The following is a 71,087-nucleotide window of genomic DNA, read 5'->3' as shown; positions in this document are numbered from 1 at the left end:
CACAGTATAGTAAACAAAGAAAGGCCAAGCCATGGGAGAACTGTGGCCTTTCGCATGTCTTCCCTGAGTGGTATTCAAGTTTCTTTCTTCCTCCATTTTGGGTTGAATTGGGTTGGGTTGGGTTGGGTTTTGTATTGAGACAAGGATTCGCTGGGTAGCCCTGGCTGTCCTGGAATTTTTTTCTCTGCAGACCAGAAAGATCTGCTTGTATTGAAGGCAAAGTCAAGAGCCTAGGTGAGGAAGTATCTGATGACGTTGGCCAAGTTACCATGCCAAAAGGACAAGACTCCCTTGTTGGCCAAGTCCAGGAAGAGCTGGCTGATTCACTACTGTCCAGGCTGCAGGGACATCTTTGGGTAGGACTGTGAAATAACTTATCATCTCTGTTCCTTGGGGATATAAACCATGCAATCTATAATGTATTGCTTATCTGCCATGATTTGCTTGCTGGCATGCCGCAGCAGCAATATAACCTGCTTGAAAGATGCTATTACCATCTTAAAGATGCCAAAGCCACTCCACCAGCCCAGAAGTCCTAATCGAAGGACACAGCAGCATCTATCATGTTGAAAGTAAAAAGAAGAGGCAGGTGAGTGAGGAACAGGACTGGGTTGACATCCTGCTTTGACTCCTGGACCCTGGGCTTTCCTTTCAATTTCAGTTGGGTTTTTTTGTTGTCATTGTTTTTGTTTTTGTTTTTGTTTATTTTTTTTGTTTGTTTTGTTGGTTGGTTGGGGTTTTTTGTTATGTTGGGTTTTGTTTTGGTTTGTTTGTTTGTTTTGATTTTTCATATTTTTATTGGTTATTTTATTTATTTACATCTCAAATGTTATCTCCCTTTCCAGTTTCCAACCTCCATCACCTCCCCCTCCCCCCTGCCTCCTTGGAGGTGCTCCCCAACCTGCCCACCCACTCCCGCCTTAGTGCCCTAGCATTCCCCTATGCTGGGTCAGTGAGCCTCCACAGGACCAAGGGGCTTCCCTTCCATTGATACCACATAAGGTAATCCTCTGCTATATATCCTGGAGCCATGGGTCACCCCATGTGTACTCTGTGGTTGGTGGTTTAGTCCCTGGGAGCTTTGGGGGTGGGGCTCCGGTTTGTTGATGTCAACAATGCAGTTCTTTGCCCTGGGACACAAGAGCCTGGAGGCAGGCCCTCTCTGAGCTCAGACCCAAGGCACAGCATTACTGAGCATGCTTTCCCCTACACTCTGGTCTCTCTCTGTTTCCCTCACCCTCCAAGCCTAACTTAAAAGGCATGACTTTCTTCCATCTCTCTTTCTCTTTGAGGCTGTAGAGATTTTTTTTTCCAATCTGCCTGCCCTATTGCTTTTATCTCAAATTTTAATAAAATTGTCCTCAGGCTTCAAGAAAAAGAAAGTTAATTTTATTTACTTATTAGTATTAGTGTCTCTGTGTGTGCATGTGTTGCGTAAGGGTTCCACACAACACAGGAGACAGTCTTCAGGCCCTGTCCTTCCTCTAGGGTAGGTGTAGAAGAAGCTCTGGGGATCAAACTCAGGTCATCAGGCTTGTGTGGCAAGTACCTGTGGAACCATTTCACAGTCTCTTACACATCCTCTTTAGGGAAAGGTCCTTTTGAAGCCTTTGACCATTTTATATGTGGATTTCTGTAGTTATCTGCTAGGTCAACTGCTGGGAGCTTAGCCCCAGGCTGGGTCATCTCTGAAGTAGCCAAGGGAAAGAGTATTGAAAGGGCCAAGACTTGGTGTTCCAAAAGATTAGATTGCTTATTATAATAATGTTTATCTGTCTTGATTCCAAGACACTCTGAAGCCAGGAGTTGCAGGGCTCTGGGCAAATTAACACTTGATCTTAAACAGCAGGGTGTTAAATTAAGCTAAGGCTCCTTTCTCTCTTGCACAGAAACCTCATCTCTTGAGTTTTAGGTAATAGGGAGGTTTGGGATAATAAACTTGTATTGACTAAGAAGAGAATCACACTCAAAAAAAGGAAAAATTTTTTACGCAAGCAAATATGTATAAACTCAAATGCATACATATAAAATTCATGTACACTCTCACGCACTCCTGTTGGCTCAAGCTACTTACTTATCTCATATTTTCATATTTACACACACACACACACACACACACATGTATCCATACACATACATACAGAACAAAAGCCCGAGTGCCAGTGGAGAAAGAACTCACTTATTTTGGTTGAAAACTTAGCTACAATCTTTATTGCATGGAGAAAGAAAAGGCCTCTACCCTATTATTACTAAATGAATTAAACTCAAGCATGTAAGAAAAAGTTTTGTCCTCTTTAGTAAGACTAAGCTTCCCTTGCTGTTAAGAAAAGACCTGTTCTCTGCTACATATGTAGCGGGAGCCACGGACAAACCCATGTACACTCTTTGGTTGGTGGCTTGGTCTCTGGGAGTTCTGAGGGGTCCATTTAGTTGATACTGTTGTTCTTCCTATGGGATTGCAATCCCAGAGGTGAGGTGAGAGTGAATGGGTGGGTAGGGAAGCACCCTCTTAAAGGCAAAGGGGAGGGGAGATGGAGTAGGGGGCTCGTGGAGGGAGGACCGGGAAGGAGGACAACATTTGAAATATTAATAAATAAAATAATTAATAATTTAAAAAGAAAATACCTGTTCCATTCCATGGTAAGGAGAAGCCTGCCTGCTCTTTCTGCTCTCTTTGCAGTTTCTTCTTTGTCCCTCTTTCTCTCCGCATTCTTTGTATTGCTCTCTTCTGCTTCTCACACCTAAGTGTCCTCTATTTCTAAGGGAAAGTAAAAGGGGGAAATCTATCAGACTATATGCTGTTTTCATTTCTAAGTCACTGTACTCTGCTGTCCTTCTCCTTCCTCCTCCTCGTCGTGTTCTCTCCTGCCGTAATATCATCCTTTCTAGTTTGTTTGGTTTTTTTTCTTCTACTTTTTTAGGAGAATAGATCACATGGTTTTTCCAAGCATCCTTTTTTTTTTTTTTTTTTATGAAAGTTCACTAAAAGTTTAAATATAACTTCAAATCATAAATTGAATAAGAAGTTTACAACAGAGATGTTTACAGGTACTTCATAGGAGTAGATATCTAGCCAGTTATTTTCTATCGCTAGCGCCACGGGTCCATTGAGAGTCTAAAACTATAAGTAAGCAGTGAAGTGTGGGGAGAAAAAATCTGGGGGGGGGGGGGGGGGGGGGAAGGGAGTCCGACTGTGGGATCTCAGCGGCCGGCTTCCCACACTGCCGAGGAGGGTCCCACATTCACGCAGCTGTCGGTGGATGGGCCAGCGGCTGCATCGACAAGGTTCCAGGATTCCAAAAGCTGGGAATCTGGTGGCGAGACCAGGCGACACGTGGAGTCCGGTTTTCCAAAGCTTTATTGTTCATGGCGTGTTGAGTGGGTATAGATGGTATGCGCTTCCCCCCACCCCACCCCACCCCCAAAAGCCAGGCTCACCTGGCCTTTTATAGGGAGGGGGAAGAAGGAGAGGGAATAACTTAATTAGCTACGCCCCTGGCCTTTAGATAACTCATTAATATTTAAATCTCTGGAGGTGGAGACTTGTTAATCACGCCTTCTACCTGAATGGAGTTACCTCGTCCAAGGCCCAACAGTGAAGTTTTGTATAGATAAGCACAGTCAGCATTTTATCTTCTGTCCTTAAGCTTCTAGGAATGTGTTCTAAGATGAAAATCCCAGCTTTCTATCTCAGACGCCATTAATTCATGACACATGAAGACTGGCAAAGTTCTCATTGCAGTTTTCGTATCAGAGAGGACTTAATAGCAGTCCTCATTAGTATGATTTTAGGAATTCTTATAGAATCATCATTTAGAATTAATAAATCATCTATTTGTGTATATAGCATCACTGCAAGACAGTACATCTTCATTGATCTACAGAAATCTGCCCAACAAGGTGGGTTAATGCCCAAGGATAATAATACCAATTTTATAAGGATAGAAAAGGCAAATCAGCTGCAGGAATTGTTGCCTGAGATTTTGTCCTTTGGGCCTTGCCTCTCATAGTTGTTCCATGCTGAAACATCGCTGGAAGATCACCTGCTAGCTTTTAGCTTTTGCTAGATGGCTCCTAACAGCCAACAGATGAAAGTGTGTAGTGTGTGTGTGGAAACAGCAAATAGTGGTAAACAGAAGACTCACAGACTTAGGAGAGAGGTGGAACCAGTTCACTTTTACACATTCAATACACTGGGCCTTTTTTTTTTTTTTTTTTAAACTTCTGAGATGAAGTGTCATTACATAGACCTGGCTGACCTTGAACTCATTATGTAGGTAGGGCAAGCTGGGCTCAAACTAGTGACAATTCTCCTGCCCCTGCTTCCAAAGTGCTAGGATTACAGGCATTAACAGATCCAAATTATCTTGTTTTTCATATTTCCCTAACTGTTAGGTTTTTGATAAATCAAAATATTACCCCTCCATTTTAGCACTTACTCTCTATATTAGTGCATTCTAAAACTGCCTGTCAGCATGCCTTCTTCTAAACCCAACAAGCTTCTGTATTCCCTTTAAAACAGTTATCCTTTTTTAAAAACTGCATCTTATTTATTCTCATGACAGTAAGGAGCAGGGTGCATGTGGTCAGGACAGCTTTGTGGAATCGGTATTCCATCCACCTTTACCTGGGCTGTGGGGATTAAATTCAAATTATCATCAGGTTTATATGATAAGTGCCTCTAGCCACTGCGAATTTTGCCTGTACTAAAACATGTCTCTAGCACTAAATTGTCTTTCTCAAAATCATTCCACAGGAAGGTGGAGGGTGTGGCTCAGCAGCTGAATACATTTCATGCCCTGTAAAGAAACCCCAACATCCCCAAGACAGAACCTGAAGGGAAAAAATTACTAAGCATGTGTAACTTCTTCACAGTGGTCTGTGGTTGAGTAAGGATTAGTTTCTTGTTTTCTTCAAACACAAGCTGATAGCAACTCATTTTACAACTCTGTCTGAACCTTCTCTCTTCTTTATTGGTGACTATTGAAGGGACTCTAACCAGCCTGAACATGGCAAACACAGCTCTGGGAGGCCTTGCCCTTCCCCCATTCCTTCTGCCTTGCTTAAAAAAAAAAAAAGAAAAAAAAAACTGTCAGACCTCATTCCTAAAGCTAGCCACCTGATCTATTCCCTTATTTGGCCATTTTCCCCTCTTGAGGCTGACTAGCAAAGTCCAGCTATCAAAGTATAGAAGTCCAGCGATCAAAATCCCCCTTTGGCTCACCTAATTAGCGTAACTAATTAAAATTAAACACCTCATCCTAACACAGGGTTTCCCCACTTACCTTTATAAACCATTTGCTCTTCTCTATCAAGAGGCAATCATTTGTCCATCGGTGCCATCCCCCAAACTCCCTGGCACAAATATCCCTAAACCTCCCCCTTGTTCCCTTCCCCTTCTCCTACATTCTCTGTCTCCTGTCTTTATTTCTTATTCCCTGCCCCGTATCCCTCTGGGGTAAATAAAACACCTTTGTGCTAAGAACTTGGTCTTAGGGTATCTTGTGTAGATATCAGTCCCTTCAACTGTAACTGAGAAAAGTCATTGTTTGAGATATACATTTTTGCCTCTAAATATCTTCCTTCTTTTGAGCCTTTTTGTTTTGTTTTGTTTTGTTTTGTTTTTTTGAGACAGGGTTTCTCTGTGTAGCCCTGGCTGTCCTGGAACTCACTCTGTAGACCAGGCTGGCCACGAACTCAGAAATCCACCTGCCTCTACCTCCCAAGTGCTAGGATTAAAGGCGTGCGCCACCACCGTCCAGCTGAGCCTTTTTTTCTTTAGCTTCTATTTAGTTGTGTGTGTGTGTGTGTGTGTGCATGTATGAATGTATATATGACTAAATCCATATATATTATATACAAATACATACATATACACATAAGTATATATTTATAAATACATGTATATATGTGTGTTTGTGGGTATGTATGTATGTGTATGTGTATATGTGTATATGTTTGTGTATGTGCATGTACATGTATGAGGCAAGTTTTCATTGTGTAGCCCTGGCTGTCCTGGAACTCACTCTGTAGACCATGATGGCCTCAAACTCAGAGACCCACCTGCCTCTGCCTTCAGAGTACTATGGTTAAAGGCGTGTTTTACCACAGTCAGTTTAGTCCTATCTGTTTTTGAGAATGAAGTATTGAAGCCTTAGAGTGGTTTGAATAAAAAGCGGTTCCCAAGGCTGGGCCTGGCAGCACACACCTTTAATCTCAGCACTAAAGGAGCAGAGGCATCTAGATCTGTGTGTTTGAGAAAGCCATAGTCTGCACAGTGAGTTCCAAGCCAGCCAGAACTACATAGTGAGACCCTGTAAGTAAGTAAGTAAATAAATAAATGTCTCCCATAGGCTGGGGTATTTAAACAAGTGGTCCCCAGTTGGTTGCAGTGTTTGGAGAGGCTTAAGCGCTGCAGCCTTTGCTGTCAAGTGTGTTAGGCATTGCCCTGCTTCCACGGTGAGTGCTCTGCTTTGTGCTAGTGGTTAAAGATGTGATAGCATCAGACTTGGTGTCGTGCACCTTTAATCCCAGCACTTGAAAGGCAGAGGCAGATAGATCTATGTGAGTTTAAGATCTGCCTAGTCTACATATCAAGTCCCAGGCCAGCTAGGGCTACATAGTGAAACCCTGTCTTAAAACAACCAAATAAATAAACAAACAAAAATCTCACAATGAAGATGCAGTTCCTCAGCTTCCTGTTCTAGCTGCTTTCTCACGCCTCTCCCACCATTATGGACTCTCTCACTGGCACCATAAGCCCTAATAAACCCTACCATCTGTCTTGGGCATGGTATTTTATCACAGCAACAGTAAGTTTAAAAGGCCTTTAATTTTTTTTTACAGGCAGAGTCTGATATGTTATCTAATCTGTAGACTCCTAGACTCAAGGAATCCTCCCTGAGGTAGCTGACCCACAGATGTGTTTTAGTCCAAATGACTAGCATCTCTGGTTACTATTGTAGATGTATCTACTTTAGAAGGAATGCTTGCTTCTTTTTTTCTTTTCTTTTCTTTTTTTGAGATAGAGTCTCACTGACCAGCCTGGAACTCACAGAGAACTGCCAGTCTCTGCCTCCTGACTGATGATATTAAAGATGTGTACCATCATGTCCTTCTAGAGAAATGAATGTTTAAGATCAGAGAAAGAAAGCAAGGTGTATTTGGCCATAGAGATAGGTTCAGGTTTGGGTGTGCTCTAACCCAATATGCACATGGAAACAACCAACTGCTGAGGATATTCTATCTATAGGGAAGAAAGAGGGAAGGAATTAAAAGTAAGTCCTCTTGGGATGTATGAAGAAGTGAGGTCCAAGGTCTTAGGTCATTTTTTCAATAGCCATTGGTATTTTTTTCCTCCCAATGCTGGGGATCAAACCTAGCACCCTATGAATGCTAAGTGTGTGCTCCACCACTGAGCCACACTCCCACCCCACCAAAATAAATATAAAAAACTACACCCTGCCTCTTATGGGTCTGCCTGGGTGCAGAAACATCTGCCCTTCCTTATTAGTACTTGTTCCAGGGAATGAGTCCTTGCCCAGGAAACAACCAGGGCCTGTAGTTGAGAGAGATGAGATGTCTGTCACTAAGGTAACTACCATGTATCTGATCCACTGTAGAGTTTACACCTATGCAGTCATCTCACTATAAGCAGTTCCTTTGACCAACCATCAGAATGCAAAAAGGTGAATTCCTTGGGAATTAACAATAAAGTTGAGTTATTCAGTTATTTCAAAATAAAGGAAAAATGAAAAAAAAAAGTTTTTCTTTTGTCTGGAGAATTCAGTCTCTAACTCCATGGTAGATTATTTCAGGTATATTTAGCTACAGTGATAGGTTTCCATGTCCTCTAATCCAACCCATCACTTTTTGTTCTTTCAAGGGAATGCTAGGCTAAAGATGTCTGCCCTACAAGATGGGAAAGAAAGATGGCCCTACCCCTTGATGGTATGTGTATCAGTCGCAGGATCACATAAGAAGCCAGTTAACAGATGAAAAATCAACTAGATCCTTGTTAAACTGCTGGATCAAGCTTTCTTGGAAGCTCAAATTTCAAGTTTCAACCAAGCTCTGTCATTTTTCAGTCCCGTAAAATGATAAATTCTGCTTGTTTATTGTTTGGTTAATTTTTTTCTTAGATTTAAAAAAATCTGTGTGCATATATGGGGAGGCCACACTCATGCCACAGTGTGTGCATTCATATGAAGGTCAGAAGACAACGTATGGGCATTGGTTCTTTCCTTTCACCCTGGGAAATCTTGGGGTCAAATTCAGGCAACAAATGACTTTCAGACCCACTGAGCCTCCTTGCTGGCCCAGCTTTGTTTTATTTTATTTTGGTTTTGTTTGAGCTACACTATCAGCATAAACTCCAGGCTAGCCTAGACCTTGTGATCCCCCTGTTTCCCTAGTCTAGGTCTACACTACCATGCTCTGCTAATAAATTCTCTTTATCAATTGAGCCAGTGTGTGTTGGGCTTTGTATTATTAAGCCAAAGGCATTGGAACTCAAACGCAGAGAAAGGGACAGATCACAACAGAGAGATGTTTAGCAAACTCCAAGTCCCTGTGACCCTGTGCTATGCAAACAATGTAGGAACCAAAACTGAGAAGACTTCAGTCTGGAGCAGTGGTTCTCAACCTTCCTAGTACTGTGGCCCACTCTGTAATATAGTTCCTCACGTTGTGGTAACACCCAACCATGAAATTATTTTTGTGGCTACTTCATAACTGTAATCTTGGTATTGTTATGAGTTGTAATGTAAATATCTGTGTTTTACAACAGTCTTAGGCAGCCCAAGTGAAAGAATTGTTCAACCATCCCAAAGGGGTCTATGGTCCTCCTTTCTCCCTGGGGTTGTTGGTCACCAGCCCATGAGGACAAAGGGAGCAGAGTCAGTGAACAGGGTCTCAGATGGCCTGTGTGTACAACAGAGAAGACAGACTTATCTCCGGGATCAGCTTCAGAGTGGAAGCTCAACTTTACTCAGGGTGAATCAAGAGCTATATAGTTTTGGGGGAAGAGGATAGGGATTTCTAGGGTGAATACATATCATTGGCTATAGCTTAGGGTACCTCATTTGTGCATGAAGAAGTGATTCAGGAATTCCAGGTACTTGCTGGACAGGTTCTTACTGGAAGAAAGAAAGCTGAACCTGTAATTTTACCAACACTAGGTGACATTCCTCAGGTAAAGAGTGGGGATTTTGAACTCTCCAGAAAAGGTCAGAAAAAAAAGAAGCCTTGCTGGTGAGAAGGCTAGACTGACTCCATGATGGGCTTCAAATTGGCACTTCAGAAGACTAGGCCTAAATCTCTGTTTCTAAGAACTGGGCAAGTCCAGGCAAGTCCAGGCCTCAGAAGCTGCCCCACCACCTGGTCTGAGGCAAGGACAATGGGCAGTTTCCAGACTTCCCCAGCAACAATTTCCAGACCCCTTGGGCTCCAGCAATGGTTCTGGAATGTCCCTAGAGGTAAAGCCAAGATTAAGATCCAGGTCACCAATCCCTCCTTAGAATTCCCCTAATGTGCTTTAAATCAGGCCTGTAAGCTCACTTCTGGGTCTCCGCACCTTTGTAGATGGTAGACGACCCCAGCATGTTGGACTTCTGCAGAATAAAACACTCTTTGCATTTACATATTATTTGAGCCCAGGGTATCATTCTTCAATGAATCATGGTCCCTTATATTGACAAAGGGAGTCCTCCATTTTGTGCCAAGCTCAGAGAGCTGTTCAGACAATGGTAGACTTCGACCTTAATTAACAGGGAGGGCCAACAGGAGTCCTGGCCTACAGGTTGAGAAATACTGGCCTAGACTCTCATTCCCTGGTACTTCCTCTCTCAAGGCTTCTGGGCCCTCTGATCATTGCAGCCCTCTTTCTCTGAACTATCTCTTACCTACCTGATCTACATCCTTATTTGATCAGTTTTGTTTCAAAATGGATTTATCTTCCTAACTTTCATTGTACTTGTCATTGTGATAGTCAGGACAAAAAAAAATTAAAAATAAAAAATAACACCAATAGAAAAAAATATTTCTTTCAAAGACATCACTGTTTTACAAAATCGAAAAGGCTAGAGGATTGCAAGATTTAACACCAGCTTTCAAAGAACTGAAAGTTCTAGGAATTACAGCAATTACTACTGCTTGTAGTAGCCATGTGGGTGACTGTAGAGAAATGTGTGGAGGTACCTCAAACCCTCTCGTCTTCCACGTATGGTCTCAGGAGCAATGGCATGTGGCTTCTCTTCTTTTGCTCTCTAAATCTCATCTCTGATGCCTTTTCACTGGTGGGAACTAACCCATACCTTTATCCAAAATGAATGTTGGAAAATACAGAGATTAAATTTCCAGTCATTGAATAATATGGATAAACATAGAAAGGCTTAAATAGTGTGAATTGTCACAGTTCACCCCCACCCCTTGGTATTATATTTTGACACAATGTCTTTCTTTATAGCATAGGTTGCTTGGAACTCAGCCACCCACATGCTGGGATTATGCAGTGTTACACCTGATTTGCATTTTTATTTTATTTTATTTTATTTTTGAGTTATGGTCTCACTATGTAGCTATGACTGGCCTGGAACTTACATAAGAAGGCTAACTTGGAACTCACAGAAATCCTGCCTCTGTCTCTCAAGTGTTGGCATTAAAAGCCTGTACCACTGTTGCGGCCCGAGCTGCCCCACATTTGGGGGCCAAAATGTCGGGGACCGCTCTATCAATGTTGGAACCCACACTGCCAGAAGCCTAGGGGGCTAAATTGTTAGAGCCCACACTGCCCCAAGCTGCTTTCGTCCGCAGGTCGGGTTCAGCAAGAGAGAGAGTGAGGACGGACTCTAGGAATGGAGACCAGACAGAGTGTGATTCAATCCCGTTTATTCTTCTCTCTCTTCTCTCCACCAAGTTTCTTGTTCCTAGTTCAAGTACCAAGTCTCAGGTCCTAATCCTAGTTCCAGCTGTAATAAGTCTCAAGTCCTAATCCTAGTTCCAAGTTGCAAGTCTCTTTCCCAGTTCCAAGTTCTCTCTCCAAGTGTTCTCCAAGTCTCAAGTCTCAAGTACTAGTGCCTTTCCAAGTGCCTTTTCCAAGTGCCTGTCTCGAGTACAAGTGTCTAATTACTTCTGTCTGCCTCTCGACTTTTATATGTCTCACTTCTAAGCCATGCCTTTAAGTCACGCCTTTAAGTTTCGGCTCTAAATCACACCTTTAAGTCTCATACACCCAAGGGAAGATCCTGGGTATCTAAAACAAGATGTTATCAGAGTGTGCTCAGCTGTTGTAGGCTATTGTAAACAAGTCTCTTGTCAGGGTATATGGCTCAAGATGGCTGCAAGGATGATAGCTGCCTTCTGTCAGCTCCCCACATATCACTATGCTCTTTTTAATGTTAACTGATTTCGTAATTTTCTTATTGTAATATAAAATAGTAATATATACTCATAAGGGACATACAGATGTGAAGCCAGATCAGATTGAGAAGCAGGAAGGATCCAGGACTAGGCCAGAACAAAATACATAGTTTACTCTTTTGTATTTGTAGATGGATATTGTAACAGGGTCCCAGACCTTAGCACAACTGACTCCATGGTGGAAGTGCTATTCAGGCTGTAAAACTCAGCATGCAGACAGCACCACCAGCCAAAATGAAAACAAAGGCCTGATTCATCAAAGTTCATAGTTACAAAAAGACTCTGAATGTATTAACCTTGCATTTTGGCTTCTGAAGTTCTGCTTCTGGCTATTTTTGTTAAGTGGAATATTTCAACCCAGGACATGGGTTTTGTTTTTAAAAGCTTAACTGAGAAAGGCTGGGGGCTACACTGAGATCCTGAACATCCAGTGCCATTGCTAATAAATAATGGCTAATAAAGACTTTCTATTGGCTGAAACCCATGTCCAAGCAGTCTTCTCTAGTGAATATCTGACCACAGGTACCCAAGTGTGTGTGTGTGTGTGTGTGTGTGTGTGTGTGCATGAGTGTGTGTATGAGTGTGTGTGAGTGTGTATATTAGTATGTATGTGTGTGTGCATGAGTGTGTGTGAGTGTGTGTGTATGAGTATGTGTGAGTGTGTGTGTATGAGTGTGTGTGTGTATATGAGTGTATGTGAGAGTGTGTATGTGAGAGTGTGTATGTGTGAGTGTATGAGTGTGAGTGTGTATATTAGTATATATGTGTGTGTGCATGAGTGTGTGTGAGTGTGTGTGTATGAGTGTGTGTGTGTATATGAGTGTATGTGAGAGTGTGTATGTGAGAGTGTGTATGTGTGAGTGTATGTATATGAGTGTGTGTGTTCAACATTGCTATCTGCCTCAACCATTTTCCATTTTATTCTTTTAAATTTTGTTGGCTTTGTATTGTGTGTGTGTGTTATGCCACCACACATATGTGGGAGTCAGTGAACGCACTGTGGAGTTGGCTCTTTCCTTCCTCCTTCATGTGAGTTCAGGGATCATACTCAGTTCTTTGTGTGGTAACCACTTTTGCCACTCAGCCATCTCCCCAGGCTCGACTTATTTTCCAAGACAGCCTCTCACTGAACATGAAGCTTGCTGATTTGAGTAGACTGGGTGGCCAGTGAGCCCTTCGGATCCTCCTGTCTCTGTGTCCCTGGTGCTGAGAACACAGGCCTGTGCCATTGTATCCAGCTTCAACTCACGCCACCATGCTTGTGTGACAGGTATTTGTCAACAGAGGCATCTATTCAGTTTCCACCTTTATTCTTTATATTCAAACAAACTGGACATGATTGAAGCTTTGTAAACATAGCAGCAATGTGATGTGATTTATTTATTTTTAAAACTTTCAGTTGACTTGTGATTATGGTCAACTTCCTTCCCTTATCAGAGGTCCTGGTGCAGCCACCTGGCTTTTTATCTCCTTAGCAGATGCTGAGGAGAGTTCAGGTCCCCAAGTTACCCTATGCTTTCCTCAGTAGGCTGTTCTTGTAGAGGTTTGGGTATGTGCAATGTGTGCCTTTTGCTTCTGTTGCTTCTTATGTGCGAACTACAGAACGCCAACTTTGTGTTGTTACTCACTTGTGAAGAACCAACTGAGTAAGAGTTAATGGGCCCGGCACAGGATACTTTCATATCAGAGGCAGGTGGATCTCAGTTCTAGGCCAGTTGTGTCTACATAGAGCAGTGGTTCTCGACCTTCCTAATGCTGTGAGCTTTTAATACAGTTCCTTATTTTGTGATTGTTAGGCTGGAACCCCTGCTCATCCCCCCCCCCCACACACACACACAACAAGCTAAGAAACCCCATCTGCCCTCCTTCCCCTAACTCCAGAAACAGAAAAAAACTCACCCTTCCCTCAGAGAAAACTCTGGGCTAACATGTCTCTTCATCCCTGCCTTTCTGGCAACCTACCCAAGAGTGCTCACCCAGGGGTTGAGGTTTTTGACCCTTTATGGACACAATCCCAGCTCCTAGCTGACATGTCATCATCCCTGCACATAAAATCCCCTTGCTTTAGCCGAGCTGTATGACTTCACCGATCTCCACCTGAGAGATTGGTAAATGCACCTGAGAGCTGCCTCCTAATAAACCAGCCTTTGTTTACTTGTAATCTGGTCTAATCTGTACTATATTAGACACAGAGGGAGAGAAAAGTGTATCTTGTTGGTGCTGAAACTCTGGAGGAGTTGAGCCCCAGCCTTCCCCCCCCCGCCCCCACCCGTTTTGTGGAGGCCTCTCCTCCCCACCCCCTTCACCTGACATGATCAACTTTTGGCTCCTGGTAAATCGCCATTTCCCAGCCAGAGCCTACGAGGTACCCGGTGCCTTCTTTTTCTTCGGGGTCCAGGGCCCCTGGGATTCCCAGCCAAGCCATGGCTGTGCCAGGGCAAGCCTGTCCGTTCCAGAACAAAAGGGAGCCTTTGGATTCTGGGACATCCTTTCCAAGGTTCCGCCTTCGCACCCCAGCACCCCACCCCGGACCCTCTGACTGTTCGACCCCAGGCCTCAGTGCTCTTCAACTCTCCTCAACAACTGGCCAATCCAGTCCCAGCAGAACTACAGCTTTCTTAGCCCCTTGCCATGAAGTGCTACTGTGAACTGCCCCACAAGCCTCCCCCACCTGCTGCCTCCATGGGTTCTTCCACAGATTTTTTTCCAGCTACACTACTCCAATAATCCCACCTTCTCCTCACAGACAAGGCTGCAAAAAAGCCTACTCCTTTCAGGTCAACGTGTCACTCCTCCTCCCTTCCTAAAGCTGAATTCACCACTGTTGATAACCACAGAAGCTACAACACAATTTATGACCTTGAGATAACAACTCCTTCAGCCAAGGTCCTTGCCATTTTTCCCCAACTTTTTAACCCTTTCCTGTCCTGATGCTACCTTAAGCTTAAACCTAATCATACAAACACTTATTATAAACTTTTAAAAAATAATTAAAACATAGAAGCTAATTATCAATTACCTCACAAATAATCCTGTTATTTAATATATTCATAACTATACCATTAGTCATGATTAATTACTAAAATAAACTTTATTCAGTCTCCTATATATGTTTCAAAGTTAAAAAGTAAATAACTAAGAACAAACAATGTTTTTCTATTTGGCTAGACTTTAGATAGATATGTGGTCCTCAAACACTTCATAGATCTACAGAATATGGCATTTTAAATGTTTAATGTTAAAGCTCTGAACTCTGAAGTCTCAATACCACAGTAGTACAGAGAGATCTGAAGAATTTTCATTCCTTCTGCCCTGGCCCACAGGGGATTCGACGAGACCCTAGGGAAGGGGGCGAAAAAATGAAGGGACAAGAGACACAAAGAAAGAGAGCAAGTCTGGAGTTCTGATCAAGCTCTGAAACTTTAATTTCGAGGTCAGGTTATAAAGACACAGCAAAACAGGAAGTTTGGGCGAGGGTCATTGCTTAGGGCTATCCCACCAAGACTGTCATATCCTTATTGCCCTAGATCACCCCCCTGTCATAACCGGCTCCCAGGAAATGTCAGGCGTTCTTGTTCTTTAAGTTCCTGGGACGTCATTTCTTAATCTTGTATTGACTAGGTTTCCCAGATCAGCAGGTAATTTCCTGGGTTTGGCTCCTGGCATCCTCCCATATACCTTACATCACTTTCCGATCATAATTTAAGTTTTTCATATTCTCTAACCATTGTAACTTGCATTTACCAACCTCAAAACACCTTCCTAGACCCCCGAACATTTTCTTAGATCCTCAAACACTTTCTTAGAAGCTTTAGTATCTTCAGACCTTACAAAAACTTTAAACTTTACATTTTTCTCCTATCCAATTACTCACCATGAGACACGGGTGGCTGATCATTAGGGGATTAAAGACTAGATTAGTAAAAGAAGCAACTCTTTCCTACTCTTTTATGTAAAGGAACTCACTTTGCAATGACTGTTTTCACAGAGAGATCCTTTATTCAGTGAGGAAGAAAAGTTGAAGTGGCTGCTTTCTGGCTCAGGCAGAAAAACAGCAGCAAATGACACTGCAGGGGTAATTTTAGGAACAGAAAAGGTGGGGGGGGTACAGTGGTATATTTTGATTGGACATGTTAATTAGGTAAGCCAAAAGGGACTGGACTTCAATACTTTGATAGCTGAATTGGTAGTCAGCCTCAGGAGAAGAAAGTAGCCAAATAAGAGAGCAGACCTTGGAGGCTAGTTTTAGGAATGCAATCTAATGGTTTTTAGCTCAGCAGAGGGAATGGAGGAGAAGGGCACGGCCTGCCAGAGTCCTGTTTGCCATGCTTGAGCTGGCCAGAGTCTATTCAATTCCTGCCCTCATGGAGCTCAGGGAGTAGTGGTTCATATCTGTAAACTCTTGAGGCTGAGATATGAGAATGAATTTGAGGCAAACCTGGTTGACATAGTGAGACCCAATCTCTAAACACCCAGGGCTAAGGACGTAAGTAGCTCAGTGTAACTCAGTAGTGGGGTTTGACTCAGCAAACCATAAGGAGGAAAGGTCCTGAAGGGCAAGGTGTGGAGAGGGAAGACAGAGATGAGAAGATAAAGAAGACAGAGTTGGGACCGGAAGCTAATGGCTTATGGCAAACAAGTTTATTAAGAACTATAGCATCCTATATATTATTTCCTGGGGGATAATGGAATAGAGGCAGTAGAGAGCTAATTAAGCAATGTTGGCAAAGAGAACAAAGGATACCTCAGACACAGTTACCTCAGGGCTGATAACCACAGCCAAGGAGGAAGAGTCTGGTTCTCAAAGACTATAATATTGATTCCTTTCAGGCTCTGGCCCCAGCCTCAAACTGACCTTGTCAAGCCTGGCCCTAGGCAAAGACACAAAATTAATGTTCCCTTTGTCCTTTCATCAGGCCCTCAGAGAAAGCCTTGGATAGGCCTGGCTCCCAACACTTGACAGTCAAGCCCAACACCTTGTGTTCAAACCCCTGTGCTGACAAACAAGTTAAGGGTAAAAAACTATCTGTTGCTTAACAGTTTCCTCAAGATGGAAACATCCAGCCTAAAGCAAGAAGGTAAACAATTCAAACTAGCTTTAAGAAGTACCTGAAACTGACCAGATTCACAAGTTCCCCCCCCCCCCGCCCCCACCAGAGTAAACAATACTGGTTGAGGATTCTCAGAGCAAGGGAAAAAGGAGCTGCAAAGAGGACCCTGAGACCAGACCAGCTGCCTGGAAGAAGTTTAGACCAACTGAGGTACCTAGAAAGAACACTCTTCAATCTGGTTTGCTGCGTGCAGGCTGTGCAGTACGTAAGCTCCCAGTTACCAGCTTTGTGAGCTGTCACCCATGATGGGGTGGGCTTTGGTGATGCAGCTGTCTGTGTCATTTCCATTCCTATAAGCAAGCCTTCCCTCCATATTCCTGTAAGTAACCCCAATAAAACTCACCAAGTTGGACTTCGGTGGTATCTGTACTTTGGTCTTTTGTAGACTTACTGTTTAGGGTAAGTAGACATGTGTTGTCTCTCTTCAGGAAAAGCTTTGTCACACAACACAATGCTATAAGATCATTCAAAAGACACAGAGCCATGCCAGGCTGTGGTTGTGCGTGGCTTTAATCCCAGCTGTGGTGCAGCAGAAGGAGGCAGATCTACAGCCTGGTCTATAGATCAAGTTCCAGGACAGCCAGGACTACACAGAGAAACCCTGGTGTCTCAAATAAACAAAGCTAGAAAGCCATCCTAGACTGTAGAGTGAGACCATCTCAATAACAAAAAACGGGGAGGGGGTGAAGGCTTGAAGATAGTTGAACTTAAAAGTTCTTGTAGCACAAGGACATAATTTGAATCTCCAGGTATAGTGGTGCATGTTGTGACCCCAGTGCTAGGGAGGCAGAGAGTGGAGGCTACCTGGGACTTACTGACCAGACAGTCTAGCCTAACCAGTGAGTCCAGGTTCCAGGCAGATAGCTCTTGAGGAATTACACTCAAGGTTGACCACTGGTCTCCACACATGTACATACACACCTGCACACCCCCACCAACATGCTTACATACTTGCACATGCTACACATAAAAAAAGAGAGAAAGAGGAAAAAGGGAAATATATGTTCAAACACAAAGGCAATAAAGACATTCAGTACTACTGCAATAAGAGAGAGAGATTCAGGAAAAGTGAGTTCAACTCCAAAAACATGGTGAGGCTCAGTGGTTGGGGGGAAAATATATATATGGTTGAGGTGGCATATATATATATATGGTTTCATGTGTGCAAGGCTGCCTTGAATTCACTATGTAGCTAAAGATGACTTTGAACTTTTAATCCTTCTGTGTCCATCTGTCTAATGCTGGGTATACAGTCATGCTCCACCATGCCTGGTTTGGAAAATTACTAAGATCTGACCTTTCTTCTTTCTTTTTCTATTTCTTTCCTTGTTATTTTCCTGGGTGTGTATGTGTCTTGATTATATGTACCTCCAACTTCTTTCTTCTATTCCCCTGGATTCCTTGAACACATGCCTATCACTCATTCATAACTAGCTCCGCCTTCTCTTCTTCTTCCTGCTCCCTCCTCTTCCTCCCTCCTCCTCTCTCATCTCCTCTTTCCAACCCTGATCTGCCAAGCTGTAACAAGCTGAACTGTACACGCTGCTGTTGAGAACAGGAGCGGCCCTTGGTACCTACCTACCGTGAGTGCCACCACACCTGCCATCATCAGACTGAATTACTCTCTCCCCCTCTTCTCCCTACTTCTTCTCCTGCCCCACCCCCATTCTTTTTCTTTTTTTCTTCCTTTTCTACAATCCATTGAGTCCAATTAGTGCTGCCTGTATGAGCATGTGTAACCTAGCAACAGTCACACCAGAAGAAAAGTGACTCCCTCTCACCCCTGCAGCCATCAGTTGACAATAGCGCCTCAGCTAGGGGTGGAGCCTCATGAGAATGCCCCTCAAACAGGCTGGGATTTTTTGACTGGCTTGATCTTGTGCGGGTGAGCACAGCTGCTTGTGTTCAGGGGTACAGTGGACATGCCATATACAAAAGACAGCATGGCACAGCAGCCCTCCCCATCCTCCAGCTCTTACTCTTTCCACCCATCTTCTGAGTGATACTCCCAGAGATTTATGGGGTTAATACAGATGTCTCATTTAGGGCTTAGCATTCAATAGTCAATCTCAGGACCTTTAACAGTCATGAATTTCCATACTGACCGCCGGCCAAGGTTGACAGCAGCACTAACTTATGAGCATAAACATAAGCATTTAGTTTGACAATGCTCGTGTCTGTTTTGCAAAACAACAGTAGTGAGCTCCCCTGTTAGGGCCCATAAGCTCCTATGACCTAATAACAATGGTTCTCAACCTTCCTATTGCTGAGACCCTTTAATCCTCGTGGTGTGCTGACCCCCAACCATAAAATTATTTCGTTGCTACTTCATAACTGTACTTTTGGTACTGTTATGAACTGTAATGGAAATATCTGAAATGCAAGATATCTGATTTGTGACACCACCCCCAAAGGTCATGACCCACAGGTTGAGGACCACTGTCTTATAGACTTTTGAGCAGGTTTTAGTACTACTGATAGCATTCTGCCAAAGGTAGGCAAAAGACTTACACACTGAGGGTAGGGAACGTGGAAAATGGTCAGATGGTATCAAAGGAAGAGGGTGATTCTCATTAAACTAACTCAGTGGGATTCTTGCTCTAAAATTGGACAAGAGATCTGGAGGTTCATGTAAGTGGTAACACTCTGGCCTAGCTTAGAAAAGACCCTGGATTCAATCTCAGGTGGCAGAAATAAGCCAAATTAAACCGGCTGAGAGTGTAGCTCAGGCTCCACAGCGCCGGCTTAGCACTTGCAAAGGCCTGAGTTCCGGCACCAACAAGTGACTCATTAAAATGTTTAAGCTATCAAGTGCTTTTATTTCTTGTGTACAAAAAATAAATCTGAAATTTGAGAGCATTTGGATGCTTCTCAGTTCCCATAGTTTCTTGCATGATACAAATTGTTTGAGGAACTGCCAGGGAGCTTGATCCTTTCAGTTCTATTTGAAGTTAATATGGAAATTCAAGCTTTGAGATGTTGGCAGCTCCTTATTAAAATCACAACTCAAATTGAGAGAACTGTACCTATCTCCCACTAGACATTTCCTCCTAAAAGCAAATTCAGAGGAAGTAATAACTCTTGTCACTTCTCCAGTAGACAATTTTTAACTATTTGATTTAAATATCTGAACATGGAACAGTCAAGAGAAGAGATGGGCCAAAGAAAGAGAAACCCACTGTTATTATAAAAGGAGATTTTTAACATGTCTCCCCCAAACTCAGAAATAAAGAACGCAAATGTTAGGTGGAAAATCTGAGAAATAGAAACAACTGACTGTTGGGAGCCGACTTTTAGCAGAAAGCGGCTGTCAGCTTTGCAGCCATCTTGAGCCACATACCCTGGCATGAGACTTGGATTACAATAGCCTACAACAGCTGAACACACTCTGATAACATCTTGCTTTAGATACCCAGGACTTTCCTTGGGTGTGTGAGATTAAAGGTGTGTGAGATTAGTGTGTAACTTGAGGGTGTGACTTAGAGATCAGATTTAGAGACAAGACCTAAGGGCATGATTAAAGGCGTGACCAAAAGGCATGGCTTAGAAGTGTGACATATAAAAGACAGAAGACAGAACAGAGAATCAGACACTTTAGAGAGAACAATTTGGAGTAACAGAGATTCAGACACTAGGAGTAGGAGTAGACATTAGACGCTCGGAAGAGAACAGATTTGAGTACAACTAGGAACTAGGAGGAGTACAACTAGGAACTAGGAACTCAAGACTTGGGACTTGGACTAGGAAGAGAGACTGAAGAATAAACGGGATTGAAACACACTCTGTCTGGTCTCCATTCTTCGAGTCCATCCTCACTCTCTCTCTTGCTGAACCCCCGACCCGCAGACCGGAGCGGCAGCTTGGGCCGGAATACAATGGCCGCCAAGCGAGGAGTGGAAAGGACCTCAACATTTTAGGCCACCCAAAGTGGGGCAGCCTAGGCTCCAACAACTGACCTCATGGGCATGTGTGGAAACTTTAATCTACCACACACATAAAAGTACCGTCTTCCCCTTTCTCTGTCCCTCTCTTCAACCCATGCTCTTCAATCCACTCACTCTGCCTTTGAGCCACACCATCATCCCAAGAACATCTCATACACAGCACACAAACAAAGTATTTGGACCAGCAAGATGGCTCAGCAGGGAAAGGCACCTGCCACCATTGGTCAACCATCTTTGGGACCCAAGTGGTGAAGGAGAAAACTGACTTCTGAAAGTAGTCCTCTAACCTCCATATGTGCACTGTGGGATGTGTGCATTTGCACGCATAGCTACACACACATACACACACACACAAACACAAACACAAATTATTGTTCTTCCTTCTATTACATAGGCTTCTCCTTTGGGGTATGGTGTGGCTGCAATTAGGAGGGAGAAAAATGTTTGCCAACAGAACAAGTGTCTACTCTTGCTGCTGACACAGTTTACATGCAATTTTTGATGCGTAGATATTATTGCATTCTGATTTTAGGAGTTATGTTTCCATAGACACTATGGTGAAACTAGCCGCCACTCTAGCAAGGAGGCAGAGGCAGGACAGCTGCCTTAAGTTGCAGGCCAATCACAGTGTACATAGCAATTTCCAGGCCAGCCAGGAATAACTGAGTGGTTCTAGTTTTTAAAAGGGAGGTGGGGGGTTGGGACATAACTCAGTCAGTAAGGGACTGGCCTGGTAAGTTTGATCCTCAGAACCCAGGTAAAATTCCAGGCATGGTGGTGAGTGCTTACAATCCTAGCACTGGGCAGGCAGGGACAGGCAAATCCTGGGGAGTCTCTGGCCAGACAGCCTAGGCTACTTGGCAAGTTCCAGGCCAGTGAGAACCTCCTTCAACAAGTGGATGGCTCCTCTGGAATGACACCTGCGGACACCCTCTGGCTTCAGTATGCCCTCAGTCACATGACAACAGAGAGAGAGAGAGAGAGAGAGAGAGAGAGAGAGAGAGAGAGAGAGAGAGCCTTGCTGTAAAAATACAAATCATACAGCAATGTATAAAGTTAAAACAAAAAAAAAAATGAGCTGGGTATGGTGGCCCAGGGCTATGATCCCAGCACTTTCTTCTTCAGGGGCAGGAGAAGCAAGAGTTCATGGTCATTCACAGCTACATAGAAAATTCCAGGCCAACCTGGGCTACCTGGTTTCTTTCTCAATCCCTCTCACCTCATGTCTGAGACAGAGGCTCCCACTAAACCTGGAACTTGGTGATCAGATTAGACTGTCTGTCCGGCAAACCCCAGGGATCCCCTTGTCTTTGCCTCCTCCACACTGGGATTATATGTTCACTGCCCTACAGCTGTGGGTGTGAGCATCCAACTCAGGGTCTAATGCTTAAGCAGGAAGCACCTTAATGACAGAGCTGTCTCACTAGCCCTGGGCCTATTTTTTTTCTTTTCTTTGTTTTTACTATGATTTATTTGTTTACTCTGTGTGTTTATGTGTCTCTATGGGGACACATGACTGTCAGTGTGTAGCACTCAGAAGACAGCTTACACAACTTGTTTTTTTTTAACCTCAAGCCATCATAGTCCCAAGAGGAAAGGATCAGGAATGGCTTAGTGGCCATTGTTTTATCCAGCTGAGCTTGCTGACCCAAAGCTTATCAAACTGTGCACTGGGTAATTCATATAATTGACTTTTATATTACTAAGTAACTGCTAGTTTCAGTGGTGTGGTACAAAAGGGTTTTATGTGGGTGTGCAACCGGTAGTTCTAGATTTTCCATGTCGCTCTCTACAAGACTACTTCATCCTTTATAAAGCTGGTGTCAGAGAGTCCCACTATAACGTAAATACACCCTATTTAACAGCTTCACTTAAACGTTTTTAATGTTTTTTAGGGGGAAAAATGTTTGACACCATCACTGAGGTGCCAAGGCTGCACTGAGAGAATCTAGAAAAGATGTGGGGGCATAGACGAGAGCCTTGGGCTATAACCAACAAGAGTGGTGCTTGGCTAGGAAGTGACTGTTTCCCCATCTTCCGAGTACAGGAAACACCTGAGAGTCCATGATAGCCTGCAAGTCCTGATTAGGTCTTTAATAAGATACCTTTCCCCCCTCAGGAGCTCAAACTTCCTCCTCCTTAATTACATCTTTGTCTGTTGAAACTCCATCTTTACAATCCAAAACAAAACTCACCATGATATAACTTGCCCTGGGTGAAAATCAAGTCTCCCTTCCTCCATCCCAACACTGAGCCTTTTCTTCCAAGGGCTATAAGTGGCACAATGCCGAAGAGCTTGCCGCCTCTGTGAACCTTACCTAATTTCTCACAGGGACCCACACACATGTTAAGATAAAAATAGTCTCCTGGGGGGAAAGCATCTGCAGCCAAGCCTGATGACCTGAATTTAATTCCTCTGACTGGCAGAGTGGAAAGCCGGAAGCCACTCCGGCAAGCTGCTCTCTGGCCTCCACACATGCGCTATAGCACACGTGCCATACAGATATGAAAGGCCCACACAGAGAATTAAAATACAATTACATGCAAATGACATAATTGTTAGAGAATAAACAGCTCTTTTCTGCTAATACACAGCTGAAAGAAGAGACACAATTCCGTAGAAAAAAAATTGTCACCTAGACGTCCGTGGTTGTAAAATGAGAGCAGTGCAATTAAAATTAAAGATCAATTAAAAGATGGAAAGCCCTGATAAAGTAGAGACTGGTGGGTGTGTTAATGGATAAATGTCAGTCAGTCCTCAAACTACAGAGGCCGGCGGGGGCGTGGCCACCGGAATTATCTTGGTCCACAGTCCCCCACCCTCGCGGTCATGTGATTGCTAAGATGGCGTCGCCCGGTTCCCGGAGGCTGCTGGCTGCGGCTCTGCTGCCTTGGTGTTGCGTCGCCTGGGCCCTGGGGCATCTGGACCCACCTTCTCCACCACCGCTGGTGATCTGGCATGGGATGGGTGAGTGGGTATGGACGGGGGCATCCTTTTCCCGCCTCGGTTCTTAGATCTGGAAGGGCGACGGAAATTCCACAGCACCCACCTAGTCCAAGCTTTTCAATTTTGGGGGCTGCTCTGCACTGGGAGGAAGGTAGCCAGGTGTCTTTGGTGAGTGCTCAGGGAGTTTTGTGCGCTGCTGAGTTTATGCTTTGTTAAAATCCTAGCAGCTGTGGCATCAGCCTGCAACATCTCACAGTCAGGCCAGTCAGTCCCTGCAGAGCTGGGCAGCACACTCAGGCTTTCATTCCTTCACACCTGAATGGGGATCTACCAGGCACCTGCGTGTCCTCCATGCAGTTACCTCCCAGCACCTGCTCCATCTGAGCGTGAAGCAGTCTTCATCATTCAGGAACTTGCTTTCCAGTGGGGGAAATGTATTATAAAGAAATAAAGGAAACATGTCAAATGGCCAGGGATGCTGTGAAAACAGACATAAAGCCTGGAAGAAGATAGAGCCTGAGGTGTGAGCTTGTGCTTCTACTGAGCAAGGTTGGGACAGGATTCACCCAAGAATGACGACTGAGCAGAGCTGAAGTGGATGAGGGAAGATGCCATAGGGTTGTGTGGTCAAAGGAGCAGCAGATGCAAAGGCCCTAAGCTTGGTATATCAGTGTGCAGATCAGGGTAGCAGGAGCAGCGGGATCAAGGAGAGAGGGTGGACACAGACGCTGGGGCTTTTAAGATTAGTGTTAAGACTTGGAATTGGACTAGGAAACTGTGAAGAGAAGTGTCGCAGAATGTGCATATTTACATTTGTAAAGAATTGTTCTGAGCCCATTGTGCTAGCCAGTGCCTGTGGAGAGCTAGTTTCAGCTAGTAATTCTCCAGTATTCAGGAGGCAGACGCAAGAGGAACACCCCAAGTTTGAGGCCTGCCTGATCTACATGGCAAGTTCCACATCAGCCAGAGTTACACGGGAAGGCCATATAATTAGAATTAAAAATGAAGTGAAAGGATCTTTCTATTTCTGACACTAGATGTTCAAGCAGATCCTCCAAGCTGTGGCTGTGAGCTCTGGGGAGACGTTGTCATTAGAAAAAAGGGGACTGAGAACAGTCAGCTGAGGTCATAGGGAATGTAGGCTCCTTGTCGACAGAGACAACAAGAGGCATTTTCTTTGGTAGCTCAGATTTATTAGCTGTGAAGATTTGTTTTCTTGAAGAGTCTTAGGGAGATTCCCTGTACAAGATTCAGCTCAGTGGCCTTGTGTCCTGGAGACTCTCTGGCTTTATCTTATAGTTATTCAGTTGTTTCTTTTTTCTCTTGGGATAAGGTGAAGAGGGATCAGTGACAGGACCGTAGAAAGGGAGGAGGGAGAGCGTACAGGATTATACTTTGTGGGCTAAAAGCATGGTCCTGTCTGTCTTGTCCCATCAGCGTCCTCATTTCTGTTGTAGTTGCTGTGTTGAGAATAGATTATTGTAGATGTCACAGGAGCTTCAAGGGGACACAGAAGACCTAAAACCCAGAGATGCCTGTGACTCGGTGTGATGGAAGTTTGATACGTGAGTGTAGCATCAAAGGATTAGAGACAGCCTGAGAGATGAAGGTGGCAGAGATGACGCCACAGATTTGACTTGGACAGTTAGAAAGTAAAGTTGTTTGATGAAGATGGGATTGCTGGGAAGGTGAGCACGCTTGGGGTGTGTACTCAGAAGTTTTTTAAACCAAACAAAGTAACGAACACTGGTACTTGCTGCCCTCAAGAAGCTCCAAGAATAGGATCCTAGTCCTCGGCCAGTTGAGGTACATAGCCAGACCTGTCTCAAAAAAAAAAATAAAAAAAAATAAAAAAAAATAGAGGTTCTGCTTTTGGACTTAGTAATGTAAAGGGTATGTTGTTATTGTTTTGGTGTGTTGCTAAGTTTAACTTAGGGTCTTTTTTATTAAAGTATTTTTTATTAGTGTGTATGTGTGTGCGTGTATGTCTCTGTGTGGCATGTAACTCTTGCACCATTACAGATCTAGTTTTTTTGGCTGAGACAAGGTCTTATTTGGTGAAGGCTAGCTCAGAATTTATATTTGTTGTCTAGACAAGAATGACTTTGAACTTCTGATCTTATCCCTTGCCCCACAGGCCCCAAAGAGCTAGACTTATAGGCATGTGCAAACATGCTGGGCTCATTTGATTGTTTTCTTTTGTTTTGTTTTGTTTTGATAGTGTCTTTAGTAGACCAAGCTATCATTTAACTATGTAGCCAAGGCCTCTTGTGGTCCTTACTCATCACGACATGCTGGATGTCATTAGGAAAGAAATAGAAGCTTCTCTAAGGCAGAGTGTTTTCTCCTTAGCCTTCCTGTCCAGTTGAAATGCTGTGATTCAAGTACAAAGTGGGACACCGTATCAGCCCACACTTCTACTCAGTAGTCCATTTGCTTCCTGCTCTTAGTTCTTGTTTTCAGGAAAAGAAACAATCCTAGGGCTAGGCCCTGAGCTCCAAAACTCTCACTCCCAAGTTTGTACAAGTTGGAGGTCAGCCATTTCCCAAAGCACACAGTGACTGATTACATTTTGTGCCTCAAGCATTTCTTGAACCTTCATCCTGGTCCCTGACGTTACAGATGTGTGGGACTGACCTTCACTCTGGTCCCTGATGTTACAGATGTGTGACACCAGACCTTCATCCTGGTCCCTGACATTACAGATGGGTGGGACTGACCTGCATCCTGGTCCCTGACATTACAGATGTATGGCACTACACCTACCTTCTCTTTTTTCTTTCTATTTCTCTTTTGCTTTAAGACAGGGACTCATGCAGCTCAGACCAGCCTCAAGCTTCACTAAGAAACCAAGGGTGACCTTGAACTTGTAATTCTCCTCCCTCTGCCTTCAAAGTGCTGGGACTATATCTGTGCACTCCTTGTCTAGTTTATGCAGTCCTGGGGTCCTACCCAGGGCCTGGTGCATGCTGGGCAAGCACTCTCTCAGCAGGGCTGTTTCTCCAGCCCCACATGGCCTTCTGAAGCTTGTTAGCACCTGCTAGACAGAGCTTATGCTTGTGTTCTTTGTCTGTTACCGTTGAGGTGAAACTCATGTAACATCAGGTTCGAAGTTTTCAGTGCACAATTCAGTGGCCCTGAGCCTGCTCACAAGCTGAGGCTTCCTTATAGTTTCAAAACTTGTCAGCACTCAGGAAACCCTCCATGTAGGTTAAGTCATTGTTTCCTTCCCTCCTCTCACTCCTGATAACCTCCAGCCTATTTCCTACGCTTGAGGGGTATCTTACACTGGACATAACAGGTAAAAGGTGTTGGGTAATTTATCTCTTGTGCGGGATTATTTTACGGAACATGCTTTGAGGTTCATCCAAGTTGTAGCATATGTCAGCACTTCATTTCTATTTATGAGTGAATAGTATTCCACTGTATGAATATACCACAGATTATTTATTCAGTAATGGACATTTGGCTTATATCTACGTTTTAGCTATTACCAGTAATACCACTTTAGACATTTGTGTAAGGTTTTACTGTATGTCTTCAATTTTCTTAGTTATCTAGTAAAAGTAGATTTGATAATTGCATGCTTGGTTTTTTTGTTTGTTTGCTTATTTGTTTTTTCAAAGACTGGGTTTCTCTATGTAGCCCTGGTTGTCTTGGAACTCACTCTGTAGACCAGGCTGTCCTCACCATCAAACTCACAGAGATAGGCCTGCCTCTGCATGCCAAGTGCTAGGATTAAAGGCATGCACTACCACTACCTGGCTGCTTAATTCCTTTTTTTTTTTTTTTTTTTTTAAGTCATTGCCATACTTTTTCACAGAGACTGCATTGGTACAGTTTCATTAACAGGCTACAAGCATGCCTTGTTCCCCATGTCCTTGCCAACTGTTATTTACTAATTTTTAAAATGTTACTTTTTTGCCAGATATGGTGATACACACCTTTAATCTCAGCACTGAGGAAACAGAGGTAGACAGGTATCTCTGAGTTTGAGGCCAGCCTGGTCTATATGGAGAGTTTTAGTCCAGCTAGGATTATGTAGCAATACCCTGCCTAAACAACACCCTTAAGTTGTTTTGAAGCAGTCTAGGTGAGTATGGATTGACAGTTCATCATTTTAGCTTGCATTTTGTCAACTATGATTCTAATGATCATTTTCTGTCTTCTTAGAAAAGTGTCTTTGCATCCTTCCCCAATTTACTTTTTAAGATTAAGAAAAATTGTGGTGTGTGAGTGTGTGTGTGTGTGTGAGAGAGAGACAGAGACAGAGAGACGAGTGAGAGTGCAAGCATGGAGACTAGACAAAGGCATCATTGGATTCCTGGAGCTATAGTTATAGGTGGTTGTGAAGCACCCAACATGGGTTCTAAAACTGAATTCAGAAGTTCTGGAAGTACTCTGAACTGCAGACCTGTCTGTCTAGCCTCTTCATTTCTTTCATTTTAAAATTATTTATTTTTATTTTTGTGTATATGTATATGCCCATGTGAGTGTATGTCAACTACATGTAGATGCCCTAGGAAGCCAGATGGTGGTGACAGCATCAGATTTTCTGAAGCTGGAGTTATATGTAGTGGTGAGCTATCCAACGTGAGTGCTGAGAACCAAACTTGGGTCCTGTACAAGAGCAATGTCTTGGTCACTGTTCTGTTGCTATGAAGAGACACCATTACCAAGGCAACTCTCAGAAGGCCCTTAATTGAGAGCTTGCTTACAGTTTCAAAGGTTGAGTCCATTATCATCATGGTGGAAAGCTTGGTGACACTCATGGTTGTCACCAAGCTGAGGGCTGCATCCTGATCCAGAGATAGACAGATAGACAGACAGCCCCTGGCATGAGCTTTTTAAACCTTAAAGTCCACCTCCAATACACACTTCCTCCAACAAGGCCACACCTCCTAATCCTTCTAATCCTTTCAAAGAGCTTCATTCCCTGACTAAGCATTCAAATACGTGAACCTGTGGGGACTTTCTTAGTCAACCCACCACAAGCAGCCAGCTCTCCAGCCAGCTCTCCTCCATTTCATAATTATAGTATCTGCCTTGTTGAGTTGTAAGAATTATTGCTTATCTGGACACTGAGGTACATGTAAACATGGCAACAATGTTCTGAATGCTCAATGAGCAAAAATTTATTCAGAGTCAAGTTATTTCAGTGTGTGCATCTCCCACTCCACTGGGGGCTTGGTTAGCACAGGACACATGCACTGTGCACTGTGCATGCTGTCCCACCATGAACACCAACAAATGCTACCTCTAACAAGCTGCTCAGCCTCCAGCCTGCTGGATGTTGTGAACCCCAGTGCTCTTATTGTATATACAATGTCTTAGGCTCTTCTAGTGGTTTTATTGCAAGAAACAAGGACTTAATATCTTCATCAGCATATAAGTACCAAATTAGTCTTTCTATCATACTGTGTCCCAGTGGTTAATTTTATAGTTGCTACTTGAGAGGGCTGGAGACCTGGCATAGTAGTTAAGAGAACCTCTGATCTTCAGAGGACTTTAACTTTGTTTCCAGCACTTACATGATAGCTTGCAGTTGCCTGAAACTCCACTTTCAAGGGCAGATACCCTCTTCTGGCCTCCAGAGGCACCAGGCATGCATATGGTTCACATATACATACATGCAAGCATACACTCAGACATATCAATTAAAATAAATAAAAATTTCAAATTTGCTATTTGAGTTTGCTAACTTGTGTTTCATCTAAAAAAAATCAGTAAATGAATTTTGTTTTGGGATTAGGATAGTGTTTCCAACAGTTTCTGAAATAACCCCAAGCATGCTTCTGACATTTGTACTATATATATTTATGCAAGCAGTGTTTCAGTACTTGTAAAATCAAAACCTTAATTCTGAAAAACACCAAGGATAGTCTATCTGTGTCTTCTATTATCAACTGTTCAGCTAGAATGAATTTTTGATGGGATTGGGGGGGTATTAGTTAGTTTGTTTGATTTTGGTTTTGTTTTTTGTTTTTAAAGAGACTCTCTCTGTGTTTTGTTTTAAAGAGACTCTGGTCTGTGTAGACCAGGCTGGCCTTAAACTCAGAGATCCACCTGCCTCTGTCTCCCAAGTGCTGGGACTATAGGTATGTGCCACCACCTTCCTGCTGCCCTCAGTTCTTTTTAAATTTAAAGGTAGGGTCTCAATATGTATGTCTGGCTAGACTGGAACTCAAGATGTTAACCTGTCTGGTCTCTCACTTTTACAGAGATCTGCCTGCCTTTGCCTCCTGAGTGCTGGGTTTAGACAGTGACCTACTATGCCAAGATAAAAAATGTAATTCTTTATGTAAAAATAAACAAGTACAATGTGCATCATTTTGTAAAATTAATTTCAACCTTAATAAATGGTAAAATTTCATGTATACCAAAGAAGTATCTCACAGTAAATTTCTTTATGATGCATTATCAGTAAATGTTTGATTGGCATATATACCTTATGCACCCATATAACCAAAGTAGCGTTAAGAATTGCTAACGTGAGAAGGGTACTGTGTAGGAAAAGCTGGAGAAGCCCTGTATTAGACCATTGTTTACAAGTTCTCTCCATTCTATGTGCTGCCCTTTCTCATTCATTCATGCCCTTTGGCTTGAGACATAAAAGGGTTTTGCTTCTTAAATAATGTTTCCATCATTGTTTTTCTTGGCTAGGGGACACCTGTTGTAACCCCATGAGCATGGGTGGCATTAAAAAGATGGTTGAAAAGGAAATACCTGGGATTTACGTCCTGTCTCTAGAGATTGGGAAGAACATGGTAGAGGTAAGATCCCGGCTCGTTCCCTGGGGGGTTTGATAGACAGTGCTATCTGAACGATTCACCTTGCATTTTTAGCAGCAAACCATAGCCCCGCTGGTTTGGTTGTATTTTATTTTGGGATGTAGGATTTTGCTCTGTAGCCCAGGCTGGCCTAGAACTTGATCTTTCCACCTCATCCTCCCAAGTGCATGAACTACAGAATTGTTCCATGCTGCTCAGCTGTGTCTAGTGGCTGTGTGAGGTGCTGACCCTTGCCAGCGCCTGTCTTAGAGAAGATGCTACTTATGTACAGTTCCTTCTTTTCACTCCTTGCTACCTCTCTTTTAGGATATGGAAAACAGCTTCTTCTTGAATGTCAATCACCAAGTCAGCATGGCGTGTCAGATTCTGAAAAAGGATCCTAAGTTGCAGCAGGGATACAATGCTATTGGCTTCTCCCAGGGAGGCCAGTTCCTGTAAGTCCCCTTCTGTGCCATGGTACCAGTTACATGGAACTGACATTTCTTCTATTCAGATGAGTTGACTTCAGTTATTTTATTTTGGTATCTTGCCCTGTCATAGAGGAAGTTATTCTTAAAATGTCACTGTGTAAAAAGTTTTGTGGAACTTAATTTCTTTCTTTCTGTATGCGTGCAGATGTGCGAGCATGTGTGTGGAGGGCAAAGGTCAATCAATGTTCAGTGTCTTCAACAACTCTCTACCCTACTTTTTTAGAAAAACTTGTGAAGATTTTATTTTTTTTATCAATTATCTATATATTGGGTTATGTGCGTGTGTGAGTGCAGTGCCCACAGAGGCCAGAGAAGGCCTCAGATCACCTCCAGCTTGAGTTACAAGTTGTTGTGAATGACCCATTGTAGGTGCTGGGAGCCAAACCTGAGTCCTTTGCAAGCAGCCAACACTCCTAACCACTGGATCATCTCTTTCCAGTCCTTATTTTAACTTTTTTTCTTTTTTCTGTTTTTGGTTTTTTGAGACAGGGTTTCTCTGTGTAGCCTGGCTATCCTAGAACTCACTCTGTAGACTGGGCTGGCCTGGAACTCAAGAGATCCTCTTACTTCTGCCTCTCGAGTACTCATATTAGACATGTATGCCACCACCATGTGGCTTAACTTAAAAAATTTTAAACTACATTTGTCTACTTTGTGTGTATGTATATGTGTGTTTGTGTGCACATGCATACACATACACCCATGCGTGTGTGTGTGTGTGTGTGTGTGTGTGTGTGGTGTGTATGCCTTGGTGTGTGTGTGTGTGTATGTGTGTGTCAGAAGACAGATAGCTTTGAGGAATTAGTTCTGCCCTTCCACTATGTGGGGCTCAGGAGTTAAAATCTGGTTATCAAGCTTGGCAGCAAGTGCTTAACCCTCCCTGGACAACATTTTATTATTGTTGTTGTTGCCATTGTCATCGTCATCATCATCATTGTCACCACGGAGAAAAGATTTCTCCATGAACCTGGAGCTCAGTATTAACAGACTGACTGTTGGCAAGCCCCAGGGACCCTCTTTCTCTACCCTCCCATGTGCTGATATTACTGGATTACTGTTGTCCGAGCCTTTTCTCTTATTAAGGTAAAGCATGCAATCCAGGCTCAGTTCCTCGTGCTTGCATGACAAGCCCTTCACAGACTGAGCCATCTCCCCAGCCTTGCTTGATTTATTGTCTATGAAATAAGATCTTGTAACTCTGAGGTTTGAGGACCCATGATGTATTAAATAGCTTCATCTGTGAAGTGACTGTTGATACATTCTAATCTGACCGTCAGAGCTGACAGCCACTCTTGATTTCTCCAGGAGGGCAGTGGCTCAGAGATGCCCGACACCTCCCATGATGACTCTGATCTCAGTTGGGGGACAACATCAAGGTAACTAACGGTCACCTCTTTATTCCCATGATTCTCTTCCTCTTCTCTAACCCATGTCCATCTGATATTTTGTATTTCATTTTTCTTTCATTTTTCCTTCCTTCCTTTCTACCCTTTCTTTGTTTCTTTCTTTCCCCTTCCTGCTCCTCCTTCTTTTTAGATAAAGTCTTGTTTGGTAGCCTAGGCTACCCTCAAACTAAGCAATTCTTCTGCTTCAGCTGGCCAGATGCTGAGATCATAGGCATGTGTCACCATACCCATCATGTGCGTGCATGCATGTGTGTGTGTGTGTGTTTAATTTAGTTACATGTTTGGGGAGATGTGAGAACAGAGGCATTACAGCTCCCCAGGAGCTGGGGTGATTGTGAGCCACCTTGCATGTGTGCTAGGAACTGAATTTAGGTCCTTTGCAAGAGCTGGTCATGCTCCTAACCATTGAGAAATCTCCACAGCCTTGCCTACTTGCTTTTTTAAAATGTAGTATTGCCAAGTGGTAGTAGCTCATGCCTTTTACCCCAGCACTCAAGAGGCCAAGGATGTAGTAATTTGATTTGTACACTAAGTCAGCCACCCTCATCAAATCCCATTTCTACATGATGGACAAAGTAACCATCCCCAGTAGAGTAGGAAGAATCTCCAGATTGCAAAGCTCTGCAGCACCGGCAAATCCTTGGTGGCCATCTCTTCTACTTAGTTGGTTAGATTTCATAGCCGTCCAAGTTCCATCCCAGTGACAGTTGATAGGTAAGGACTTGCAGAAGTAAGTTGGGCTGTGCGTGTAACCTGGTGGTGATCAAGCTGTACAGCATGTACAAGATCCTGGGTTCTGCCCTAGCACTACCGGAAGAAGGGAAATAGAACGGCACTCCATGCTCGCTGACGTTTGTGTTGTGCTACTGACACTAAGCAGTGTGTAAGCTTTTTGTTCTAACCTTTAATACCACTTAGAAAAGCCCATTTGCGGGGAAAGGCATGTCACTGGATTAGAACTCGTCTCATGCTGTATGTTATTGTCAACATGCTTGACAACAGAAATTAAAGCTTGGATGCAAGCTTTAATGTTCTTTTTATTTTATATGTATTTATTTTAGTTTTTCAAGAGACAGTTTCTCTGGGTAGCCCTCCCTGAGTGTCCTGGAGTTCGCTTTACACCAGGCTAGGCTTGAACTCATAGGGATCCACCTGCCTCTGCCTCCTGAGTGCTGGGGTTAAAGGTGTGTGCCACTGCCCAGCAATTTTTTATTTAATTTTTAAAAAGATTTATTTTGTATTTATGTATTATATTTACATCATTTCCAGCCTTCCAGCTCTTCCCACTCTTTACCAAATTCATCACTGATTATTATCAATGTACATATATATACACGTGTGTGTGCATGCGTGTGTTGTGTGTGTGTGTGTGTGTGTGTGTGTGTGTGTGTGTGTGTTGCTGGGGATAAAACCCAGGGTCTCCAGATATGAGACAAGAACTCTACTACAGAGCTGCGCCCCAGTTTACATTTGGCCTTCTGAACCCAAGGTGTTCCATATCTGTGGATTCAAAGATCCACGGATGAGAACTATTCTGGGAAAGGCCGTGGTGTTTGTGTGTGCCTAGAATCCCAGAATTTAGGGATTGGGGGCAGGAGGACCATCCTCAGAGGGTTTGAGTTCAGCCTGAGCTGTATTAGACCCTACCCTATCTTCATCAAAAGTGAAAGGGAAGGGGTGGCAAGGGAGGGAACTTCAAGAAACAATTGAATCTGTACTGTTAACGTGCAGATTCTTTTCTCTCTCCCTAAACAATACAGTGTAATAACAACCCATGGGACATTTGCACTGCGTTAGGTGTCAATCGCATAGGAAGGGGAAATGCATGGATCAAAGTATGACTTGGGATGGGGACACAGAACCAGATGATTTCCCCAGAAAGAGGATGTTGGCAACCATGGGCTGTATGTAACAGCCACACATGGGCGAGGCTGGGGCAGAGGTCTCTGGCAGAGTGCCAGGAGGGAACTGCCAGTGCTGTTAGTTCTCAGCACTGGACGTTTCTATTTTTCCAGTTTCACAGTGCCCACTACAGTGACATTCAATATATGATTACTAAAGTGATGCATGGTTGTCTTCTTCCTACCCAGGTGTCTTTGGATTCCCCCGATGCCCAGGAGAGAGTTCTCACATCTGCGACTTCATCAGGAAGTCGCTTAATGCTGGTGCTTACTCCAAAATTGTGCAAGAACGGTGAGTGCAGCTAACTCTCAGGTCCAGACTGGGGGAGTGCCCTGCTGGCATGAAGCTCCCTGACCCCGGGAGCACTGTCTGCACTGGTGCACAGACATGGATGCAGGAAAAAAAAAAAAAAAAAAAAAAAAAAAAAAAACCCATATACATAAAAATAAAACTAAATAAATGTGTAGCTGGAGAGACGGCTCAGCATCAAGAGACTGTTCTTCCAGAGGACCAGGGGACGCTTGCCAGTACCTGCACATAGCCCACAACTTCTGTAACTCCAGCTCCACGGGATCTGGCACTCTCATGTATGCAGACATACATGTAGTTAAAACACCAGTGCACATTTTAAAATAATTTTTTAAAAATTAAAAATAAATGAACAAATCTTTAAAAAAAAAAAAAAAAAAAAAAAAGGGAAAAGAAATTAGGCCCAATGTCCCTGCTTCTGAGGGACAGAAGCAGGCAGATCTCTTCGAGTTCAAGGCCAGCCTGGTCTACAGAGTTGAGTTGAGTTCCAGGACAGCCAACTCTACACAGAGAAACCCTGTCTCAAAAAAAAAAAAAAATTAATTAAAACTAAATTAAAAAAAAAAAAGGACTTGAAAGAGGCACAGAGAACATGAGAAGAGCAAGGAGCCATTACAAGATCTCTTCATGTTTTTGAAAAAACAAACAGAAGGACAGCTATTAAGTACCATTGTGGCTCAGCTGAAAGGCTTTACCACCATAGAAGGTTCACTGCAGAGAACCATGCTCTAAGGCCCAGGAAGGCTATACAGTAAGTTAGGTTTTGGTAAGCAGGACCAAACTAGGACCTTTTGAAAACCTGAGGCAGGAGTAGTCTGAATCCCCAGTTCCCTGACTCGAACATCCAGGTGACTATTTTTTTTTCCACCCTGGACCCTGATAGGAGATGCAAAATCTACTCTTTCAGCGATTTAACTGATTTAGAGCTAACCCTGTTATGTACCAGGCAGGAAGTGACTGATGGAGAATTCTTGATGGGGAGTGGAGGGATGGCACCTTCCTTTAATCCTAGCACTCTGGAGGCAGAGGCAGCTGGATCTCTGTGAGTTTGAGGCCACTCTGCTCTACATAACAAGTTCCAGGGCAGCCAGGGCTACAAAGATCCTATCTGGAAAAAAACTAAAAAACAAACAAACAAACAAAATACAAGAAGACACCAAACCATTATCATGCATGAGCTTCCAGACTAAGAGGGCTTGCCGAATACTGTGTCAAGGACAGAAGAAAATGCATACTACCGTGCATTGCTGTTAAATCTCACAGCATTGTGCATGAGGAATAGATCCCAACCAGAATGGATCTGAAGTCCAAATCCTGGGGCAGCATACCCACTCAGAAGGCAGCAGAGGGAAACTTAGCTAACTGCAAACCTGTGTCCTGTACCAAGGAATGATGGGGGGCGGGGCTGGGGGCAGTCACCTTCAGACATGGAAAGGAAAGGGAAATGACCTCTTGCATTCTGGGGCTCGTCGGAGGGCCCTCATTCTGTTATCACCTAGCTGTGTGGCCCTGGGCATTCTGAACCTCTGACATTAGGTTAGTAACGTGCCTTACTGCAGAGCCATTTTTAAGGTTAAGCAAGTTAAGTATAGGCAGTTGTAGGTGTTTCCTACATTGGTACCTTTCATCTGGGGTGTGAAAGAGGAGGTGGAAGGAATATTGGGAGAAGCCAAGAAAAGAATGGCCAGCACCAAAGCAAGGACAAGTTTGGCCTGTTCTGGGCTGGGGTGACTTAGTGACAGATGGGAGAACTGAAGAGACAAGTTGGAGCCCTACCATGGAAGGAATTGGCCAGGAAAGGAGCACTGAGGAAATGCTGTCCTCTCTGTAACAGCATGTGAAGCTGTTTTTAAGGGGTTTTAAGCTGAAGACTAATGTGACTTGGTCGTGTTTTCAGAAGGCCTCCACTGCTTTGTAGAAAGTGGATTCTGAGAGGGCTCAGAGAAAAACAAGAGACTCCGCAGGGTCTGTCAGTGTCTGGGATGCTGAGGGAGGGTGGCTTGAGGGGTGTTGTGTGATACTAGGGCTTAGTTAGGCCTTTGAGCCAACAGCACTGACGGTCTCCCTGCAGTGTGTGTTCTGAAGTCTCAGCGGCTGGTAACACAGACTGACTTTTAGGCCGCCGTTTATATTTTGGTAGGGTTGTCTGCTTTTTCTCTTTAAGACGTGTGTGAGTGGAGCCTCATTTGTACATATGGCAAATAGGACACAAAATGGGGGGAAAGGGTGAAGAAAAGGAAAATTTCTTTCTGCCATCATGCCAGGTCATCTTTTGTATGGGAGAGAATTCCAATGACCAGAAGGAAATCAAATCTAACCAAACTTAAAAAAGCATTCCTGGGGCCAGAGGTGGCTGAATGTTTAACACGCTTGCTGTGCAAGTGTACAGATCTGGCTTCAGATTGCCAGCACCTACATAAAAAGCTGACCGCAGTGGCGAGTATCTGCAACCCCAGCCCTAGGAGGCAGAGACAAGGTGACTCTGGGAAGTTGCTGTCCAGCTAACCTATCACACTGTCTCAAACAATATGGTGCAGAGAGAGAGGACACCCCATGTCAACCTCCACAAGAATAACAGGATCATCCACACATACACACTAAAGTAAATAAGTGGAATTCCCTAAGAGTTCGGTTCCCAAATCCTCAAAGAGCATGATGGCTCACACCTGTCAAGCCAGAAGAGCTCAGGGGAGGCAAGAGAATTGCTTCAAGTCTGAGGGCCCCACTGGCTACAGAGTGAGGACCAGGCCAGTCAGAGTTACATAGCCAAGAGCTTTCCTGATTAATAATAATAATAAGTCTAGCACTGGGGACATGGAGGTAGGAAGAGTGTCCATTTGAGTATATCCTGGGCTACATAGTGAAACCATGTCTCAAAACACCGAAGTGGGTAAAGTTTCCTTTGCTACTATAGTGTAACTTAGATCAGTTAGCCTTTCCCAGTCTACCCCTCAGCGGTAAAAGTAAGCAGTGAGAGTGCACGCTGGTTCTCCTCCTCTCTGCTTCACAAACCTCCTCCTCCTCCTCCCAGACCCCTCTGCTTCTGACCATCCTCAGGCCTCTGCTGAGCTGGACCACTTAACATCAAGCTCCTTACAGTGGAATTTCCCTTGCATCTTCCTGTCCCCTCCTCTTAGCTGTCTCATTTTAATGGCAAAATCTTAGGTGATGGTTGGCTTCATGCTCACCCTTAGCCATCAGCCTCCTGAAATTCTGGGCCACTGAAATGACTCTCCACCCCCCGCAGTCTCCTCACCACTGCAGCTTCCAGCATAGCCTGTCTCGCACCCTGTATGGGCTAGCAGACCGTACTATAGAGCATCTTACTGTCTTATCAAGAGCCTTAGGGTCCTATAGGGGAAACAGTGAGCAGCAATGCTAAAGCCATGACAGGGTCAGTACTGGTGGTAGTATTTTATAAATGTTCACAGTCTGTTGAACTTTCATTTATCTACGTTTGCGTGCTGAGGATCAAACCCAAAGTTGTGTGCAGGTCAGACAAATACTATTATCTGTGAACTATACCTTTAACCCTGAAATTTTAAAATTTATTTATATACTAGATATTTTTATTCTATGTTTGGGTGTTTTATCTGCATGTATGTATGTTTGCACACCATGTGCAGGCCTGTGCCCAGGAAGCCAGAAGGTGGCACTGGATCCCCAGGAACTGGAGTTTTAGATCTTTGTGAGCCACCATGTGGATAGGGAAAAATCAAACCCGGTCCTCTGAAGAGCAGCCAGTACTCTTAACTGCTGAGCCGTATCTTCAGCTCCTAGCCCTGAACTTTTAAGTATCAGTGAAATTAAACTTTTGTAGGACTTCCAAATACTTTTTTTTTTCACCTCAGGGTCTTACGTTAGCCCAGACTGACCTCAAATTTACTCTGTACCTGAAGATAACCTTGAACTTCTAAACCCTATGCCTCTACCTCCTATGTGCTGCTACTACAGGGGGGTACTACCATATCTGGCTCCAAACAGATTTATAAACAGATTGGAAAGGGTCACTCTGATAACTGATAGTCACTCTGAGATGGCTCCATCTCCACTCCAGTCTGAGGAAGATGAGGAGAGGGATAACGATGGAAAGAAGGAGTCTTAGGGGATAGAGAGGAGCAAAGGAGAGTTGGGAGGTGGGGCTGTGAGGAGGGACAGCCTGGACCATTTTTAGGAGGCCAATATTGATGACTCTCTTCACCAAATCTTTGGCCTTCCTGTGTCTGCCAAATCTCAGCAAGATGTCTTGTTGACAAGTCTAAGAAGTATTCCCTATTAGAAGGGAAGGCCTGGGACTTCCCTTTGGTTTTTTAATCCTTTTGAAGTCTCTTGGTTGCCTAGGCACTGGGGCATGCTCCAGGCACACTGACTGAAAGCACCCAGTCACCTTCATTCCGTTTCTTCCTCAGCCTGGTGCAAGCACAGTACTGGCATGACCCCATCAATGAGGATGTATACCGAAACTACAGCATCTTCTTGGCAGACATAAATCAAGAGAGGGTGAGCGTCCTGATAGGATCCCATGGCTAGGCATTCCCCTCTGGCCATCAGAAATCAGCAGTGGCCATTTGCAAAAAAAATACCCTGAACAGGTGCCAGGAACCATGGGTTTTGTTTGTGAGAGGCAGTGGTCACAGTTCAGTTCCTTGTAGGGTGGCTGGGCTGGGACTCACCTGGCTGAAGTCCTCCCCTTCCTGTTGACAGTAGGTGGCCCACTGGGCAATTTACAGCTGCTGTCTTCACAAACAACATTCTTCCAAGTGGGGCCCTTCGGGGCAGGTTTTTCTCAGAAAAGACTTGAGAGACTCGGGGAAGGGCATAGACTGTGCCCAGGCACGAACATGGTTTGGGACATTCTGGTGAACTTAACAGTTATTTTATATGATGGCCAACTTGAGGGTATTTATTGTCTTAGGCAAGAAAAGGTTGAAGCAGATAACAAAGAGAACAAAGAACAGAACCAGATTCTGTTTATTTTGTTATGTTTGAAGCCTGTGACCTAAATGAGTAATGTATATAGAATGGACAGAACTCATGGCAGAATCCAGCCCGTGCTGATGACATGCCAGTCCGACAGGTTTTAAGGGAAGGCTTAACTCAACAGTAGTGACCCTGCGTGACTATCCACTCTTCTTCCAGAGTGTCAATGAGTCATACAAGGAGAACCTGATGGCCCTCAAGAAGTTTGTGATGGTGAAATTCTTGAGCGATTCCATGGTGGACCCTATCGACTCTGAGGTGAGACATGTCCACAGAGTACCAAGAGATTGCAGGAGGTCAATGGTACTGACTAGAGCTGCTTTCTGGGCAAAACCTGTTCTCACTGCCAGCCTTCACCTGAACAAGGTGTCCCATAAGTGAGATACTAAATCAGTCACAATCCCCTAGTTGCACCCAGAATTTTATGAAAAACTTATGTTGTTTCATTCTGTGGGGGAAAGGTTTATAGTTTTAATAAGCTTCTCAAAGAGATCTGTGACCCAAAAGGCTCAGAACCACTAGCCCCATCTATAAACCCTGAGCTTGACGTCCAAGCCTGCCCCATCTATAAACCCTGAGCTTGACACCCAGGCCTGCCCCGTCTATAAACCCTGAGCTTGACACCCAGGCCTGCCTTAATTCAGAATGACCAGCTTCGTCATCCATATTTTAGTACTTGAAATGTCCCAAGCTTCTCTCTCACATCCCTTGTCTCTTGAGAGCTTTTCCCTGGTTTCTCCATCTGACGACTCCTGTTCTTTGTTCAGGCCAAATAAATCATTCTAGGACACCATCCCTACTCCCAGATTTTGGTTCCCTCCTTTTGGAGGGTCCTCGTAGTTGGTCTAGCCTTGAACTCAATCCTCCTCCCTCACCCTCCAGTGCTATGACGACAGGTGTGAGAAACCACCAATCTCAACTGAAGCTCTGTTCACCGTCAAATCACAGGGGAAGGCAGCCTAGGGGCCAAATTTCACTATATTTTTAAGTGGCCTGTGAGCTCTGAACTTCTACATATATAAACAGAAAACATTTAAAATATTTTCTGTGAATACTCTATGGAATTTCCATGTCTATAGAAGCATTTCTTGGAAAATCCCTACTTAATCCCCACATGCTCTGTTGCTCCTTTTGTGTCACAATGGCATGTGAGTAGCCACAACCAGGCGATTCTGTATCTGGCCTCAACAGAAGTCTACTAACCCACTGCTATACAGTGAATTGGTTCTGTGCCTGCTGGACTGGGAGCTTCATGGGAAAGGGGCTTTATATTCATCCTTGAATGGCTGGGGCAGCACAGGGACTTTCAGGGTAGATACACTCAAGGAAGGAAACACAAGTAACAGGGAAACGGAAAATTTCAGGATTAGCTCATCCCTCAGGATTGATCTTAAAATGAGGTAACTCAAGATACATCTTTAGTTATGTGTGATGACACAACGCCTATAGCTCTAGCATTCAAGAGGCTCGGACAGATAGCTTGCAAGGTCAAAACCAACCTAGGCTACACCAGTGAGTTCCAGGTCACCAAAACCAAAAACCCCAGTCCCATTCTCCCTCCTTGCTTGCTGTCAGATATATTACAGTGTTCCTTTTGCTGGTAGTTTTAGGCACTAGCTAGCCTCAAATGATTTTTCAAAGTGTGCTGGGTGCATGATCTGACCTATTTTTCTTCCTTCTCTTCTGAAGTGGTTTGGATTTTACAGACGAGGCCAAGCTAAGGAAACCATTCCCCTCCAGGAGACCACTCTATACACAGAGGTAATGGAGGGAGCGATCTGCTTTGGGAGGCTCAAACTATTTCTCTCCACCCTGGTTCCTGGAGCTGCTGTGTTCAGTGGGGCTAGACCCCTGCCTTGTCTGTTCTAGAACACAAAGCACTCACAAGCTATCTGACTTAGGTCACAGTAGGCTGTCTTCACGCTAACTTCCTGGGTACTGATTTACAGCTAGCTACTGGATCCTAAGACCTCGTGCTCGTGGTTTTTAAACACAAAAGAGAAACATCAACTCTAAGGTTTTGCTTCTGAAGAAAAGGTTTGGTAGTGGCTTCCCTTACAGAGTTAGTTTACTACAAATCCCAGAAGCCACTAAGTAAATGCAGACATGGGTGAGGTGTGGGCTTGGGTGGTCTGAGGGTATGCCTCAGTGGCAGAACATGTGCTCAGCATACATGATGACTTTGGGGTTTGTGCCCCAGCACCAAGAGTAAATCCATCAATCTGTTATTGACAAGGACTCCTTCGCCAGTCTAGCAACTGGGACTGCTAGGCATTCTGCCTGGCAGCAGGTCCTTTCTCCAGAGCAGAAGTTGCAGCGTTTCACCACATCTAGTTACTGCTTGCCATAAACTATTTATGCTGGAGATGGACTCACAAATGCCTAAGTGCCATATCTAAACCACCTCTTATTACAGTCCCCCCAACCCCCATCCCAGTTTCAGAGGTGTATTTCCCTCTTGTTTTTTTTTTCCCCCCATGCCTGTGGATAAGGTAGAAATAAAGGGAAGTTACGTTCCGGCAGCTTTGGAAATTACAGCCAAGATCTTCCTTATCGTGAAATTCAAGCCCAGGGTAGACAAGCAGCGACACTGTTCTCGAATGCTAGAGCTTCTCTTCCCAGAAAGAGCCTGACACCTTGGCTACTGGGGGATGACACTAAGATTCTAACATGTCCCAAGTTCATTATCCTAAGAATCAGATATGTTGTATCTTAAGACATTATTTGACTAATTTTCTCCTCTCTTTGGCTCAGCTCTGCTTCACTATGATGTTCTGTGCCAGTTTTGCTTGCCCAGCTGCTTGTCAGAAAAATGACTGTAGGCACTTGGGTGCAGCTCAGGAGCAGGTCCTGGGTTTACTTCTAGCATCTTGCTGGGATTAGGGCTGGGGCAGAACATAAAGCAATCTCAGCAGTATTTTTTTTTTTTTAAAGACAGCATGTAGCCCTGAATGTCCTGGCTAGCCCTGAACCTATAGAGATCCACCAGCCTCTGCCTCCTAAATGGTAGAATTAAAGGGCTGTGACTCCATGTTCGCCTTGCAGATGTATTTTTAATGCTTAGAAGCAAACTGAAGGAACCAGTGTGAAACATGCTTATAATCCTGGCTCAAGAGGCTAAGGCAGGATTGCTGCAAGTTTGGGGCTAGCTAGGGCTACAGAGCAAGACCCCCATCTCAAAAAACAAAAGATCTGAAAGGAGGTGTCTTTTTTTTTTCCTCAACAGTGTACCTCTAGTTTAATACTGAGGGGAAAGTGTGTACCTTGAGAGTAAATATTAACATTCTACTGGGTTAGTCTAACATCCTTTCAGTAGCCTCTTGGATTCATTATGGCCTTTCTCTCTACAGGACCGCCTGGGGCTAAAGAAAATGGACAAAGCAGGAAAGCTTGTGTTTCTAGCAAAGGAAGGGGACCATCTTGAAATGTCTAAAGAATGGTTTATTGCTCACATCATACCCTTTCTTAAGTGAAGCCCTTGCACTTTGCAGCGGAGATCATGAAACGGCAGCTCTTCCAAGCCATGTAAATAGTTGTCGTGCTCAACCCTGAATTCTACTCTAGCCTGCAACCAGTCCTTCTCCCTGTAATCACCTAACATGCCCTACTTGGAAAGATCTCAGATCTGAATCTTATCCTTTGCCGCCTGCTATCACATATGGTGTTGAATTCAAGTTTAATTAGCTAATAACCATGGAGATTGTTTTACAACCTTGTGATACAGTCATGCTCCCTTTTAAGAAAGGGGAGTCTTCTGTTGCAGACAATAATTGTGCCTAAAAGAGATGGAAGTGAAGCAGAGAGAGACAAGCTCTGAGGGCAAAAACCCATACAAATTTGAAGTAAATAAAAACCTTGTGGTACCCAGTCCTGAGATGTTCACACAAGCAATTTCTCAACATTGCTGTGTGGGCCAGACATGTTTTCCTGTGTAAGTGTTGCCCTCTAGTGGCGCCTAGCAGTCACTCCACAAGCCTATCATCATGCCCCCTCTGAGCTCACCTTGTATCTTTAATCCTCAGTAACAGAATTAGTAACAAAAGGGGGAACCACCAACAGGGTGCTTAGGAGAGATGTACTTCTTTTCTTCTCTTTTTTGAGACAGGGTTTCACTCACTTTGTAACCCTGGCTGGCCTGGAATTCACAGTCACAGAGATCAACTGTTCCTCTGCCTTCTGAGCGCTGGGGTTAAAGGCGTGCACCATCACACCCTACAGCAATGTGTGTCTTATATACCATGAGATAGGGAGGGAGTGGAGACTGAAAACCAGGTGACTGTTCTTGCCACTGCCCTTAATATTACAAGTGTCATGAATGTCACTTACACCATTGCAAAAACTGGGAGGAACAGTCTGAAAAGGTGGGGCTTTGACATTCCTACCCTCTATCCTATTTACCAGCATATGTCAAACTGTTGCTGACCGGGCTCAAGAAAATGAAGACTATTGTAGACTTCCGTTTCCCTCTGAAAATCAACCCATATTAAACTGATGACGACTCTGGTAGTTAAAGGAAATCAATAGTGATCCATTGTGTCCTCACTTGAACATGGCCTCCTTAGCCCCCATGCGGAAAAGCCCTCAGCATGTTCTAGGGGACTCCTATAGAGCACTGGTTTAGAGAAATGACTGTGTTCATGAAAGCACCTTTAGCACTGCAGGATCCGCCCACTGCCCATGTTTCCTTTTCCTTTCTCAAACTTATTCAAATAAAAGGAGGAGGGCTAAAGGCAGGAAGTGGGAGGGTCTGAAAATAGCTTTGAGGTTGTCTTAAAAAAATAATAAAGAGTAGTTTCTCATCGGTGTCATCTTCAGTATTTTCACATCTCAGTACAGAAAACATCAGGGGATAACTAAACAAGTTTGGTATTAACTTTATTCTATTTTCTGTATAACTTTAAGTACATAAAGGTTTATTTCCACAGGCCTCAAGTAATGGGCAGAAGTCACAGGACAATCTCTCTTCCTCTTTTCCCACCAAAAAAAAAAAAAAAAAAAAAAAAGGTTGCATATTTCGGTCAGTGTGTCCTAGAGGGAGAACTGGGGTTTGCAGTACTAATGCTGTGCACGGTTCTGATGTAACTGAGACCTAAGCAGCCGCAGTGGAGCCATAGTCCTAGTCAGGTTCCTGCCGAGGCCCTAAGCTGCTGAGTGTGACAAGCAGGAGGATGAGTGGAGTCCATGACAGACATCTGGCAGGGAAGAGGAACGCCAGACTCCTTGGAATGCTGTGTTGTTTTTCTTTTTCCCCTTTTTAAAAAGTCACTCCCCATGGGAATCAAGGCAGTCATCCCAGGGGGGAGGGATTAAGACTTTGTTCCTCAAAAAGGGCACTGCTACTGTACTGCGGCTGCCAGCGAAGGCCTGCTATGTTGTGGTTGACGCTGATCCAGGATGGAATGCAGAATGAAGGATGCTTTAGGAAACAAGTCTGTTTGGAATGCTGGGTGGCAATCCTTAGCTTTTGGTCGAGTACAACCCTGGCCTCACTTGTCAACAATGAAAAACTAGGTTGGTTAGAACCTAATGGAATCCCTGGCTCCTGCTACCCCATGCTCACTGTTAGGAGACTACTATGCATTCTGATGTTTGTTTCCAGGATGTTTTGAACCCTCAAGGGCTGTTTGTTGGTAGAATGACCCCCAAAGCTGAAAGCTTCAGTGCCCTAGTCTGGGCCTGATGCTCCGTAAGCTCAGAGAAGCTGCACCTTCCCGTGAAGATCCACTGACCTGCTGTCCCGCCCGTCTCAGCCTGAGGTATATTCAGTGAAGGCAGGTAGCTGGGCTTCTCAGAGTAGAGAAGCAGTTTAAGAGCAGAAAGGTAGAGGAAATCTAGAAAAAAACCGTCTCCATACAGATGTACTCCATGGTGTGAAGGGAGAGGGCACAGGACCCATGCATTCGCTTATCCAGCGATTTCTGTCACTGTGGTGACCAACTTCTGTCCATTCCACAGGGTCTTGAACTGCTCAGGGACTGGGAACTCGTTCTGCAAACACAAAGTAACAGGTTGATGAGGCTCAGGAGATGACTCAGTGGTTAAGAACACTTGCTTTTAGCTTGTGCTACCCATGTGGTGGCTCAGAACCATTTGCAATTCCAGTCCCACGTGACCCAGTGCCCTCCTCTGACCTTAGGCACCAGGCACACACATGGAGTGAGACAAACTTAACCTCCTCAGCCACACTGCTCTGCATCTGCACTGTTCACTGCTGACTGATCTGTGCTCCGGACAGACTTCTAGACAACAGCCTGATTGGGGGGCCAGCAGGGGGTGGAGGGGCAGCACTCTTACTCTTAGTGAACTAAGAAAGGCAGGAATGACTCTCCCTCTGGAGTGCCCTTCATAGATAGGACTACCTGGCTTCTGTGTGTATTGTTGGGATTTACCTGCAGAATGCCAACTGTCCACCAAATAGTTTCTCAAATTCAATGAGTATCCGGTGCTGTTTCAGTTGTCTGAGACAGAGGAGGAAGATTTTGAGGCCTACCTGGGTTGTGTGGTAAGACCCTGCAGGGAATACGGGTGTATACCAACAGTCCCAGCTTATTTCTTCTGTTTTTAATGTCATAGTCCTCAGGGATATAGCTTAGTGGGAAGAACGCTTGCCTAGCACGCACAAAGCCCTGGCTTCAGTCTCCAACAGCAAAGAAACAGTCTTGTGCTACATGGCTATATCTCAGCATTTAGGAGGCAGAGGCAGGAGGATCACCAATGAGCTCTAGGCCATACAAGAGACACTATGGAATGAAGGATGAAAAAGAAAAGGAAAGGAAGAGAACTTACAAAATCAATTCAAAAAGAAACTTACAAAATCACCGCCTTCTGTAGGAATGAGGATGTTCATCTCAGAAGATTTGGCACTGACTATCTCACAGTCCAGGGAGTTCTTGCTCAGGTAAGCATGGCAGCCATCTGTTTTGTTAATGGAAATGGTTGGCACTTTCCCCATCACCTGCAGGGGAAAAAACCTGAGTTCCAGCACATATGAACAGACTAAGCTGCAGAGTGTTCACTGTTTTAAGTGATTATACTACTTCACAAAAGCCCCCAGTACACACCAGATATTAGAAACTGGGGATGGGATGGGCCAGGTCCTGGGAAAGAGGCCCCTTAAAGAGCCAACTTCTGCCACATCCAAAGTAGCTCAGCTTACAGACTTTGGAGAATCAGATTCCTGCCTAAGGAACATCTGCGAGTCTGATGTGTCTTTCTCAATTAATTCTTCAGGGACCAAAAGGAGAAGCCAAGACATCAAGTTACCTGAACTTTGACATCCCTGCTATTGATTATCTCCACAATGCCCACCACGTCATCAAACACCAGGCCAAGCTTCTTACAGTTATCTAGAAGAAAGGAAGCAGGTCAACAGTGGAACTGGAAAGGGCAGTAACAGAAGAATTTACACACACGTAGACAGTGGCTCTAACCCTCAGGGCTGCAGGTCAGAACCTGCCTAGGGAAGCAAGGGAGACTCACCTACTGTAATGGAGTTAATTTTGCCCTTGATTTGCAATGTCGTGTTGACACACTTGTAGATGTAAGCCACCTGCTTCAGCTCAGTGTCATCAATCACCAGGTTGGAAACATTCTCCTGGTTTTCCTAATGAAGACACATCCCAAGATTCTTACCACAAAGCACACGTCAGCAAAAACAATGCCTCATCCCAAACCTTTGTTCTCCCACCAAAGCCAGAACCCCGCACTCTTCAGCTAAGCTCTGCTTAATGCCTTCTTCCTCTTCCCTTCCCGGAGTCCAGGCTCCTTTCACTCACCACTCTCCATTTCTTGCCTTCCAGTTCCAGCAGAGCTGGCTCCTTCTTTGTGGCTGGTTTGGGGGAGGGGCTAGTTTGGGGTTTAGGTGCAGAGAATGGTTTGGGGCCACTCCGAACTGGACCGCTCTGAGCTTTCAGGGCAGGGTTCTTGTGAGTCTTCATGTCATCAGATACATGTTTCAGGGCTGTAAGAACACACCACAGCTACCTCGTTCCTGCTCTTCATACCAGAGCTTTGGGCTGAGACGATAAACAAGGTCTGCTATTACTAGTCCTTAGCAGAAACTTCAAAGCAAGAACTAAAGCTCTCGAGAGACCATCTTGCAAAACAGCTCTGGAGAACTGCTTTTATGTTTCTCTTGTCCTCTAAGTTATATGGTTTTATTTAAAAAAAAAAAAAATGTGTGTGTTGAAGGTGAGGAAGGAGCAAGGATATATAAATGCACAAAAATAGATCTAGAAAGGTATGGAATATATACACACAGAATGTATGTAATAATAAAAAGGGGAAAGTATGTCATAGTGAAAAAAAAATCAGTTAAAAAAAAAAGCTAACCCTCCTAATCAAGTGTTGGCACTTGGAGTTTCCTACCTTCCTCTTAGCATGTATTAATTACACACACCAATGTGTTCCACTGTGATTTTTCATACACAGATAAAATGTGTTTGTTCATATTCACCCCCATTACCTTCTCCTGCTCCCCATCCACTCCTGCTGGCCCCTTCCTTTCCCCACAAGTCCCCTGCTACTTCATGTCTCTGTGTGAGACACAGTGAGATTCATCAAGCATGCTTACAGGAGCATGGGTAAGGGGTTATTTACTGGATCTCATCTGTCACCTGGTCTCTACTCATACTGTTTTATTTGGTTACAGCCATACTGAGTGTTAGCAAATTTGATCTAGTTAATTTATATTCAATTAAAAAAAAAACTTTTCTCATTTTAACTTTTTTTTTTCTTTTTTGAAGATTACACAGTTAGTAAACAGGCTGGCCCAAAGTATGCTGACTGCATAAAGCAAAAATGAGTGCCACTTTTAGCTCTACTACTGCTTCTGGTTGTAATACATCTGGTTTTGGAGGTAGAAGCTGTTTTCTGAGGGGGGACACTGAGATCCACCTTATTCCATGGGGTTGGAGATCCATAGCTGCTCTAAGAGGTAGTAAATATATCTGCTGCTGCCTTAACCATTACATGGTTCCTTTGTTGGAAAATGTGTATCTCATGGCTGTACAGTATCCTATCAGGAGGATACACCACAGTTAAAAGCCATTTTCCTTAATGCTGGATATTTCCCTAATTACACCACTACTGGCTACTATAAATAAGTGTATAAATGAGTACATTCTTAGTCAATAAGTCAAGTAAGAATTCCACTAGTGAGGGATAGAAGAGTCTACTTTCTCTGTAAAAGTAAGTCTCTACTTGGCAAACTTCCCATGTGACAAGTATACATCCTGAGAAGTTTGCATCCAAGCATAATGACTTCAGAGACCATGTGGATCTGTGACACAGGCTCCAGGAAAACTGCCAGCACTGCGAGCTGGCTAAGAAGGCGCCCTGTACATGCTAGTTAATGACTTCACTGTCATTACCCATGTTCAGTATCTACTTCTTACAATTATGTACTAAGTTTTGAATGTATTGTGGGAGAAAGAGGGTAGGGTAGTCAGAGGACAACTTGCAAGAGCTGGATCTCTCCTTCCACCAAGTGGGTCTCAGGGGTTAAACTCAAATCATCAATCAGGCTCGGTGGTGTGCACCTTTACCCACTGAGCCAGCTGCTCCTTTACAGAACGTTATTATTGTAGATAGGAGGAAGCCATGCTAGTGTGCACGTGGAGGTGAGAGGACAAAGCTGTGCAATCAGGTTTTCTTCATTTTTGTGGCTTCCAGGGCCTGAACTCAGAGACTACCAGGTTTGGCCTACAAACATCTTTTTAGCTAGTGAGCCATCTCACTGGCCTGTCAGTCACCAAACTTAAGTCAAGTTTGATGTCCCTTTGGGTAACTTGAAGGCAAGTCACATCCCCAAATGAATGTTCCCACAGGCAAGCCAGGGTTCTGGTTTAGACTACTGCCTGGTTGATGAAGTCTAATGGAAACCATTTGCTTTAACAACTGTCCATGCCAAAGTACTCACCATGTGTGATGCTTTCCCCCTGATTAATCTGTGCAAACAGTGCTGAGCGTGAAGCAGAGTCGTCAGAGCCAGAACTGGTAGGGACTGGGGGAGGAGGCGGGCCCGGTGGGGGAGGAGGTGGGCCTGATCCCACAGAAGGTCCAGATGGCAATCCACTCAGTTCTTTTGCTACAGGCCCCTGAACAGAAATGCAAAAATATAGTCACACACTCCTTATCCTATATATTTTTCTTTACTTGCTGCGAGCTGTGTATTTATTACAGCGTTTAACTTGTTAATTTACAATAGGGATCTGACTTTGTATTTTTATTTTAATGTGTTTGAGTATTTTGCCTACATGCATGTTTGTGTCCCACATGTGCAGCTGGTAGTTAAGGAGGACAAAGGAGGGTGCTGGAGTTATGGACAACTGTGAGCTGCCCTATGGGCACAAGGAGTCGAACCCGGCCCTTCTAACAGAGCTCTTAACTGCTGGACTATCTCCACAGATGACCTAAGTCTGAGAAGCCAAGGGAGAGAAGGAAGACTCACTAACCGTCTTGCTCCAGGCCAGGCCAGTGGTATGGAACTCCTTGATGTAAGCCTGCAGCTCCGTCCAAATACTCAAGTAAGCTCTGACCCAGTCCACATGTTTCTTATCCCTGCAAAAATTTAAAAAGGATTAGCATATGGTAGTAACCCCAGAACCCTCCTGTCCTTCGGCTCATATCCCCCTGCCATGGCGTTTCTTAGGCTCTGCTCAGTGGCAGCTTCCCTGTCATTTTATGTGTACGGGTGTCTTGCCTACAAGTCTATCTATATGCCACGTGTTTGCCTGATGTCCGAGGAGCCAGAATAGAGTGTTGGATCCCATGACTGGAGTTACAGATGGTTGTGGGTGTTGGGAATCAAAGCAAGGTCCTTGCCAGGAGCAGTCAAGCTCCTAACTGCTTAGCCATCTCTTTAGCCTCTCATCAGTGTTAGTTTTTTTTAAAAAAGGAAGCTGGCCATGGTGGTGCACGCCTTAATTCCAGCACTTGGAAGGTAGAGGAGGTGGATCTCTGAGTTCAAAATCAGCCCAGCCTGGTCTACATAGTGAGTTCCAGGACAGCTAGGGCTATGTAGAGAGACCCTGTGTCAAAACAAACAAACAAACAAAAACCTTACCCTCTTACCCTAATTAGACCAAACTCCAGCAGAGCAGGAACACTGGGGTTACATGCTTATCTTTGACAGCAGTGTTTATCAATGTTTTTGTTAGGACCATTTTTTTTTTTTCCAAAATATACCACAAGCAGAACCTAACAGCAAAGTTGTTTAAAACGTATTTGTGTAGGAAGACACAGTAGAACCAAGATTAGTGAAGCATTGCCATGGGACTGAGGGACTCCATGAGCACAGTGCCTTATGTCAAAATATGCTCCCAACTAAAGGTGTTTCTTTAAGAGGAAGCAATCAGCTGGGCATAGTGGAACATGCCTTTAATCCCAGTACTCAGGAGACAGAAGTAGGTAGATTCAAAGCCAGCCTGGTCTACAGCGAGTTCCAGGACAGCCAGGGATACACACAGAGAAACTCTGTCTCGAAAAAAAAAATAAAACCAAAAAGAAGGAAGGAAGGAAGGAAGGAAGGAAGGAAGGACAAAAAGAAACCCATACACATAATAATATAGTAATTTTTTTTAAAAAGCAACTTAAAGGGCATTAATCCATGTTACCTCCAACATAACCCCTAAACCTAGGAAGGTAAGATTAGGAAAGTAAAGAGCACCTGACATTCAGAGTGGAAAAAATGGAAGCAGAAACACTTTCTGCTTGCAAATGCAGTTTCTATAAGTTGGGATCTACCAAGTTTCCAGGAAACAGCCTTGAAATGAGAAGACAAACACAGAGGTCCCTCCAGGAGGTAAGAGCTACATTTGTCCTGCCCCGTGGGAAAAGACTATACTCACACATCTCTGTACTCCTTGAGGACTCGGTTTGTGTAAAACATGGCCGCATCATTCATCTCTTTCACAAAGGGGCCAGGTTTTGCAGCCTGTGGAAGAAAAAGCAGCCAGTGACAGAGAGCTTCTGCAGCGTACCTCCTTCCCTGCTTACACCCCTCCCCTCCCTTCCCTCTTACCAGAGCCACCCAGCCCAGGGCCTGGATGCTTTCACTGACAGCTGATAGATGATTGAAAAACTTGCTGCCTCGGTTCTTCTCCCGGAAGGTTATAACTTCTTGGATCTGCTCCGAGATAGGTGCCAACAAATCAGAAAGCTTATTCTAGGAGAGATGGGAAATGACTATGGTTAGTATTTCTAAAAAACCTACATATGCAGGTCGACTCTTGACTCCGAAGGCAAGCATTTCCCCCCTACGGTTTATAGAACAATATTCTATGTAGCCTAGAATCCAGAATATTCCTGCCTCAGCTCCCAAGTGTTGAAATTATAACCATGTACCCAAAGACCTGGCAATAGGAGAATTTTTTCTGGCCTATAATGAACAATAAGGTAAACTTTGTATCCATCCCACCTTGTATCATATGGCTAAGATACTTCTCACGTCTGCATGAAGTTTCAAGTCCTCAGGAAAGCCATTGTGCTCAGGACCTATACTCTATATAGGTCGGGCTTAATGAGAACATTACCTGTATAGTCATGTGTTCGTGTAAACTGACAGGCTGCCTAGCCAACACTGGTATGAAGAAAGGGAGTCATTGTGTTCTGACCACATAACTCTTTTCTTTTAGAAAAGCCCCTCCCTCCCGCCATTCAGGCCACTTGTCTCTTTTCTGATCCATTAATAGAAGCTACAGTTTGTTTCTGTTCCTTATGTTCTTTTTCCACTTACCTAAATGCTTCATGAGCTTTTAGCTTTAGCTTCGTGTGGCAGCTTTTTTACCCCAGCTGCCACAAGCTGCTGTATCTTATATCAATATAACCAATCTGGAGACCTTGCCAAACAACACTGCAAACTATCCCCGGACCCAGACATGTCCTTCCACTCTTTTCCCTTGTTTCTCTGTAAGACAGGGTCTCATGCAGTTCAGGCTGCTCTTTGTGTAGCCAATGATGATTTTAACTCCTGATTTCTCCACATCCTAAATGCTAGGATTAAAGATATACTACCAAACCTGGTGCTTGTTTTTCTGTTAATTTTTCAAAGGCCAGAGCTTTGTCCAAGTTCTCCTTTGTCCTCAATGCACCCTGAGCCACACAGCAGCTGCTGAGCAGAGATCTGGTGATTCAAATGCAGTCTGTGATGCTGCCATTCAAAGCTACTTAGTGAAATGGATGAGCCTTGTGTTCCCATTTTTTGATCCTCCCTTCAAAACCAGGTTTCCTAACCATGTCAGTTCTCAGGGCCAGTGTGTACACAGTCTAACAAGAAGTGTGAACACTTCTCTAAAGTACTCATCAGTGAATATTTGTTCCAAAAAATACTTCATTTCCACAACAGGAGGAGGATAAGATCAGCCTGCAGTCTGTAGTTTTGCTAACATTGGTCTAAAACATGGCAATGCCTCAGCTGCTTTATTCATCTGGGAAAGTATGAACTTGGAGAAAAGGCTGAGATAAAACATTCTCATCGCTCAAGACAGATATTTAAATTATCCGCACTGGTTTCACAGACTTAAGCATGACACGAATCAAGAGTTTTATTTACTTCAGTCCTAGAAGGAAGACTTGTTTAGCATCTTCTGGACCAGGAAGGCCTAAGACAAGGTAATAATCTTTCCTTCTGAGAAAGCTCTCACTTCTCTAACTTAACTTTCTATATCACGAAGCAGAAAATGTTGAATAAGAGTCGAGTTAAAGGGAAGATAAAGGATGAAGGAGTCCAAGTCTCCCGGGCTTAGCATCCCCACCACAGCCTTGCCGCCCGTCAAACACCAGAGCTGCCTCCATTTCCTGACAGAAGCAGCAACATCCCAGAGGCAACTAAAGCAGTGGACAAGATGACAGCAAACAAAAAGTCATTGGGGACTGGTAACTACCCAAGGCACAGTCCCATGGGGCACTTGAGGCTGTTTTTATGTCTGTACATCACTGTGTATTATTGTATGTTGTGACAGCCTCTTTTTGCCCTGAACATCAGACCAAACTAAACTATCTAGTAAACTTACACCGGCTGGCTGCTGGCACTGAGAAGCTGTAACCAGGAGAGCTCGCTCCAACTTCAGGCCTGTGTGGACCATCTCCGCCTGCGGGGAAAAACAATCTGCTGTTCATAACACATGACATGTAAGTATAACCTGAAACTTCCACACCCACAGACCCTGGTGGTATCCAAGCCCTCCATGTTGTCTGCCTCATGCATTCCAGAGTTCAAGGACTGATACCAGAATCATGTTTACTATTGTTCCTGTTGGAACTGTCAAGGACTGACAGCCAGAACTGGAAATGAAGATAACCCATCTTAGGTGAAGGCAAGTTAGTGAGCTCATAGGAAGTATTTTGGGATCTATCAGTTTGGGGTTTTGTTTTGGGGGGTTGTTTGTTTGGTTTTTTTGAGGTGCTAGGAACAGAATCCAAGGCTCTAGGAATGGCACAAAAATATTCTACCACTGAGGTAATAATATAACCCAGCCGAAGTAAATTTGCTTAAGTTTCCGTTAATTTTTATCCCTTTGTCTCTGTGCAGATCCTAAGGCAGGCCAGCAGAGGGTGTCGGATCCCCTGAACTGGAGCGTGAATTGCTGTGAAGCACCTGCAGTGGGTGCTGGGAAGAGAACTCAAGCCATCTACAAGAGCATCTCTCCAGCTCCTGATTTTATTTTTTGATGTTTTGAGACAGGGTCTTAGAAGTGTGACATCCTCCTGCCATAGTGTCCCAAGACTAGGATGACAAGCAGGAGCAACCACATTGCAGCTGGATTTGTACTTTCAGAGATAAAAGTGACATATGTTTTAAAAAAAATTTTTCCAAGGGGCTGGAGACAGCTCAGCAGTTAAGAGCACCAGCTGTTCTTTCAAGGGACCCAGAGTTGGTTCCCAGCAGCCATCAAGGCTCACACCATCTGTAACTCTACTTCTAGGGGAGTCAATGTCCTCTTTTGACCTCTCTGGGCACCATGCACACAACTGGTATTTGAACATACCTGCAAGGAAAACACCCGGATACATAAATTTTTTTTAAAGGTTGCTTAAATTCTTTTTCAAATGTTATACAACTGTCTGAAGTAAAAAATACAGCACCATTCCCCCACCAATGGAAAGTCCCAGCACTGCTCCACAGAGCTCACACCTCTCATACACTGCCAACAGCTACTGTACACGGGACTTGGGGTCAATTAGAAAGATCCTAATATGATTACTGTTTATACATGATCATTCAGTGCACCAGCAAAAAGGTACCAGGCCCCAGAGGAGATGCAGAGTGTCTGTGAGTGTGGGATGTAGGTGGTGGTGAGTGTAGGAAGCAGAGCATGAAGGGAAGTGGGAGGACAGGCATCTGTCACTGCCTACTTCATTCTCACAGGGGCTAAGTGTGAAAGCATCCATATTAGCATAGCTAATAAGTACCATGCACGGTTTTATAGATGCTAAGTCATGAGAGCGATTCTTGTGAATAAGCCACCCTCCGCTTGGTTACCTAACATTAGGGTAAGACTGCTAGGACCTTCTCCACCACAAAGATGAACACAGCTGTATTTTATGACCAAAGCAGCTTTGTCATAAAAGAAACACACAGAACATGTAGTAAAACAGGAGGCCTAGACAAATGAAGCCCATTTCTGTTCCTAGATCAATGAAGGTAGAAGAAAACGAGTCAGGTAGCTCCCAAGGGGCCCCTACACTGAGGGTGAAGGAAAGGTGAAGAAAAGCTTCCAGTCCTTAGATAGGAGGAAAAAGAAAAGAAAGGACCCGCATCCTTACGTGTTTCTGCACATCTCCCCCAATCTCCTTACTCATCTTCAAGTATTCTGCCACGGGATTGGCAAGCAGCGAGTCAAATGCTTGCACATATGGAACTGCTCCTGGGGAAGGCAAACACACACAATAGGAAGTATCAGTCATGCACCAGAAGGATTAAAAAAAATGGACATGATATGTACTGGTACTTATGAGGTCATCAGAGGACAAATTCAGGTATCGGTCCTTCTGTCTTCTACTTTGATACAGTATCCCTTCTTGTTCACTGCTGCACACACCTGGCTAACTAGCCCATGAGCTTCCAGGAGTCTCCTGTCCTTGCCTCCCATCTCAACATGGGAGCACTGGGATTATAAACACATGCTACTGTGTTCAGCATAAAGAGGGTTCTGTGGATCTGAACTCAGGTCCTCAAGCTTGTATAGCAAGCACTTAACCCAATGAGCCATGTGCCCAGACAGAAGATGTTTCTTGAAAGTGAAGATCCAACGAGACACAGTGCACAGAAAACTAGAGCAGGAGTCAGGCAGCAGAGCTCTGTCTATTAATCCCATCACTAACTGAATCTATGACATCCTTACTCTCTGGGCTTAATGTTCTTCATCTATAAATTGAAAATAAACATGAAGATCCCCCAAGATCCCTTTCATCTCTAACCGTCTATGTTTGGCTAATGTATAGGCAAAATGGCTAACTGGCCAAATCACTTAGAAAGAAGAAACTAGTATCACTTGTCATTTGACAGAATGACTAGTGTCAGTCTGCTAAAGAAAGAACAGGAAACATCACACAAGCAGGAAGTTCTTGTGTTAAAATTACTTAACCACAGGGAGGTCTGTACCAAGTCACTTCCTTCCTTATCTGTTCGTAGAAGATGAACTACCTACATTAAGTCTGGGAAGTAAGCTCCAAAGAAGGAAGTTCACCAGGACAGAAAAACTAGGCCAAGATCACACAGAGCACCCCACTGAGGCTGGCTTACCTTTTGAAGGACTGTCTCCATAGCCACAGTGCATGTCAGAAGTATGTGACACTGCCTCCAGGCGGCCCACTGCCCTCTCCAATCTTTCTACAAGATTTTGCATGTCAGCCATAATGTTCCACCTGCTGAAACAGATCAAATGTCTTACGTTATTTTAATAGTATACCTACATGAGGTGAGGAGGATGGCAAATTCTGTGGAACAGGATAATTTAGTAATAAAATACAGGGGGAAAGTCATCTAGGGTATTTGCAAAACCATGCAGACTTCAGTAAGTAAGAAAACTACTCCGGAAAAAGTGTTCGATACTGCAAATCTTATTCAAATACGTGAGTATATACTAACAAATATGTGTACAAGTTTAGGATTTACAAAGTAGGCCATACATATTTTCTCATGTTAAGCCTCCCTACAACTATTTTGGATAATTACTATACTCCTTTTTGGGGATGGGAAGTTTAGCCCAGGTCTTCATCAATGTTAGGTAAGCACTCTACCACTGAGTCACACCAATTACCAATTACACACTCAACCAATTACCATATGCTTAAAGATAAAAATTTAATTTTTAGTAATGTTTAATGACTTGTCTCTAGTCACACACTAGTCCCCACAGAAGCCAACATTCAAACCTCCTAGCTATATGTTCAATGTGGCTTCCACCCCACCCCCAACTTCTTGTCTGCAGTGGAACATCACATACCAGGATAAATAACACCCTCACTAACTTCCAAAGGTGGGGAAAGGGCACTTAACTTATACACTAATAGCCACCAAACAAACAGGGAAAGCTCAAGGTGACAGAAGCTGCAGATAGAATGGCATGGAGTTTCAGAGACAGGCTGAATGCATCAGCTGAGAGATCGATCAGATAAGGGTATCAGGAAGCTGCCATCTGAGCCAAGCTCAAAAGAAAATGGGTGGGGTCTGGATATGCAGCCAAGGAGACCACAGACCTGAAAGCCTGCTGTACACTTTTCAGAGCACCGACCTGAAGCAGCGCATTCACTGTTTAAGATGCTGGAGAGTAAGCTCCAAGAGCGGGGAATAGGCTGCTTGTCTAAGCTGACCCTGCTCTACTTGTCCTCCAGACCACGCACTGCCAGGCTGGCTAGGCTGAAGATGTGCAGGATTGATTTGTGAACCTATACACATTATGAAACCATAGAAGAACAAGGGTTCTGACAGTTGCTTGGACTACACACCCAAGTGTGAAACATTACCTATCTGCACAGTACAAGGTAACTGTGATTGTAGAATTTCAGTTAAAGCCTTAACTTACAGTCTGATTCATCAAAACACTAGGTAATTCAAGTAACTGAAGATGACTGGACTGAGCGACTCCTACGACAGTTAGAATCTCCTGAAATGACAGATAACATACCAGAGTGTCTCACTCTCCCACATCAGCCTCCCTGCGCAGCAGATAAGCAGCTCTATGACCAGACACTACAATCTCTGTTCATTCTTCTCTATGTGCAGGTCCTATCTCTCTGAATCCAGTCACTTGTCACCGAAGGTTATTTAAGAGTACCAGTGGGGGGAAAATAATAATAATATCGTGAGAAACCAACTTTTCTGTGTCCTGAGCTGAAGCAGCAGCAGGAAGCTCTAGGTCTATTCCTACTCACAAGGGAACAGACCTGAGGCAGCAAGACCATCAAGCAATATCCATATTGCCTCGTTGATCCGTTCTGGGTACTGGCCGGGGCAGACTCACATGTAATCCACACCATAAATCTAGGGAAACAAACCAACTCCCAAAGCTACCATTCATGCAAAGCATTCAGTTCGGCTATCCAACATGCTCTGTCACACATAAAGGCAGGCAGCAAGGCCAGTGCTAACACAGAAAATACAATATAAACTGTGTAGGATGGTACATGCTACCACAGCTGTGAAAACTAAAGTCATTTTATCTTAAGATTTATTTTTATTTTACATGAATGGATTTTTGCTTACAAGTATGTCTGTCCATTTTATATATATGGATGGCCCACAGAAGTCAGAAGAGGGGGTCAGATTTCCTGGAACTGGAGCTACAGACATCTGTGAGCTGCCGTATGGGTGGATAAATTGAACCCAGGTCTTCAGGTAGTAGTCAATGCTCTTAACTACTGAGACATCTCTCCAACCCTGACAACTAATTTTAAAAGTTTAATAATAATAGTTTTAGGGACTGAAAAGATGGATCAATAATAAAAATGTTTGTACTCCTCTCAGAGGACCTGAGTTCGTTCCTAGCACCCACTTCAGAGAACTCACAACCACCTATAATTCCAACTCCAGGGGACTAATGACTTCTGGCCTCTGGAGACACTCATATACACATGCAGATACTCATACAAATGCAGATACCCCTACAAATACAAACAACTTAAAAAAATAAATAAATCTTCCTCTAACTCCCAAGTTGCTACTAAAGATGGTGCTGACTCCAAATCCTCCTGTGTCTACCTCCCACGTGCTAAAAATACAGGCATGAGCCACCTTGCCTGGATGTAAAACTACCATTTATAGCTAATCTCCTCCTACCACTAACCAAATAGAGAGCAGCAACCAGGGTTTGGGGCTGTTGTTCTTTTGTTTTGTGGGACTAGAAGGAGATTTGATAGGTTATGGGAAAGAATGTCCAAAAGCAAAGACAGCAAATGGCACGCCTCTTTCCTCCAAGTATGAGCCACCACTTCCAGCAAGACACACCTCTCCTTACCCTACACACTCTCGCAGGGTGATTATGTCCTCTCTGCCTAGCCCTCAATTGCCGTTACTATAGAAACACATCCAACCCGCTTGCAAGCACCTATCCATTAAAGGCCTCAGAGCAGCATATTCAAGTCAAGCCATTCTTCTGGGATTCAGAATCTTAGATCCAGTTTCCATTTAGACATCTAAACCTGGTAGTCCCAAAGACACCTCAAACTGAAATACAATTCCTCATCTTCCCCAGCACTGCTCTTCCAAGCCCTCTCCACACTGTCTCAGTGGTCCAGCACTGCTCTCCCGAGCCCTCTCCACACTGTCTCAGTGGTCCAGCATTGCTGGCAGTCACATGATTGCCCAAGCTAACAACCTGGAAACTCAGCCATAAAATAGTAAACAAGAGTGGTCTTTCTGTTGTTTTGTTTTGAGGCAGGGCCTCACACAGGACAGGATGGCCTCAAAACTCCTGATTCTCCTGTCTACACCTACACCTCCCAAATGCTGCATCAAACACTGTTCAACAAACACATCTACAGGCTTTATTTTTGCATACTTCAAGAATAGGTATTCCCTTGCCTTCATCCTGACAAAAAAAAAAAACCCACAGGGGGAAAAAAATTCACTTAAGACTTTGTCTTAGTTACAGCCGTAACTTCCTAGCTAGTCTCCCCTAAATTCAGCAACACACCCTTTCTTCAGCTATGTCAAATGCAAATATAATTAGGATATATATGTATTTTTAAATCTGTGTGGGTGGATGTGAATATTGGGGGGAGGGGGGGCGCCAAGAACAACTTTTCAGGTGTTGACTCTCTCCTCTTGGGGCAGGGTCTCTCGGTGTTTCTTGAGGTTGCACTGTGTATGTGATCTCTGGTTGATTCTCTTATCTCTGCCTCCCAGCTTACTAGAAGAATGCTTGGATTACAGGTGTGTGCCCCAGCATCCATCTGGGGTTTTTTTTTTCCAACGTGGGTTCCACAATCAAACTCAAGTCAATAGGTTTTGTACAGCATGAACTTTCCCTTACTGCACTATTGCCCTGGCCCATAACATTACCACGTTCTTATTGAATGCTGTTCGGTATTCCCCACAGCATTCAGGGTAAAGTCCAAATAAGCCTTTCCATCATCTGGCCCTGCGTTATCGCCAAGCCTCACCTGGTCTGACCTCTCACCCCACCTATCTTAACCACGCTTTAGCAACCAACTTACTTGCATTTCCATAAAAAGCCATGTCTTCTCTCACTGATTAAGCAATCCGCCCTGCATGGCTGCACTGTGCACCATCTCAGGAACTCTCATTGTCCTCCAAGTCTCAGGTAAGACATCATCTACCTCCATCTACGGACTTCCATGGTACCACACCATGTCACCTATCTCTACCACCACTCTGGGGCTTAAGATCACTTAAGAACCAACAAGCAGAGGTGGGTGAGAGAGCTCATCATATAAGGATACCTGCCACCAAGCCTAAGGCCTTAAGTTAGATTCTGGGAACCCTCGTAACGGGGAAAAAACTCCTACAAGTTGTCCTCTCACCTCCATGCGTCTGCACAGATGTACAGGGACACGGACAGACAGATAAACAGATAGATGAACACACAATATATCGATAGATTGGTTGGTAGGTAGGTAGGTAAGTGAATAGATAGATGGATAGATGGAAAAGAAAGAAGCAACAGGCAATTTGCTGCCCTGAGGCAGGGATCATGGCTTATCTTTGTAAATCCAGTATCGGGAAATTAATGGAGGCTAAAAATACAGTAAGTTACAGTGGATCTTTGGACAATGAGTGAACAAATGTGAGTGGGCCCTACCAACTGACATGAAATGGACCTAGCCTCTTTCCCTTCTGTCAACTCCGTAGGAATGTGTTTCTTCCTCCTCCTTAAAATTCTTCGCTTGTTTTTATGAACTCTTACAAATAATGTTCACCTAAAAATAAATGCTACTTTCTCAGGCACAAATCACATTACTGTATAGATATCTTGAAACTAAGTAACACAGGGAAATAGTTTTGCTTATTAGAATATGTCATGGGTACATGCCAACAAGCCTGACAACCTGAGTTCAATACCCAGGACCCACAGGCAGGAAGAGATCCAATTCCAGCAAGCCATCCTCATCTTACACACGCTAAAAGTAAAGTTTTCTTAAAAAAAAAAAAAAAAGAAAAGAAAAAACACCTTAGCTGGGCAGTGGTAGTGCACGTCTTTGATCTCAGCACTCAGGAGGCAGAGGCAGGCCGATCTCTGTGAGTTCAAGGCCAGCCTAGTCTACAGAGTTCCAGAAGAGAAAAGGCTACACAAAGAAACTCTGTCTCAAAATAATAATAATAATAATTAATAATGTGTGTGTGTAGGGGGGTGTATGTAGGGGAATAAACTGAGCCATTTCTCCAAGCCCACACGTACACACTCACACACACACACACACACTTAACTGGGGGGGCAAGGAGGAATGACAGGATCTATGTGAGTTTGAAGCAGCCTGGTCTATATAGTGAGTTCCAGGCCAGCAAGGGCTATAGAGAAAGACCTTTTCTCAAAAATAATAAAATTAAAAATAAATCCTTTTAAAAACTTAAAGAAATTTTTTAAAAAATAGAATGCATGCAGTATGGAAATAAGGCTGGCTAAGCAAGCTGGGTCAGATATCCTAGAAAAAACAGCTAGTATCTGGCTTGATATAATTATGAAAATGATAAAGGGAATTCAGATGAAAGAAAGCAAAGCATTTACAAGCACTATCTGGTAAGCAGAATAGGACGTGAACAGAAGGGGAAATATCAGGGTCTGTAAGGCTGTTCACCTATCAAGCTGCTCCAAAATGCTCAGGAAAAGATGAAGGCTACTACAAAAGACTTTGGGGGAGGGGGAAACAGGGACTTACTAAGTGCATTGGCTGGCACAGAATTCACCGTGTAGACCTACTGGCCTCAAATTTATGGAGATCTGCTTGCTTCTGCCTGAAGTACTGGGATTAAAGACGTGCTACTGTGCCCAACTCATCAAAATGGTATTTCAAACAAAAAGCAAAAAAAAAAAAAAAAAAAAAAAAAACCCTGCAATAATTGGTGCCTGAAAATCATCAATTAGCCTACAATCAATCCCCTTTTAGGCAACTGAGGAACTGGCACCTGAAATAAGTGCTGGGATGTATTTTTTTAAGGATGAAATAGTTTTCCTGCCCAAAAGGTAAGAGGCAAAGCTGCCTTCCATAAAATCAGTTTCTCGGGATTAAAAGTAACTGTAGAATCACCTTATAAAACTTCATTTGATGCCAAAATAGTCCCTTCAACATTCTTAGCAATTAGTTGGGCATCCTGTGATCAAGCACCTTGAGGGATAGAGAACCTTAGGCTTCTGGGACAGCCCATTCTACTCAGACAGCTCAAAGTATTCCTTATATGGAGGCAAATTTGCCTCCCTGCAACTTCCACCCACTGCTCTCAGCTCTGCCCTTGGAGGGCACACATGAGTGTGAACCAGACAGAGAACAAAGGTTACTGTGGTCCTGACTGAAAGCACTACAGGGAGAGAAGGACAAGTCTAGAGTTACAAGTATGGGAGCCTTACGAGAATGGTGGCATTAAGTAGCAGGTTCTAGTTACAGCAAAAAGATGATGTCTGCTTTAAATGTACAGAGTCTGAAGAGAAGATGAAAATTCTAAATAAAAATGTCCAGTAAGTATTTAGAGAGAGAGCCTGGGAAAGGATCAAGACTGGAGATAATGTTTACAAGTCACTGGCAAGAAAAGCTTCATGACATCACCATGCAGAGTAGAAGGAAACTATGAGCTTGATTCTCCAGCAATTTCTTTTACAATCTGAAACCAGAAAAACCAGAAATGGCTCAAGACCCCTTGCCAAAACTGCTTCATTTTCATCATTCTGTATTTTGTGGTACTAGGTAGGGACAGAACCAGAGCCTGGCCTCGTTCCCACTACAGACACTGTGCCATTGAGCTATGTCAGCAACTAGCAACCTCTCAATCTCTTCATTCCAACAACTTCCTACTATTCATTAACTCATGCAGAAGGCCATGGGCTGGCTTAGTACAGCAGCTCTGGTCACAACTCAAGAGGCCATAAGCCAGTAGTGAGAAATGGTTTCTACTTTGTCCCATGGAAGTTCTAAGTCATCAATTCATATAAAACGGAAATTAAAACAACTGTCCAAGTCAGCCTATATTCTTAATGAACCAACTGATCTTAAAATTCTTCTTTTGCCTCCTTTCCGATCCGCCATCGTTGGTGAAGCCACAGCCACAATGCAGATTTCTGTGAAGACCCTTACAGGGAAGACCATCACGCCCGAGGGGGAACCCTAGGACACTATAGGATAAGGAAGGAACTCCTCCTGATCAGCAGGGACTGATCTTTGCTGGTAAGCAGCGGGAAGATGGCCATACTTTGTCTGACTACAACATTCAGAAGGAGTCTACCCTTCATCTTGTGTTGAGACTTCATGGTGGTAAGAATAGGAAGAAGTCTTACACCACTCCCAAGAAGAATCAGCATAAGAGGAAGAAGGTTTAAGTTGGCTGTGCTGAAATACTATAAGGTGGATGAAAATGGTAGAATCAGCCAACTTCGAAAGCGTGTCCTTCTGATGAATGTGGTGCTGGAGTTTTCATGGGTAGCCACTTTGACAGGCATTACTGTGGCAAGTGTTGTCTGACTGCTTCAACAAACCAGAAGACAAGGAGTTGTGTATGAATTAATAAGAAGGAACTGAAAAAAAAAATTCTTCTCTTGTCTGGGCAGTAGTGGCGTACGCCTTTAATCCCAGCACTCGGGAGGCAGAGGCAGGTAGGTCTCTGAGTTCAGAGACCAGCCTGGCCTACAGAATGAAATCCAGGACAGCCAGGACCACACAAAGAAACCCTGTCCCAAAAACAAAAACTAAACAGACCTACAGAGAGAGAGAGAGAGAGAGAGAGAGAGAGAGAGAGAGAGAGAGAGAGAGAGAGAGAGGGGGGAGGGGAGAAAAAATGCTTTCTTGGGCTTGTCTTTATAAGCCTGTTGAGATTTTATCTATCAGTGTCAACCAGTCAGACCCCCTGGTACTCTGGGGGACTGGACCACCAACCAAAGAGCACACATGGAAGGACCCATGGCTCTAGCCACGTATATGGCAGAGGATGTCCTTATTGGACATCAGTAGGAAGAGCAACCCTTGGTCCTGTGGGGATTCGATGCCCCCAGTGTAGGGGAATGCCAGGGTGGGAAGGTGGGAGTAGGTGGGTGGGTGGAGTAGCACCCTCATAGAGGCAAGGGAAGGGGGGATGGGATGGGGGTTCTGGAGGGGAGAACTGGAGGGGATAACATTTGAAATGTAAATACAGAAAATATCCAATAAAAGAAAAAAAAGGAAGTAAACTATCATAACATACTGAAAGTGGTAACATGAACATACTCACTGCAGTAGACATTTTTTTTTCCCCTGAGACAGGGTTTCTCTGTGTAGTCCTGGCCATCCTGGAACTCACTCTATAGACCAGGCTGGCCTTGAACTCAGAAATCCGCCTGCCTCTGCCTCTCAAGTGCAGTAGACATCTCTAACCACCCATCTATAGTGGAATTTTGGGGAACAACTAAATGGACTGGGGGAGGGGGGACCCAGAAGATTTACAATAGCTAGCACATTACATAGTTTTCAGCTAAGACCCCATTTTTTTTTTTTTTTAATTTGACACGGAAGTATAGTGTTTTAGAATGAAAGAAAAGGAAAAACATCTTTAATCCAGCACCCAATGATGAACAGTGTTGTGGACGTGTAAGCCAAATAAACCCTTTCATCTCCAACTTGCTTTTTGGTCACTGTTGTAACAGAAATTCTAAGACAGCTGGCTTAACCCAGAAACCAAAGAATCAACTCTGTAAAGATGTCATCTAAATCTAAGCCAAATCAGGAGCCACTGTTCTCTAAGATTTTGGTTTCACTGATGAAACCAGTGACATTTAGTGCCCAAGTCACTGCCACCTGAGGATTAGATTAAAAGAGAGAAGAAAGGCTTATCTTCTAGGAGGGAAGGAATCCAAGTCAGTATCAGGGCTTGGCTCCTATTCCCTTCTGCCACCGTCCTCTCTCTGAGGCTCCAGGAGTGTGAGGCGAAACGAGTATATCACCTGGGCTGAAGTCAGACTTGGGAACTAGCTGTTTCAATGGTTTGGGGCTAACGGCTCACTCTGTGTGGCTATGAATCCCCTTTCCTTTAGACTGAAGAGTATTATGAGCATTCAGCAGGCCCTGGTTACTCCCCTGTGTCTATGCTGTGTAACAAACAACTGCACTGCTGATTTCTGCCTGGATGGGTGCTTTAATAGAACAGCCTTTCCAACTCACAAACAAAGATGATATCCATCCTTAGCCATGATTCAGCTACAACTATAGATATGAAAAGATCTGCGATTCTAAGTCTATAATTAATTTAAATATAGAAGCTGTAATGGCCTCTGGAGGAAGAAAAGAGCTAAAAACACTCTCCCCCCCACCACCCCCCCAAAAAAAACCCTCAAACAAAAATAGCTAGGCTGCTTATTCCTTCCATTAAACATTTCAACTATTTTCCAGCCAAATGGAAAAGTTTGGCACATGTCTGGTAATAGAAGGCAAACAAAGCTGCACTGTAGCAGAGGAATATTTTTAGAGCTTTGACTTTTATAATTGGGTTTACATAACGATATATCAAGAAGAAAGTTTTATGGTGACTGCTAAAGTTATATTAATTTAAAGGAAGAAACTACAAGACTATCAACTCTGTAATCCCTAGCCACTAAACCTAAGCAAGCTAACTACTAGCAATATGAACATGCCCAAAGCAGGAGTCTACATATCCATAATATCAGAGAGGCAAACCTGCCAACTGCCAGGTAACTAACTAACACAAACTTGGCTGCCAGTTCCTGCCAATCGCTGGCCTTTCTCTATTAAAAGAGAAGTCGAGGGGCTGGAGAGATGGCTCAGCGGTTAAGAGCACTGACTGCTCTTCCAGAGGTCCCAAGTTCAATTCCCAGCAACCACATGGTGGCTCACAACCGTCTGTAATGGGATCTGATTCCCTCTTCTGGTGTGTCTGAAGAAAGCAATGGTGTACTCATATACATAAAATAAATAAATAAATCTTTAAAGAGAGAGGGGGGAGGGAGGGGGAGGAGATTGGAGAGATGGCTCAGTGGTTATGAGCAGCTGCTGCTCTCAGAAAAGACCCTGAGGTTCCCAGGCCCACACCAGGCAGTTACAACCATTTGTAACTCCAGTTCCTTCTTCTGGCCTCCACGATAACCATGAATATGGTGTACATACATGCACTTGGGATGCACACATACATAAAATAAAAAAAAATAAATGTTACAAAAAAATATAACTGAAACAGTGGTCTTAAGAGGGTGGCAAGGACTTCCTCGAATGCACAGTAACTTCCCAGTGTCTCAATGAAAACAAACGATTTATTCGTTAGAGTATGATGCTTATAATGCGCCGTCCACTGTGCTAAGTGCAGCTGCAGAGCCTCCTCAGAGATGTTAGCTGAGGAAATCAGACCCTTTAGAAACATAGCTGTTTTCTATTACACTTAGTTATTGTGTATGGATGCCTACATGCTACAGGACGTGGGTAGAGGTCACAGGACAACTTGTAGGAGTCAGTTTTCTCCTTACACCATGTGAGTCCCAGGGATAGAATTCAAGGGCTATGCTTAGCCACAGAGGCCTTTATATTGTAAGCCATCTCCCCAGCCCACCCACAAAGTTTTCTTAAGCAGTTCTCCACCAGGAGAAATTCTTTCCTCCAGGAAACATTTAGCAATGTCTCAGGACATTTTGGCTATCATGACTAAGGAAGTGCTACCAGCATCCAATGGATAGAGGCCAGGGATGCTGCCAAGCATCTTACAGGACAGCCCCGAATGTCAACTGTGCCAAAGCAAAAAAAAAAAAAAAAAAAAAAAACAACCTGGTCTAATATAAGAAGCATAAGGGGAGAACAAATGACTCACATAAAATGCTAATCTAAATTAGAAAGTCAAGTCTGAAAATTAATTTAGGCAAGTGTCTGAGTGGGGCTGTGCTGCGGCTCACTGGCAGGCAAACAAGCACAAGGTCCTAGCTGAACAGAGAACACTTCCAAAATTAAACATAATACAATACAACACAATGCAACACAGCACAACATGTAAAAGTCTAATTGTGGAGGGCTGGTAAGTTGGAAAATAAATTTAGACTTGGTTCTTTGGGATTATGAAGTCTGTGAGAATAATGGACAAAGGGGTGAGACAACTATTTGTTTTCAAGAACTTTAAAAGATTCACTACGGTACACAAGCTGGAGTGTTGGGTACAGAAGACAGGTCAATGGGAGATAAACTGATGATGATATTTAAAGCAATAATCAAAACCACTGGTCTACTGCAGTGTCTGGTCCCCAGGCTTCAAATCTCAGCATTAAATTTCAAGCCAAAGGGTTTTACTTCCAATAACGCTTTGTATTTGCTATTTTAAGCAAAATGAACCTTGTACTTATAGTTTCACAGACAACCAAAATGAAGTCATTCTTTTAAACTAGTCAGCCTCTGGTTTAAAAAAAAAAAAATTCATGCACTACCATGAACATGGTTGAAAAAAATCCCCCTCAGGATGGAAACACTGCACCTCAAAGCCAGCTGCACTGGGAGAAGTCTCCAGTACCCACCACTTGGTCTGCAGAGTTAAGGTATACATAAGTACTTTCATTGCTATCAATTTTATTAAACTTCTTGAATCATTAAGTATGTTCCGTTGACCTACAGAGTATTTCTGCAAAGTAGGAAGTGTCTACATAAAGTTCTGCATGCTGGGCTACAGCAACTCAACTCGATTGGAAAACCGACAGCTACAAAATAAAATCCAAGCGCATTCAGATTAAAACATCCAAAGCCCCTAACAACCTACCAGACACCCCACCCAATCCCAGTTCCTACCAAACTCTAGGCCTGAGCAGTAAAGACCAAACCCTCTTCTGCCACACCTTTGCAATTTGCCCTGGCTAGACCACCACATTACACATCTGTGCCTAGGGGGACTAATACCCAGAAGGCTCCAGATTTTGTTTTTCTTTGCCGCTTCACAATTTTACTCCTCTTTCCAATGAACCTTTTATATTCCTTATCTGAATGGTGCCATCAGTATCTTAGGCTAGAACAGCAGCAGTTTCTAGACTACAACTATTTCTTCACTCCTATAAATAACAAGCTTCCAGTTCCTTAGATTCCAGCCTTGAGATCTGCCCCAGGCTTCAGCTTGTGATTCTCCTGCCTCAAACTCCAGGTGCTGACATGACAGACACACACTACACACACACACTACTATGGCCAAGACTCCAGTTTACTACTGCTCAAACACAACCCCTCTCAGTCATTTCCACTTCCCCTCTCCAGCTCAAGCTATGACACAGCAACAGCTTTTAAATATTGGTCTACTCCAGTGTCTGGTCCCTTCCCATTCTGCCAAGTGGGAAAACCCTTCAAAGTATTCCCATATCCTCCAGGCTACAATCCAAATTCTTTAGCATGCTTCCAAGGGCCTCCCAATTTGACTCCACAACCTCTCATTTTCTCCACTTCTCCAAGTAATACTAGAACCACAATAAGGCTGACTAGTCACTGTCTTTTCACATGCCTAGGTTTCTATGCCTTTCCATCTATAGTACTCCGCCTAGAAATCCTTTTCCTAGGCTCATTATATACCTAAGGAAATCTTTAAACGCTCAAGTCCCTCATTTCTGCCTAGTAGTGTGGCTCAGATGGTTCTCCTGTTCTCAGTAGCTCTGTGCTCACACAGTGCACACACTCAGCCACCCTTGACTTGTTGACCCCTCCCATACTGTACACCCCACAAGAGGAACAAGCATACTCCTAGCCACAAGGGCTAAGTGCCTAAGCTAATATGTTTTCACACATACTGAGGTCCAATAAATGCTTGGCAAATGATGAATGTGCTGCCCTAACCCTGGATTTTCACTTCAAGGGAAAGCAGTACAAAGAGTTATAGCTGACAGTTCTGATACTAACCTCTATCTAATATATTCTCATCCCCCTCTTAATCTTTCAAAACGTTTCTGACTCCCTTGCTGCATCCTTCCCTGGCACCCTCACCACATCTATAACTATTTCTTAACTGTCTTTCACTGTTAACTCGACAGGGGCAAAGACTAGACTTTTCAAAGCTGTATTCGATGAAATCTTCCATATTGCCAACGCGGAATAAACACAGCAATCCTACGGCTACGGGCACTTGGCAACTGTGCCAGACCCAACCTGAATCATCTGACTTCAGATCCAGAAGTGGACAGCACCTCCCATAAAGTTAGCTTGCATTCCGAGTTAACAGTGGCAGTCTAAGAGTAAAGGGAGCTCACTGAACGTAAACGCAGAGCTTACTAGCCTACGTTAAATTTAACATTCATTCCAAATTTTTAACTTTTTTTTTTTTTAGTTCTACATACCAGATAGCCTTTAACCTGCAGCTGCCCAGATCGAAAGTTAGAGAGGCTCCAAGGAAATGACTGTGGGAAGGATCTGGAACTGGAAACCCCTCTCTAAAACCAGATTCTTTTCTTCTCCGAGATCAAGTTACCCATCCAAGCAATGGGAATAAGACCCGAACAGAAGGAAATTCTAAGGTCTCACAGGTTCCATTCAGTTAGTTAGGATGCCTTTCGGAATCAGGCCTCCCGGAGGCTGATAGGCAGAGCTGCGAAATCAAGGAGAAAGAGGCTTCCCCAGGACCTCCCGGCTCAATCTGGTACCCCAGCCCCACCTCAAGAGACCGCACCCAGGAGCCCGGGATGGCCAAAGGGCCCCAACCCCGGTCCTTTTCAGCAGGACTCCTCAAACGCGCGCAGGCTAACAAGGCCGTTACTAACGGCCAGGACCCGGTGGGCCCCAAAGACCACCCCAATCCTTAACCAACCACCAACCCTCACCTTAAGAGTTCCGCCTCACCTCCGGACTGCGATCAGCCGCTCTCCACTTCCGGCAAGAACCGCCCAGCGGTCTTCGCGCGACCCACTTCCGGGCCCTCACTGGGCGCGGCACCCCCACCGGAAATGAACCACCGGCTGTAACGCTAGCCCGGGAGAGAGGAAGAAGTTTTGGCCGCTCGGCTCGTGACTCCGCCCTCAGTCCCCGCCACCGGAGAGAGAATCTGGCCTAGGAGCGCTGGGAAAAGGGCTCCGCCCCCATGGAAGGGGGAGGGGGGAAAGACTCGGAGAAGGGGCGTGCCCACGGGTGGCCGCGCCTCGATGCTCAGACCAATAAGGAGCTGGAGTTTCTATCCAAGCCCCACCTCCGCAAAGGAGGGCAGATGAGTGGCTGCTTCTCCTGTCAATTTGTGCTCAGTGACTGAGGCGGATCCTTTTTTTTTTTTTTTTTTTTTTTTTTTTTTTTTTTTTTTTTTTCCCTCAGTCCGGAAGAGGTTCAGGGAACAACTGTGGGGCTAGAAGGCTCTGAGACTCAGTATCTGATGGGGGGCGGGGGGAGGACTGGGGCCAAATTTCGCCCCTCGCTGGGCGTGCAAGCCTTGGTTTCCCTGTTTGTGGTACAGAAAAGCAATGGACTCGGTCGCGGAGACTAATAGAGTAGGCTCAGCTTTGAGCGTCTGGGCATGCTCGCCTTTGCTCGATTCCGTGGCTAGGGCTGGGAAGGTGGAGAAAATCTTCTACTACTCGTGCCCCACTTCCTGTTTGCTCTATGCGTTTTGTGACCATAGATGGTCAGGTCCGTGGCCGCGCCAAAGCTTCCGCCTCAGGCTTCGGAGTTCTTCCTCCCATCCAGCAGGGTGTGGTCCCTGAGAATGAAATGAGCAAAATTAAAGGAGATCTCGTCCCATTCCTCAAAAATCTTGCTAATGAGGCTTTCTCGCCCCAGGCTAGGAACACAGCCCAGCTGGCTGCTAGGGAGCCCATGTGCGATTCAGAACTGTAACTGCAGCCTGCAGGGCAGTCTTAGCCTCCCGGCTTCTTAGACCGGGGATCACGTCTTTGTTTCCTCCGGACTTAACACTTTCCAACCGGTCATTATCCTCCCACAAAGATTTATTTCTAGAAAAAAATTGACTGTTGCTGTGCTATGGTTCCTACCCCGTCGACTGAATGATTGACAGCTCCGTGTTCAAGTTGAATGCAGGTGTTATATGCCAGAGTCAATCATTCAACAAATACAGTTCGTGTAATAATAGCTACCATTTACTGCGCGCTGACTACACGCCAGGATTGTGCTGAGCACTCAAACCATTTTCATTTAATCCTAACAGCAACTCTCTGCGGTAGGTATCATTACATCCTCCGGGCTTCAAATGAGGAAGCTGAATAACTTGCCAAGGTC

At 44.1% G+C, this 71,087-nt stretch overlaps 2 protein-coding genes and 1 pseudogene across 6 annotated transcripts; 2 read left to right on the top strand and 1 right to left on the bottom strand.

Annotated features, from left to right (window-relative positions):
* Positions 1 to 23,280: 23,280 nt before the first annotated feature.
* Positions 23,281 to 44,081, top strand: LOC117708366 (palmitoyl-protein thioesterase 1). The gene is made up of 9 exons (XM_034501947.2): positions 23,281 to 23,441; positions 30,084 to 30,193; positions 30,518 to 30,645; positions 31,987 to 32,057; positions 34,178 to 34,280; positions 38,708 to 38,798; positions 39,438 to 39,536; positions 40,968 to 41,039; positions 42,629 to 44,081. Exons 1-9 carry the CDS (start codon positions 23,318 to 23,320, stop codon positions 42,749 to 42,751), a joined length of 921 nt encoding a protein of 306 aa, XP_034357838.1. The 5' UTR covers positions 23,281 to 23,317; the 3' UTR covers positions 42,752 to 44,081.
* A 55-nt stretch (positions 44,082 to 44,136) lies between these two features.
* Cap1 (cyclase associated actin cytoskeleton regulatory protein 1) lies at positions 44,137 to 70,124 on the bottom strand. 5 transcript variants are annotated; one of them, XM_034501945.2, is made up of 13 exons: positions 69,689 to 70,124; positions 56,023 to 56,144; positions 55,044 to 55,144; positions 53,291 to 53,368; positions 51,301 to 51,444; positions 51,128 to 51,213; positions 49,733 to 49,838; positions 49,198 to 49,375; positions 47,054 to 47,238; positions 46,758 to 46,881; positions 46,542 to 46,624; positions 46,090 to 46,233; positions 44,137 to 45,266 (listed from the first exon to the last, which is right to left on the bottom strand). In XM_034501945.2, exons 2-13 carry the CDS (start codon positions 56,132 to 56,134, stop codon positions 45,183 to 45,185), a joined length of 1,425 nt encoding a protein of 474 aa, XP_034357836.1. In that variant the 5' UTR covers positions 56,135 to 56,144; positions 69,689 to 70,124; the 3' UTR covers positions 44,137 to 45,182. The 5 variants fall into 5 exon arrangements, with proteins under 5 accessions (XP_034357836.1, XP_034357835.1, XP_034357837.1 ...); XM_034501944.2 differs by having other exon boundaries at positions 56,023 to 56,147; positions 69,708 to 70,124; XM_034501946.2 differs by having other exon boundaries at positions 69,708 to 70,124.
* Positions 62,998 to 63,703, top strand: LOC117708658 (ubiquitin-ribosomal protein eS31 fusion protein pseudogene; annotated as a pseudogene).
* Positions 70,125 to 71,087: the final 963 nt, after the last annotated feature.

Source organism: Arvicanthis niloticus, chromosome 5 (assembly GCF_011762505.2).
Source record: "Arvicanthis niloticus isolate mArvNil1 chromosome 5, mArvNil1.pat.X, whole genome shotgun sequence".
In the NCBI taxonomy this organism is placed as follows: Eukaryota; Metazoa; Chordata; class Mammalia; order Rodentia; family Muridae; genus Arvicanthis; species Arvicanthis niloticus.
Note: the sequence above shows the minus strand (reverse complement) of the source record. Positions and strands in the feature narration are given on the sequence as shown.

Excerpts from the sequence above, each read along its gene's own strand:
- LOC117708366 (XM_034501947.2), top strand. The coding sequence starts at position 23,318 with ATGGCGTCGCCCGGTTCCCGGAGGCTGCTGGCTGCGGCTCTGCTGCCT. Across the intron at positions 30,194-30,517 it reads TTGGGAAGAACATGGTAGAG|GATATGGAAAACAGCTTCTT; the intron begins GTAAGATCCCGG and ends CCTCTCTTTTAG. Across the intron at positions 38,799-39,437 it reads CAGACATAAATCAAGAGAGG|AGTGTCAATGAGTCATACAA; the intron begins GTGAGCGTCCTG and ends CTCTTCTTCCAG.
- Cap1 (XM_034501945.2), bottom strand. The coding sequence starts at position 56,134 with ATGGCTGACATGCAAAATCTTGTAGAAAGATTGGAGAGGGCAGTGGGC. Across the intron at positions 51,214-51,300 it reads CCCTGGGCTGGGTGGCTCTG|GCTGCAAAACCTGGCCCCTT; the intron begins GTAAGAGGGAAG and ends TTTCTTCCACAG. Across the intron at positions 47,239-49,197 it reads GGGGGAAAGCATCACACATG|CCCTGAAACATGTATCTGAT; the intron begins GTGAGTACTTTG and ends GTGTTCTTACAG.